The 72089-nt window shown below is 37.3% G+C and overlaps 2 protein-coding genes across 2 annotated transcripts; both read right to left on the bottom strand.

Annotated features, from left to right (window-relative positions):
• Positions 1-63042: 63042 nt before the first annotated feature.
• nkx6.1 (NK6 homeobox 1) lies at positions 63043-65507 on the bottom strand (the record flags this gene model as incomplete). Its single annotated transcript, XM_079486071.1, has 3 exons — positions 63043-64008; positions 64614-64786; positions 64958-65507. 3 exons carry the CDS (start codon positions 65505-65507, stop codon positions 63763-63765), a joined length of 969 nt encoding a protein of 322 aa, XP_079342197.1. The 3' UTR covers positions 63043-63762.
• A 2009-nt stretch (positions 65508-67516) lies between these two features.
• rpl17 (ribosomal protein L17) lies at positions 67517-70374 on the bottom strand. The gene is made up of 7 exons (XM_079487467.1): positions 70305-70374; positions 69726-69775; positions 69614-69654; positions 69218-69352; positions 68939-69037; positions 68495-68686; positions 67517-68316 (listed from the first exon to the last, which is right to left on the bottom strand). Exons 2-7 carry the CDS (start codon positions 69763-69765, stop codon positions 68269-68271), a joined length of 555 nt encoding a protein of 184 aa, XP_079343593.1. The 5' UTR covers positions 69766-69775; positions 70305-70374; the 3' UTR covers positions 67517-68268.
• Positions 70375-72089: the final 1715 nt, after the last annotated feature.

Raw genomic sequence — 72089 nt, 5'->3', positions numbered from 1 at the left:
GCATAAGCGCTGGGCTCCGAGAGATCCACAACCCTGCCGAGCCAGGAGATTTATAATGCCTTGCAGAAGTTCCCTCTGGTTTCAGTAAATATTTGAGGTAGCAGGTAGAGGTGGCCAAACAGAGTGAAAATTTTAAGAATTTATCCTGTTGAAAGCCCATTTAGGATTAGAAGGAAAATGCTGTTTACTTGTTTACTTTGGTTTATTATGATCAGGGATAATAGCCAATCATGACTTGAATAGTGAATGCCTTTAAAACTGAACTTGAACTGAATTATCAAACAGAAAGCAGCGTTAAAATTAATTGAAATTACAAGAAAAGGAAATTGCTTTTAAAGTAGGAAAGGTAAGTTCGTTAACACTTTACAGTAAGGTTGTATTTGTTAACGCTTGTATTTATCCTTGTTAATATTGGTTAATGCAACACAATTATTCATTGTTAGTTTATTGTTAACTTGTCAAGTTTATTGTAGGTATCATTTAAAAAACAAAAATTTTCCATTTCCTAAAAAACAGCAAATTTGGACATCCAGGTTTCAGAAGTACAGCGACGATATTCAACTTTTAAATATTAAAAACTGAATTGATGTTAAAATGAACATAAAATTAGATTAAGAAAGGCAGAAGAACTATTGCTCATTGTTAGTTTATATTAGCTAATTTGTTAACTAATGTTAACAAATACAACCTTATTGTAAGGCTTTATCATAACTTTTTATTCAAGTTCAATATCAGTTTTGTTACTTCTTCTTATCAATTCAATTAAAATTTTATTTTAACATCCTGTTGGTGTGTCCAAATGAATCCAAATTTCAACTCATAAATTTAAAGAGACAAGTTTTGGATATAAATCATGGTAAAAGAAACTTGTTTTCAATACTTATAAACTATTCATATAAAGGCTGACAATGTATTGTGGCTGTATGCATTTTGTGTACTATTAATGAAGAAAAGAAAGAAAAGTCTGCAAGAACTCGTTCAGCTGATTCACCTGGTTACCGAACTACATTTCCCATGATTCTCTACAGCACAAAACAGTTAAGAAAAGAATAGCACACTGAATAGATTCCATGCACGATTGCTTCCATGTTTTGTTCAGCCAGCTCAGTTAAACGTGCCTAAGGTAACAATGCCGTTTTTCACTCAAGATGCACCTCGGATAACAATCAACAAAGTGAGTCAAATTATCCAAAAACTACTTCATACATCGATAACCAAAAATGAGGAAAAGGATTCAGACTTTCCGAAAAATATGAAAAAATATGAAAAACAAAGTAAACTTTTTCACTTACTTGAGAATTGATCATAGAGGCAGTCAACAATGCTCAGCAGTAGTGCTGTCAGTTTGCTGAAATTTGACGTTTTTTTGAAAACATATCCTTATTGCTTGGTGACAAAATGGAGAGCATTCTGAACACTTTTCAATCATCTAAATTCGCCTGATATTTGAAAACTGATTTGATGTAATGTACAGCAGTAAAAATTCTGTAACTGTAAAGTCATCCAATCAGATTAGGAAAGTGTCACTTGGCCAAACCGATCAAAGTGTGCAGAGATTTTCTTGAAGAGCCTGGGAGGCAGCCACGTTAACACTAAAGGTGACTAAACTGCAGTTTTCTGGTAGGTTGCAGAAATCAGTGCAATGGATTGGCAGGGAGAGATTTAGTTGCGCGTGGCAGAGGTCAGTGTATTGTGTATTCTGTGCAGTCAATAATAAAGTAAGGACTTATGCCTGCTGAAAGTTAATGAGCAATCACAAGGACCTTGGAAAGTCGTTTGCATCCCTACATTGGCTGTTCACTTTGGCTCTGAAAGGGCCCAGGGGATCCAGAGTCATCGGATTGCCACAGCAAGCAAGAAGGAGAAGATAGACTTGTTGGAATGATCTCGAATGGCTTTAAATGCTAAAGGATTATCCATGTCAAAAATCTGACGATATTGCTTTTTGGGAAGTTTCGTTGCACAGAACGTTCAATGCTGATCTCGGCATAACGTCCAGTACAAGACAATTTGGCAATTTTCAACAGCATATAATTAGAGAAAAGTTGTTCAGACCAATGTTGTCAATATCGTAAGCAATCAATGTAGATGACAAATGTTAAAAACAAAATGTGGTACTTAAAATCTAAAGCAGTCAACTCTGGACAAAATTACCCACAGTTCTGGGTTTTCAAGGGTCTTTGTTACCGCTCCGGGTCAGAAGAAACAATCGGCAAGGTTGGTGGAGGGTGGGTAGTCAATTGAAATATTCAGCTTGCCCTTGAAGTCAACAGCCTTCAACGTGCATGCATGAAAGATTGACTTTATCAAAGGGTATCACCTTGCCACACCACACTGGTCATGCAATCAACATCGCTGGTTTCACATCAACGGTGTGTGGATGCAATTTGGGACGTGTGTCCGTTTGCCGATCTGGTCGTCTGGGTACAGATTTCTTTGAATCTTTATTTCAACCTAGTCAGTTAATGACAGCATGGCTTAAGCAACTCTACTATATGACTATACTACAAATTCATCATATTTTTTGATTAACCTGCCAGTAGGATCCAAAGTTGAAAAAAATTTAGCAAATATTTAATAAAAAAAGAATAACCATCATATGTAATTTGGTGGTCATTAAAAGATTGCATCCAAGGTCTTGAATTTAATGATGTTTGTATTGCAAGGTGCTTTAGGTCTTTAAAATGCAAAACTTTATGAATAAGAGAAAACAAATCTCATTACTTTTCCTTATGCTATTTTTCCAAAAACAGTGATGGAATATCAGGGTAAGAAACGGATTGTATCCCAGCCCACAACCTACAGGCCCTATTCTAATATGCCAAGGCCATGCAGCTTCTAGCTTTGTAACGGTCGAGTGCGTCGCATTCCTCCCCTCCTATTTTTAATATATCTGTATAGAGAGAGTAGATGCTACACTGTTCTGACAAGAGACAAATGTTTCATTCAAATGTGCCTTTCGCATATTGTGGAAGAAGTAATGAATTCCTGTGCTCCAGCGAGCCCAGTTCACCGTGTCAAGTCTGCGCAAGGTGGAACCCGACTGCTACAGCAAAATTAAATTTAATGTTCCAGCCGCCACTAGAAAGGTGCATAAATCAGGGCTTTTGATTTGCATGGACTGTTGTGTACAACCCCATTCCACGCAAATATAAACCAAGCCTGGAATATGATGTCAGCCGGAGAACAAAGCAATCTTTGGATTCCTAATAAAAGCGAGCAAGTGACAGAAGAGTTTTAATTTTCGCTGGTATTACGCCGCTCCGATGTCAAACATTTTATTAAGAATCCAGACTGTATGCTCATTTTGTTTCCAAAAGAAACAGGTCAAAAACATTTTTTTGTGTTATTTGGGGTTTGGGGGAAAACAAGCATGATCATTAAAGTTTCTCAGAAGGGCTTTGTTTAAGTCATTATATTTAAAATCACTGAATTTCAGGGAAAAGCATGAAAATTGAATTTGTAATTAAAAATTTTAAGTGAAATTGAGCCATTACACACTCGTCTTTATTTTGTTTCAAATTCATAATTTTATTGTAAAACACAAAAGGAGACTCATGCAGAATGTTCATTCATGTAAATCTGACTAATTGTTTGTCATACAGTATCAACATCCTTTTTAAATCAATACTATACTAATAGTTACTTGCTTTCTTTAATTTGGGATACATAATGAGAAAAAATCATAATTATTCTGGGTTCACGCCAAATGAGAACAATCGCCTTTCACGCTCTTTGGTAGTCGCGGGAAAAGTTACATTATTTTTACTTGAGTGACGCGATCTGATGCTATTTTCAACCTTCGCGGAAGACGAGCGAAATTGACGCACGTTTGGCGCTATCGTGCCGTCCGATTCTACCCGACTTTTTTATGTAATTTACTTGCAAAAAACGCTTTATTCACATTTAGTGTTTACCCAGTGTTCAGTCTTAAAAAAATAAGGAATCACACAACTATGCCAAAGCTTGAAAAGTTGACAAACGAAGACATGAATAAATACTGTGCATAATGTTGTGCCATTGTTGCACTGATGCAGAGATTTTTATTTTTATAGGTCCCTATGAAAGTTTGCAGCATCTAGCGGTGAGGTTGCGAATTGCATACAACGGCTCACTCAAACATACAGTTAAAGGTGCTGTGTGTAATATTTTGGAGGTTCGGTCACACTTTATTTTAAGGTCCAATTCTTAAAATAAATGCTACCAATGCTCCCTTTAAAAGCACTATGGTGGCTATCACAGGACCTGTCATCAAGTTTTTGCTTCTTTGCCGAAGGAGATAATGTATTTACGTGCTCTGTAGAGCAGTTTGTCTGTTTTGGGTTAGAAACAACATCTCAAATTCCCGCCTTCAGTGCTTATCCATCCTTAACGTAAACTATGCAAGTTGCGTAGGGCCCCTGCACCGCCAGGGGGCCTCCTTGAGTACCGAATCAAAAACACTATCATGTAAACAAAACGTTTATTCAACTTTCTGCTTTCAGACTGTTCTGTTACAAGTTTTACAGGATTAAATTTGGAAATTTCCTTTTTAATACTTAATTTACTTACTGTGACATACTCTTGTACTATTCAAAGTTTTTTTAAGTTCTGCCAAATTATGCAATTACACATTTACAAATTCAGTTGGTTTGACTGTGGACATTCAAAAGTAGCAAATTTAGTTTGGAGAACTGTTTCCAAAGTAACATCCACATTAATATTCTAACGTCAATGGCATTTACTGGGAATTACTTAGATTCACAAAACCAGCTGTGCAATATTCATGTGAGTCTCAGCTATAATGCACACCACTGTATTTTGTTTGCCCATGATAATATGTATTTTTGTGTCATCACGTTTAGAAAATAATGGATGTGTTTTCCTATGCTTAGCTTTATTGAGTAAACTATATTTATGTTTTATTTTTGCTAATCACTCCTAAAAAATGGTTCCAGTGCCATGTGTTACTTTGGGTAAAAGATTATTTACATGCAAATCAAAATGTGAATTTAATTTTATTCTTAATTGCACCGGTAATACTTAAGTATGGGGGCCAATTCTTACTAATAACTATGCTTATCAGCATATTGGCTGTTTATTAGTACCTTTAAAGCACATATTCTACATGACCATATTCTACATCCCTAATCCTACCCAATAGCTAAACTAACTACCTTACTAACTATTAATAAACAACAAATTAGGGATTTACATCAATCTTATCTAATGGCTTATTAATACCGAGAATTGGACCTAAAAATAAAGTGTGACCGAACCTCCGAAAGATTACACACAGCACCTTGCATACAAATTGTATTTTTTCATGTTCATTAAAAACAAAACACCTTATCGTGGAAAGTGGTCAGGATGCATGGTATTTAAATATATAATCTCAATCTACTTTTCTCATGCGTGCTATCTAAAACCCCTGCAAAAGCATACATGGGCATGTGAGTCTGGGGACCAGTGCTGTCCTCCTAAAGAATTAAGGGATTACTGTCCATGCCATAGCGTTTTTTCTGAAGCCCTGGATAAAGAGGTTCAGGAGTAGCGCCTCAACCCTACAGTTAAAGAGATTATCAACAATAAAAATAATCCAAAAAATACATTATGCCGGAGCCACGATGAAAAGTCTTGCCATTTTTTGAACAATTTCCCAGAAAAGGCTTTTTATTGTATAAGCGGGCAGGAGCCAAACGGCCCGGTGGCCATCCTCTTAGCCTCTGATCCCTACCCGCGTCGACCCGATTTGCAAACTCAATAAATGCTATAGGAAAGATGATTGGCTTTTACATTAAAAGCCATATATTCTGATGAATTTGTCTTTTTCGTATAGTTGATGTGCCTGTCCCCAGAAAGAATAAAGGCTCTGAGTGCATCAAGGTATGAAAGACATAAAAAGCAGAGGAAAAAGTGAGAAGTGGTCCGCAAAATGACAGACTGATGGTTTGTCCATGCCGGCTAACAAATAGAAATAAAGACATAACACAAAATACATTTAAGAGTGACATACAAAGAATCTAAATTAACTTAAAGGGCTAGTTCACCTAAATGATTGGTTTGCCAATTACACATTTATTTTGCAATGAAATACATGTTTGCGAAACTGACACTATAAATTTGAACTATTTTGGGAAACTAATGACAGTATGGGTCTTTACTCTCAGTAAATTCAGACAGACAGCTACGTGAACTCATCCGAATACATTTTGATCTGCGCTAGGAGGCTTTTGTCATGATAAAATGAACAGATGCCACTTTGAAGCAGTATTCTCAATTAATGGTGAGTCTTAATTTGCAATGTACAGCTATAAACAAACAAATTTATGCCGTCATCTTTATTGTTCAACGGAGAACTGCAGTTCAGAGTCATTTTATGAAGAATGCTGGATCGGAGAAAGTGGTGAGCGTTGTGAAACCGCGTGCACATCTGCGCGTGCGGTCGCAATGCAAAACCGTAACTATTCATGGCCATATGTCCAAACAGAGAGTGCCATCTCAGAATGACAGAGCTGTTTAATGGCATTGGTAAATGGCTCACTGAAGTGAATGCATTAAATAGTTTACTGTTGCAGTATCAAATGTGTGTTTTGAAATGTTCTTAGACCTCTTTAAGCTGATGAAATATTTTATAGGTCTCCTGTTTGTTACTGTGCTTCATCACAAAGAATTAATAAAATTAGAAGCATCCAGAACAATACTCATATCTTTTAACTTCTAGGAGTTTATCTATTCTCTTAGGACAATATTAGGGTGATACTTTTAGCCATTGTATGCACTTAACACATGTTTTTGTATCATAGTAGACGTTAACTTACATTTTTGAATTTTGAAGATGCTTTTACCAAAAGCGACTTGCAATAGCTAACCAACTATTCAACATTGAAAGGTAGCGCGAAACTGTGATATAACGAAATGAAAACATTTTTATATTATGTTTTAGCTTTTAAAAATAATTTGTAATTTACTCCATTCCAACTACAACATAATTAAGGCATGGATAAAATGTTATATAACATAAAACATTGTAATGGCGATTTCAATTTAAGGTTCACTGTCTCTTTAAATTTTGATCACAGATCAGACGCAGATTTATCTTTTGTAAACTTTGAAGATCTTATGAAAAAGAGAAAACTAAAGGGATAATGAACAATCAAATAATGTATTTAATGATTTGCAAATAATTTTAATACACCTACCACAACCTATAGGCTTAACACATTTTACGATGTTTAGTGAGTTTTTATTCGGCAAGTTGACAAGGGAGAATCCCCACGCGATCTACTGACAGACGTCGCAGCTTCTTGATGACTAAAATTACTGCCTCCTTCTCATTGGATAAAAGTCAGGCCTTAAAAAAAAGTTGCGTTTGTATGAGTGCGGTGTGCACCAGGTTGTTGCTTTTAAAACAGCGCTGTTAAATAAACAATGGCGCAAAACATTTTTTTTTGAAAAAATTGTTTTTTAATTTAACAACTAAGAACCAACAGACTGAGGAAAATGCAGGACATTTTCTCAATTTGCTACGTGCGGTACAAGGGGTGAAAATGCTGTGCGTTACAAGGCAAAGCGGGACGGGTGGTAACCCTAGCCGCCATTGTGCTTTGAAAGGGAGGGGTGGAGTGAGCCATTGGTTGCAATTCCCAACCTCTACATTAGATGCCGCTACATTTCATACACTGGACCTTCAAATACCTAAACACACATTTTTATTATCATTTAAACGATGATTTTTCCAATTAAACATGTTCAAAGGTGTGCTCAAAGGAAGTTTGTGTCATATTTAACTCTCTTCTTGAGGAAAATGTGTCCCTAAACAATAGCACACACAAACACCACAGACCTGTACTTGTGAGTCTAGGGCAAAGTCAGGACAAGAGCCCCTGTGGGAAAAACACACAAACTTCGTCCTGCAGTGACTCAAATCAATCCTACTGCAAGGCAAGTGCTACGAGACATTCCTGTATCAATGAGCCCAGGACCCAAGAACACCAGGAAGAACAAGTACAAACCAAAGAGAAAGAAAAATAAGAGGTGGACAGAAAAAAAGAAACAAAAAAGAAAGAAAACAACTTTTCAGCTTGCAAATAAAACAGAAAAGTAATCAATCATGCTCCAGGCATTTAATTCCTGGGCTGCTGTTCTAAACAGGGAAAGAATGAAATGGAACAAGACTGGAATATGCAAAGTTGTGCGCTCTTTCACAAGAGCTGCTGGGAAGGGACACAAGTTAAAAAGAGACAAATTGACATTCTGGGGGAAACATAAAGGCCTGGTAGACGTACACTGTCACAAACACTAATTAATCACAGTGCCGGATGCTATTTATCATATATTAATGAGATTGTCTCTTTGCTTTGGCTGATCCGGGATCCTTCCTCAGCAGGACAGGCTTTGAAAACCAGACTAAGGAGACAAATCCAGGACTCAATTAATCTTAGAGCACCTCAGGTCTTACAAGACAGAATTTCTATTGAAAGAAAGCAAACAGGCATTAAAACTGTCCATAACACACATGGTGATTTTACAACACTTTATCACCCAAAGTACGAAGATGCATAGAAAGTATATCAAAGTCCAATAAGAACAGTTTATGCCTTTTTAATTTATTTGTTGGAAAGTTTTGTTTAATAGAGAAAGCAAAATGACCTGCAAGAAGATATCTCATGATGCTTAATGGTGATCAAGGATTTATACTATTATACTGTTTCTCAAATCATCTGTAAACACCAGTTGAAAAAAATATTAAATTACACAGGAATGCAAAAGCGCTTGTATTTAACAATTTTGACTTAAGTATGTGCAGGAAGAATTCAAATAGAATTTAAAACAGTCTTTATCATCAATTGTAATGCATTTTGCTGTATGAACATCGAGTCAATAGATATCACTGCATTGCCTGCACAAAGATTTTAACTAAACTTCATCATTCTGGGATTAAATGAAGAGACTGACGGTCCAAACCCAAGATGCTTGCAATCTGTTGTAGGATAAAGAATGTTGGGAAATATACATTGATTTGTCCTACTGACACAATAAGCAAAAAGATATACATTTATGTACTGACGTGGAAAAAATTAAAAGACCCTTTTAAAATTCAAATCCAGATTTTCTGAATTTAATATTTATATGTGTGTTTGGGTAAAATGATTATGTTTGTTTCATTCTGTTAACCATTAATATAATTTCTCCCAAATGTCAAATAAAAACATAGTTTCTATTCAAAAACAGAAAAGATGCTGTGTATTTTTTCAGATCTAAAATACTCCAAAGAAATCAAGTTCATCTTCACTTTTAAGCAAACAACAGTAATATTTGTACATGGATTTAGAAAAAATAAAATGTATGTGGTAACCTTGATTCTTCTCACAGTTGAGGTTTTGTTATATGTTTTACGTAGTGCACCAAACCACATATCACTAAACAAGAGTCATTGGCATATTTCGCACAAAACATAATCAGCAACATCAATCAAGCAGAGTTTCAGAATAAGTAAGTAGGTCATAGTTGCTATGAAGATGTCTCCGACCTGTCCTTTAGTTTCCAGGGAGCTTACATCCTGGCCGCTCTGCTGCTACACCACTGGTTTAACTTAAATGAAGACTCATCTGTCAACTGTCAAGGAATTACAATGTAGACATCCCATAATGCATCATTCCTCCATATTTCTTCCTACCATTGTCTCATCTCATCATTCTAAGTATTTTTTCTAAGTATTGAACAAGAACACCCTAGGAAAGAAAATGATCCAACTGGCCCTCATGTTGTTGTGTTTGGAATCTTTCATTGCTGAAAAAAATTATTGTAAATAATTATTGTAAATAATTTTTTTATGTGAAAACCTGGTACAAATGTCCTTCATGCTAACATATTGTAAGAGGCCCGAGATATAAAAAAATGTCAGAGAAGCATATAGAACAATTGAAAGGAAAATCAAGACGGCCACTGTGTAAAAAATAATACAGTTTTAACAAAGTAGCATAAAGAATATATATTTTTCTTGCTTCATGCAAGCTAATACAACTGTAAGCATAGCCTAGTCTGTCCTGTTTGGACCCTTGAACTATCTGCAGACAACATGGCTGCCTCTTCCTTTCCAGGTTATCTGTAGAGGCCAACCCTGTGCATTTGCTCGGCAGAAATGTTTATCACACTTTGGGCATTTATAAACTGAGGGAGTGCATTAAGCAGAGGAGGCTGTCACTGAATGCTGATGGAAGGAGCTGCTTTGCTTTCCAGGCTGTATGTAGATCAGCGCTGGGGTCAGTCAGCCCATACACTCCCCTTAACACTTGCTACATACTAATACAGGGAACAGTGTGGGGCACAAGACATATGGGCCCTACCTATACCCTACCTTACAGACCAGCATATCGCTGCTGTCCTTCTGAAACCCTGTATCTCAATATGTAATCATTACTATTAGTCACCCTTTATGTATTCAAAAGTGTTTGTCAACTTTAAAAAAATAAATGATTACTTTGTTTTTAAATGCTGATGTCCCCACTAACTTAACTAGTAAGCCATTCTGGGTTTTGTATCACCATCTTTGTCATAAACACCATCTTGGTCACCCAAGCTAAAAGGGATTCATACAAAACTGAACATTCTGTCATCATTTATTCCCTTTGTCTTTTTGTAAACCTGTATACATTTCGTTGTTCTGCTGAACACAAAAAATATATTTGAAAGAATGTTTGTAATCAAACAGTTCGTTGGCACTATTGACTAGTAGGACAAAATCTACTATGGTAGTCAATGGTTCCCACGTTCTTTAAAATATATTTTGTGTTCAACAGAACAAAGACATGTATACTGGTTTGAAACACCTTGAGGGTGAGTACATTATGACAGAAGTTTCATTTTTTGGTGAACTACTCCTTTAATGCTGGTCCATCAATCAGCATCTGATCTCACCCCAGTATGGAAATGGATGCTGGTCTTTTTGACAAAATGTGCTGAGATATGTATGCATTACAACACGCTTGGGGTTACTTTAAATTGCTGTACATGTGCATTTCATGAGAGAAATTGGTATAACCTAAAAATCGAATTATTTGTGCTCATGTACAAGTTGAGTTTAAACCACCCAAGATCGTGACGACCGATACGCATTACTGGCACAACCATGCTTGCTTGCAAATTCAACGAATAATTTCTCCGCTAATTATATTTTTATATCATTATTCAGACTATTAATAACAAATAACTGAGCTGCTGTTGAAGGTTAGTAGATTACCGTTTTTCCCCTTACATCTTCATTTCCTCGAGAACGCAGCCAAAGACCTTCATACAAGGCAGTCCATAATTCTATAATTGCACGGCACAAAGAGTTAATATACACAGTGTTGCTAATGAAGCGAAACTCATCGCCCCCTTGGCAGAGGAGACCTGCTGTTTAATTACCTTTTAAAAAGCAGTTTGATAGTTGCACGTAGGGAACTGCTTTTCCAAAGAAACAATGACGAGCCTGTTGAGAGCAAGGGTTTGTCTTTCACATCAAACTCCAGTCTATGTCTTTAGGGAACGAGGAAAACACGTGTAAAGATTTTCCGAGCAGCACGAGCCAGGCTTGTCGTAACCTCGTCTTGTTCTTCATCTCTCACAGGTCACGTTTAATGCCTCCCATTGAATGTACAAACTCCAGGACAGGGATTAAACATGAATCTATGAGGAATGATCATAATGAAGCACTTAGAGGGCCATTGGCATAATCAGAATCACGCAAAAAACTAGATCCCATTTCCATCAGTGACCTTAAGCCGCACACTTATTTATAATAATGGCCCCCGCGTGGGGTGATGACATAATAAACCTGTGACCTCATGGCCAGCTTTGTCACGGATGTGTCCTTTAACGGCAAATACACTCTCTAATTGGTTTCTCTACTTCAGGAAGAGAGCGGGCACGCCCGTAATAGCCCCCCAAAAGAGACGGTGAGATGCGCTTGTGCCTTTGCGGGTCTAAACGGATAGGTGCACTCAAGTCCTTCCCTGCATTACTGTGGTGGAATCCGGCGATGGTGACAGAGATATATCTTCCTCAAGCGCCCCATGGGGGTGTCTGATGGCTTAAAAGCAAGGTACGAACACAGAAACCCCATCGACCTCTAGACAGAAGATGGGAGCGTATGTGATGGGGCTCAGAGGAGGTGTGGAGGAGAAGCGAGTAATGGATGGGGAATGGGGTAGGCGAGGAGCGCAGAGCTGTCCCAGCAGTCGTGACAGCTGATCTCTCCAAGGGCCCGTTCACAACGACTGTTGCTTTAATTAAGGACAGTGCAAAGAGAGCTTCAGGGATCTTCTGAAAACGTCACTACGTGCTCGTCCGCAGTCACAGATTTGTGTTTGTATTTTTGATGAAGCACACAGGGAGAGGGCGGCGTTACAACCTAGCGTAGTTTGCTTCAGCGCAAGCTCCCTTGCTGCGGAGGAATGACTCAGCCGGCTCAGGCATGTTTGTGGAGCGTTCAAAAGAAGCTTGTAGCTGTGTGGTAATGTCAACGTTAATGTTATGATTACTTGGGCCGGGGGCCTTTGATGACACGGTTAATGAGAAGTCTCGGGGTCCGGCCCAGCAGGGTGAAGTTAAGACCTCCCACATCAAACAGTCAAACTGCTGGCCAGCCATCCACCCACATCTTCCATCTCAGTGGATCGCTCTGGAAAAATCACATTTCTCTGGAGAAACTCCCTCCCTCCTCAAGTAATTTAGGCCTGTTTTATAATAATGGAGAATGTTAGTCTACAACCAACACAACTGAAAGTTCATGGCTGGTTCTGCACACCACATTCTTTAGTTATCATGTGAAACAGAAGATAATAAGTTGAGTTTTCATGGCCTTGAAATGCAAATGTCACGGGAGCGCATGGATTTTCTGACCTTAAAATTTCAATAAAGTAACACTGTATACAGTATAACAGACTTGGAAACTCGCTCTTATTTTGCTGTTTTGTGTCTACAGTGTCTAAATCAAAAATAGAGTTTCAGGGGAAGAAAATAACCTACAATGTCATAATATGTAAAAATACCAACAAAAAATTAAATAGAGACCTTACTTACAGCCACAGGAAAAAGTTACTATTCCAAATGTTTATTAATCAGCATTTCTGGTTGTATTGTGGGCATTCCAGTCCAGTGTCAACAAAATCAAACCTCAGGAAAGTCATCCAGCAGCATGTGAAAGACTGACAACATTTGAATACATGTACAAATATTAGCATGTTGTATTGCTTAAAAGTGAATATATCAACTTGATTTCTTTGCAGTATTTGAGGTCTGAAAAAACACAGAGCATCTTTTCTCCAGAATGAAACAAAAATGATAATTTTACCTAAACACATCCCAATATAGTAAACAAAAGCAAAACAAAGAAAATGTCTCTTAATTCTTTCCGTGATATAAAAAATCAGTATGAATGATAATATCCATTGATTAAAACATTGCTACTTAATCTTCTTAAAGGGAATAGAACAGTGAGCAGAACTCCTCTGTTTATTGTTATACATTTATATTTTAATCCTGCACCTGTTTAACATAATCTGAGATAATTTTGTACAGGCCTTTTATTATTATTATTATTATTATTTTAATCATGGCATTGTTAATCTATTTAAAACATATATGATTATTATTATTATTTTATTTTCCAAAATAATTATACTCAGTAATAGTACTGTCTAGCTCAAAGTAAATTTCCATAAATTAAATACAATGTCAAGCATTTTTATCTTTACTAAAAATATCAATAAATTATTGCAAAAATATAACTGAGATTATTTTAGAAAAAATATTCTGAGCAATATATTTTCCATTCTGTCATCAAAACTGAATATTGTGCTCTCACAGGGAATCTGCATACAAGAATAATTCGTTACAACACTGTAAACAGCATCAAACTTATAGGTTCATTGACAATGACACTGCTCTAATGTGTTCTATGAAATAATGATCAGGCCACTAATTGTGACCATAATTGCATTTAACCCACAGCACACATTGCCGGTGAGATAGGTGGTCCATCTCCTGAGACTGGTTTGGAGAGAGAACGTGTCCCTCTCTCATGTCTCCTCATGGAGCAGTACACCTCCTGGGATGCGCTAAGCTCCACATAGGGATTCATCCCACCAAAGGCTAGAAAGTCAAGGAGCGCAAATAATGAGAAAGGGCGTGGGGGAACGGGAGGAGGTGTCGGCAGAACAAATGCTCGGGCCTAACCGTGTTAAGCCCTCGGATGAGCCTCGGCAGATAAGCATGCCATGTCACTCCTCCAACGCAGGCAAGAGAGCAAGCTCTCTCTCTCTCTCAAACACACATCTACATTCACACACACTCTTACCGAGATTGTGCCCTTTTGTTTTGTTCTGTTTTTTTCCAGCCACCCCTACGAAAAGTTTACTCAGCTTTGGAATCACATCTCGCAGATGGCTGGTCCGTGCAGGAAAAAGCCATCATCACGCAGGGAAAATATTATTGCAGGCCTGACCTCTGTTTGAAAGCGCTCCCATTGAGTGTTTTTATGATTCCCGGAGAAATACCCCCCCCCCCTGAGAAATTATCATACTCATCAAAGTCCATGATCTGTAATCTGAGTAAACACGCTTTTACATGCTCATCATGCGGCGGTCGTATCATCAAAATGCTACTAATAACAAACAAACAAACGAAATGAACTAATGTACATCACTGACCTAGTTCAGTAATTGTGTTACACTGTTCTCTCTAGGTCACATACAGTACATATCTTAAAATGTTAAAATGGTTGCATTCTTAAAGTATATACTTTAATAGTTTAAGTTTTGTGTCTTGGGATTCAAAAATGACCCTTTCTTGACATTTGCAGATAAATTAACTACCCTCTCTGAGGACATGACAGAGGCTGTTATGTTTGCTTTGAGGATAATGTCCTTTCTTCTTTGCTTGAAAAAACGTTCCAGTGATGAGCATCAGTCCACAAATTAACATCAAAGTGAGTTTTCACTTGGAGGGGCTTGGGAAGTCTATTTTAAACCAGTATGACAAATATATCTCCCTCAGAACTGAAACTCACGGGGAAGTGTTTGTTGCTCTAATTGAACCTTCTTCACTATTTATTTCTTACTGCTCCGCATGTGTGACTAAAACCAGACAGAGACAGAACAAATTTATGATTTTTTCCGGAGTGTGGGATAGGAGCCGCTGGCTAAGATTACATGACTGCTATGTCTTTGTGTTATGTCTCTTTTCTAGGTGGGAACAGCAAATATCTGTGAATGGCCTGAGTTGATGAAATTGTCTCACCTGTTTTGTAAGGTCTGGAGAGAGTGCTATCCACAACCACAGCTAATTCTGTATTTGGCTTCTTAGGTAGTCTGGCAAAACATAAAAATGTAATAGTATTATTGTTGTTTCTATAATAACAATAATAACAATAGTTTTTATGTGCCAATAATAATATTTTTGATGTGCCATATCCCACTCTCTCACAATTTTGTAGCTCTCACCATGCATAAACCACACAACACAAGAATGTCATGCGACAGTCAATATGTTAATTCCTTTGAGTGACTCTTCTCCCCACAGAAACAGTCTGACAGTCTGCATTGCTCTGTTCAGAGACAACACTGGCTAATCGCTTGAGCTGTCCTTCCGGGTGCAATTGATTTACATGATCAAACCTTAAATCATGCAATTTAGTCCACTGTCTCATGACGTAAACTTATGACATTTTAAATGAAAAGCAGGATGGAAGCAGGATGGGAAATGACATTTCATCTGCAGTACACAGATGTAAAACCTAACAGACAAACTGAAAACGGTTTGACTTGCTACAAGAGGCAACAGTGGCAAACAGAAAAGAAGTGAATTACAACAGTGAAAAACAGAATATAAGTGTGAATTTGGTTTTATTGGCCTAAATGCTATTATGTTGAGCAATTAAATTAAAAGTATAGCAATAATTAATAAATGCATAAAGTAATGTAAAGTAAATATTCAACCATATCAATTTGAAAGATGAATTATTTTGTGATTCTATTATAATTTTTGTGCTAGATTCACACACAATGTAAATCTTTTAATTACAGTAACTTCAGAGCAGATATTTCAATCCAAATTTTCTCGGACGTTTCACATCAAAGAATATTCATAGCTGATATAGGGTGGCATATCTTGGAAGCTAAGTGAGAAAGCCTTGCACATCAAAATAACACGTTCTTGTAGTTTCTTTTGTAATCTATAGGTGGCAGTGTAAGAAACTGAAAGTGACTTAAATTGAGAAAATATATGGCGCCACAAGCAAGACTGATGTAATTGTACTGGGTTCATATTCTGCAAAGTCAAGATAAATGCATAGCTTTCAAAATCAGCATGCCAAAACCACCATGGCAAATTATCTCAAATGTTATTTATTGACTAACTAAAACAAACATGGAGCTTTATGTTGGCTAATAATGTGGCAGTCCAGTAACAATATGAAAGTTGTCAAATTGAAAAACAACATTAAAATGGGATATTAAATAAATTAAAAGGAGAAAAATTAAAAATAGATTTTTATATAAAATATTTCATTTTAAACTTTACACTGTTAATTCCATTCTATAATTTACTATTATTATTAGATGTAGTCCTGTTTTTCTTTATTTAAGGCTATTATTATTATTACTATAAATTCCACACCACATTGCATTAGTAACTGAATTTATCTTTAATACATTTTGACTACAGTTAATAAATTGATTATCATATTCTCACCCTTATATAACAGATGTATTGTACTTACTATGGAGACATCCAGTCAATCTACAAACGAAAACTGTATTTCACTATATTTTTTAATGTCTATAACATTACAGTAGGTGTTTTTGAAAAAAAACTGTGTCTCTCAATATTTCACTAGCTCCAATTTACTTTCTCTGAATACTATATACACCACATTTGATGGGCCCCGTTAAACAACCTGCAGTTGTAGACAGTTGTGCTACACACACATTTTGCGGGGGGCGGCCTATTAACCTCCATTTAAATTCTTTTTGCCCTCCCCGTTGAAAAGCTCCATTCAATTGATTTAACTTCCATGCATGCAGTGCTTGTCCCCCCGGTTAAATAAATGGCAAACAATTTAAGTCTTAATTGATTTTTCTCTTTCTCCCCCCACTCGGAATCTGTGCGCTGGCACTGTATGTAAAACCTGTTTCAGAAACAGTAAAATAAATAAATTAAAGCGCAAGGTGACTTATAAGATTTTAAGTGTCTGACCAAAACGAGACTGTATAATTAGTTGAATGTTTAGGCTAATGATATTAGGGACAATCCATCAGGAGGACATGAAGGGAGTTACTGAGAGAGGGCTTGTATGAATGGGCAAAAGGGAGTTATGTATGGGGAGGGTAAGCAGCTGCCATGCCATGGGTTGACTTAACCTCTGTCACTTTGATGGCCTTTGTGTTCACTGCCACGCCAAAGGAACAGCAGATGTCCCTGAACCCCCTCTACACCCCTCCGACTGTGACACGCCCACTCATACAGACACACCCCCCATCCATCCATTTTCTCCCATTTCATAATAAAATTAAAGAGAGTGACCCAAGCATGCGTCGTCACACACGTGCAGCTATGAACAGATGTGGAAAACCTACATACATCATCCTCGTGCTCTGGAAGCGCAGAAGGTCTACTGATACCATCTTACAAATTATCCAGGCCCATAGATGCTGTGTGTTATTTCTTTGGCTGAATTAAGCAAGTGCAATAAATGGGACACATTAAACAGCTCCCCCCGTCTCTCCGCCCCTCTGCACTCCCCCTCCCCTTTACCCATCAATGAAAAAGAAATCCTGCGGTAATGAATGTTAACCAGTCATGAAATTATAGTATCTAAACATTGGCCATGAAAAGAGCCAGGGCTGCGCAGGGACGTCCACTCAGGCAAAGCTTAATTTTAACTTTATACATTATACGCATGCATGTGCCAATTTTCTTTTCTCAGTGTGGCGATCTGTTGAATGTGAAGAATAAAAGTATGAAAGAACAGAGTTTTCTGATTCTGATCTCTTGAAAATAATAAAGGAAACACTTTACAATAAGGTTGTATTTTTTTAAATAAGTTACTGCACATGAACTAACAATCTTAATTCGTGTCCATTTCAACATTTACTAAAACAATTTCCAAATCATAAGTTGTATATATTAACATAAATGAATGCACAAGAAATAAACAATAACAACTTTTTATTTGTATTTGTATTAACTTACATTTACACAAATTCATAAATGCAACAAAACAGATGTGCATTAAATGACATTTGGCAAATGCGTTTACTAATGTTTACTAAAGTGCCACCAGTAATTAAATCATTAAAAGTGATTTTTATATTTTTTAAAGGTTTACATTCATACTAAAACACTGCAACCAGCACTAAGTGGCCACTACTCCGCAGCAGAAAAATGCAAATCGAATGTTTCAATATACTCAGACTCACTCCCATCAGACCAAAAGGAGAAAACAGCTCTCAAAAGAAGCTCACGCTATGGCTTTTAACCGTAAGGGTCGTCCAAATTAAACACCTCTCGCCAAAACCCTGGCAGAGGTTCAGAAGTCAATTTTGATTCAACTGGAGGAAGGATGAGCTGACTTAATGGAATATGTTAATACTTCTGATAGTGGGTCACAAGTGCCTCTCTTATTATTCTAAGCTAGACAACAATGATCGCCCTAGAATCCAGTCAAGCAGCTCTGAGATAGCGTGAACTTCTGAACCCCAGACAATGCCACTGTACCTGCCACTGAGGCTCTCTTGGGTGGTCCACAAACAAGGCGAGAGAGCAGGGAGGGCTCACGGAGGGGTTGTCCCCTACACAAAAGAGAGGAGAGCATTCATTAAGTAAATTAGCCTTACAGTGCAGACATTTGAAGAGATGCACCGATTCTTTCTCTCTTTGCCATACAAACTCACTCTTGGTTGATGGGACCGAATTGTTGTTTTCTCATTGCCGTCGTATAGTTTCCTGTAAGCCTTTGGCCATTTCACTCACTCCTGGCTGGGCTCAATGGTCACTCTCTCTCTCTTTATTCTCCCTGGTGACATCTCTGTGCTTTCACAGTTAGGAATGTTGCGCTGTGGATTGAGTGCGCTGCTTGGCCATTGGCTTGTAAATGATTTCTCCTGAAGAGAGAGAGAGGGAGCAATGATAATTTGTAACTCGGAGTGCTATAATGGATTCAATTGTGTGATATAATGCCCTGTTCTTGCTCTTCGAAAACGAGGATATCATGCGCTTTAGAGCTCACACGTGAAGGCAAGACGGCCAAGTGTTCGAGGTTGGTTTGAAAACGGTTTATTTAGTTGTATTTCTAAATAATATTTTATAATGCTTATTTCTTAAATGTATACATTTTATATAAATATTTTCAGAGGATGTGTTCACATGGGTGTGGATGTGTTTATGGCCATAAGATTTAATGGGCGTGACAGAGCTGAATGCCCGTCACTAAATGTCCAAAACCTTCTGTATTTCTTCCTGTAATGCCCATGAAAATGTATAGTATCGTGGTGTTTTCTGGACCATATCAAACACGTGTCCCAGTCATGTTTATGTATTAGTGAAGGGGTCATGTACAAACCAGGCAATTATGTGGATTATAACACCCCAAGCATGGTCGAAACATATGATGCTGTATATTTATGGCAAAAATGAGCACACTGTAACTGGCAATCCTGGTGAAACCATATTATTATTGTCCTGTCAACCTTGTGTCCTTAAAATAGACACAACAAATTACAACCTACCCCTATTGCTCTCTGGCCTTGCACTGACACAACTAGCACAGCATGTGACTAAATTAAATGATAAATTACACGGCTGCCACATTTGATTAATCACAGTTTTAACATACATGTTAAATGTAATAATAAAAGAGGTCATTATTCACTTTTCTTGGAACCCTCATAAAACCAGCCAGCGTATAAATCCTCATAGGAAACCCATTTGAATTGAAATCAATTACTCTCCTCGCCAGGACTGGGTCCTTAGATGCCCACAGACAAAAACAGCTGATCCATAGAGTTTAACGCAAGAGTCATGTCAAAACGCATTTCTAATATGAGTCGGTATCAGACGCTGTTTTATTGACCTGCACACCCCACCTTGTGAAAATCTAATGACAGCATTTTAAATAATCTGTGAAATTGCTACATCAAGATAATGGAAGCCAGCTTTAAATGTCTGAAGAGGACCTTGCTGTTTGCAGAGGGAAGTTGGCAGGGCATTATGCTAAATGACCTATTAAAATGATCATTACCGAAACAAATCTTGATCAGAGGGAGTACATTGATTCCATTATATTTTTAGTCATGATTTAATTTTTTCTAAATGTTTTTCATCTTCCTTTAGTCTATTTAGTATTATTAACATATGCATTTAATTTTTATATTTAATTCAAAGCTGAAAAATCTATTGTCATATATATGTTCATAATGAAAACTCACAGTCTCAATACCTTTGCTATAGGTTGTCTTATCAGAACAGAGATCCACTTTGTTTGGTGGAACCAGTGAAATACATAGAAGTGCTTTACATTCTGGCACCTCATTAAAATTCCAAACACTCTCACAATTATAAACTCTCAAGTTTGTGTTAGCTGATACGACACAATAGGTTAGAATAGCCCCTCTTACATACTTAAACTAATATTATTGTAAAATGTTTATGCTTAAAGATTATCTCCATTTAAGACAAAATGTGACAATTATAAAGATGACTTGCATGTCTATAGAAGTATATCATAATTGTACATTTTAAATTAAATTAAATTAAATTTTGCCAACGTACTATTTATTAGTGTAAGAATTGCTGAGCTATTTTTACAGGGTCCCAATAAATCAAACAAACATGATCCACTGCCTCTCCACGTGAAATTACACTCTTTGATATCATTTGTAAAAGGATGTGCTAAAGTGAAATGACTCAATTAGGTTATAATATACAGATTTCAGCAGCTGGGGAATTAATTGCCTAAGTGCTCATTAGGCATTCAGTTTGGGCAATTAGATTCCTTTTAGTCTGGCAGAATAAATGACTTTCCAGTAATTGGACTTGCAGACAGCTAGCACCTGAAATGAACTGTATTGCAAAGTCTCATTAAAATAAATACATCAAATGAAAATTTAAGGGAAAATGAACGGGAGGTACGTGTACTGTTTTTGCGACTGATGCACTCATTTAATAAAATATTTGACACTTTTTTTTGTTGTTCATTCTTGATAGGAAAATATATAAAATCATGAATGATCTCCAATGAACCCAATAACCTCTCTGGGCCTCCGTATCAACCATATAATACAACTAGTTTTTCACAAATGTACAGGTTGCCTAATTGTTCATCATTGGTTGATCAAAGAGCCCCACTCAATCTCATGCCATTGGCTATGCAAATGTTGATGTGTAGCACAATTTAAGTTGTTCAAACAAACAAAAAAGTAATGTAAGATGTGATAGAACCAAATATTTTATACAAAAAAGCATGAAAGAAAGTGTAACAAAAAGTTTAAAACACAGCTGTAAGGTAAAGGATGGACAGACAGATTAATTGGACTCTGCTAGGAACATTTGATGGAGGGTAAAAGTCCGCCCTGTTTTACCTTGAACTATGTAAAGAATGTGTGCTTGAAACATTTTTCAGTGAATTGAGTGTGAACTGATTTATGGCCCTTATGGTTCGGAATAATTAATTTTATGCATATGACTTCTGTTACAATTACTATGTACGGCGATTGGAGAAGTTCACTGCTTATACGAAACCATCGATAATTGTGGATTCATCACTTGCGGAAGTCCTAATCATCTCATTTGGAGCGAGATAAAATCCTGTTTTAAAGGGCAATTGTCTTAGGGTGACTTTATGAACTGAGAATCTGAAACTGAAAATTTGAAAGACATGTGTGAAAAATACCTGTACTTGCATTTATTATCTTTGCTGATATTAACTTTTAGTTATTAACTTTTTCTTGAAATATACATTTTTTTCTGTGAGTTTTCAAAACAATTTACACTAAAAATAATTTTGTAAATTTGAATGCTGTAAAATCAATGAAATATGCTATTTTAATAGAGTAAATGTACGTTAAAAAATGTAGTAAATCTAAGTAACTCAAATATTTTATTAGAATTCACCAAAAATATTAAGGTTATATTCAAAATATAATTTGAATCGTTAAATAAACTTAAATTATATGTAAATTATAGATACATTAACCGGATTCATACCATTTTTAAATTGTATTTATGTGTCCCACGATTTTAATTTTATTTATTTATTTACAAAGCCCACAGAATTATTTTTCACAGAATTTTACTTTTTACAAATTGCACACATTTTAATGAAATGTATTTACTTATATATGCATTAGCATTGTTAAGAATGGGTATTTTTCAGGCTTTTAAAAATAAAAAAAAATTCCACTTTTAGTCTTTAAACGTTAGAGACAAAAGTGGGAAATTGTTTCTTTTGAAAAGTAACTTACTACTAAACACAACTGAATTCATCTCACCCCACACTTTTAAAGGACGACATGCCACCTGTGATTGTTCCAGAAAAGGCTTTTGGTCCCACAGGAAGGAACGAAAGAGAAAGAGACAGAGCTACTCACGCGGTGGACAGGTGAGACTGATACTCTGAGTTTCTCCCTTCAGGTGTCTGTCATGCTCATGGGGCAGATAATTGGATGTGAAACACATCACACAGAGAGCTGAAGGAGCACAGTCAGGACCAATTCTGGGCTTGTTTTACTAAGTGACTGATGACCAAACTGGGGTCAGGAGTAATGAAGACTACAGACGTTGCTGGAGATCTCAGGAACATTCGTCCAGCAGGGAGGGGGCATCCGGGGAAAGCGGTTCAGTCCATAGGGAGATAAATTCAGCAGAAACGCAGAGGACAAAGAGATGACAGAAGCTCACTGTGACACCCGGAGTAGATTCAGGGAGATCTATTAAGCTCTGGGGCACAGGGCTGGACGTTGTGAATGACGCACATCGAAAGGCAACCTGGCAAGTCAGAAAACACATTTGCCTCCCACCTGTTAACAGTGTAATGATGTAATCTATTTCCTCTTAAGAAATTCAGAGTTCCCAGTTATTTTCTCACACGGTGAAAATCAAAGTGTCAGCTGCAAAGTTTATTCCCCTACAGAAACATCTTGATCACCGTAAAATGTCAATGGCTATATTTATGCGGTAAAATATGGAATTATGGCACACTGCCTGGGATTTATGGGTGCTATCTTTGCTTTTAAAAGTCCCAATCAATTCTACCAGTGAGAGAGAATATTTCCCATAGAGAAAGCAAGCAAGAAGATATACTAAAGACCAAATAAACTACCGTGTCCTGAAAAAAATGTTAAAAGCACGAAAAGAAAAATCACGAATAAGATCCTTGTAGCATCTCACTTGTTTTCTTTTAGACGGCAATGAGATTACATGGAGAACAAATGGAGACTTAATTGGAGGCTTAAGTGTCCTGCTTTTCAGATTTTTCTTCGGGGAAACTGGCCGCAGTAATCTCACATGTCTTGTTTAGGGTTTTAGAAAAGATTTCAGCTAACGTCTCTGATTTGCTCTGCAATTAAATGTCAGAGATGTTAGAGGTCTACATTCTTACAGAAGGTAATCGTCTCATGTCTATATTCATTTCTGCCTGCTTCTTTAAGAATAAACATCTGATCGAAGTTGACACTGACATCTTAATAAAAGCTATGAAAGATCGAGCACTGAGCTATAGCATTCTTCTCACTTGTTGAATTGAATTGGTCATTTATGCTACAAGGTATATTCAAATTACATAATGTGACGATTCTTGCTCCGTTACATTTAACCCACTCACAGATTTAAACCGGTAACCTCATATTACACCCCATTTAAACGTTTAACCCCATTAGACATCATCTCTGTGCAAATATGTCTGCAGCCTGACTGCTCTCATTCATGTCTATCAAATGTTATTGAAAACACTTAGGGTCCCTCTTTACTCCACAACCGTCACCTTGTGTGGTTGCAAAACAAGGAAAGTATGCAGCATACCCACATATGTCAACACAACCGCAGGTCATTTGGAAACAGCTTTGTTCGTGCTCACCGCTGATCTGCCGGATCTGTATTACAGTGAGATGAAGGTAGAGAAAAACCGCTGTTAGATGCACGACCTCCGTCACAAAACACATTTTGACTGAATTGATCTGGATGATATGAATAATTTAGGAGACACCAAAGGAGGCAATATAAATGCACACATATATTCTAATCGCTCAAGCCGCTGTTCCGTAAACGTTGCTTTTTTGCTGTCTTGGTGCGACGGAGAACCGCCCAGGCTAAATTAATCCCGAAATATATCCTCCTCTTCTATTCCATATTCCAAGGTATGCACACACAGGTGCATAATAATTATTTTGAGATTAAACCAGGGCTGGAATTTGTCTCTCTATTTGCGGTGCATTGAAAAATACATTGTATAGCATTTTTTCTTATTTGACCTTTTACTTGCTTGTAAGCACATTTCACGAGTGAGCCAAAGTAACATATGTCTTGCCTGTATCTGCCTGTAATCCCACAGACACCACAAGGTATTGTGTTAGATCTTGTTAAATACTGTTAAAAATGTGGTTACAATGAAAAGCCATAATAGCGGCAACAACATAAACAAACGTTATGTGGCACAAACTAAACTTCCGGTAAACATCTACATAACTGTTGTTACAGTTTTAACTTAATTTAATGCAATACATATACAATAAAATATTTATATAAATTAAATATAAAATAAATCGTTGTATTATAACCAAATTAGAGCGAAGTTTACTTCAGGATAGGTGCATGCGTCCAATGGCTGCCTATAGCCAGAAGCACTTCAAGTTCACGATTTTTTATTTCAGATATATAATTAAGTCTTAAAGATGTTCATGTAACATATTGATTCGGTTATAAATGTTCATTTGTTCGATTGTATTTTGTTTTAACGCTTTTGCGTTAAAAAAACTGAAGCAGAAAGTGCTTGTGGACCAGTGCTGTCTTATGTCGTTCGAAATGGTCTAAACACATGTAAAATAATTAAATAATCAATAGACACTATTTATTTTTATTTACGTAATGCACTTTTCATAAATCTGTACAAACTTCAGAGCCACATTCATTCTTCAGTCAGGTGAGAACAATCATAACCATTTAATTTTTAACACAATTCCAAGAGATGTGTTTTGTTCTGTGACCTCTATCCGTCAAAAGTGGTCAAAATGTAGACACTTGACTACAAACGATAAACACTAAAACACAAACAAGTAACCTTATAAAGCAGGCTAAATAAAAGGACCCGGTGGTAAATAAGAAGTATGCTTTTGCATTATTGTTTATACTGATGGGACTATTTCTGGGAATCTATTAACTCCGGCAATAACACTGCACATCTTGCGCCAATCACAACTGTACGTTTAGTAAACTATTAACAACGCAGCATGGTCTAGAGAACATTACATTTGTAATGACTCTACGGCGATGAGGAGATGGGGCCAAGCTGTGCATGGTTCAGCAGTTTTAGCAGTCTGAGGAGAAAATAGATAGGATGCAAGTAACAGATGGCCTATAGAAAATTGTTCATCTGGACACAAACAAAGACCCTAGGAATGATTTAATGAACATTTTGGACCCTAGTAATGATTTAATGATCATTCTGGCCTCACCTATTATTTATATGGACATATAATCAACTGAAAAAGCATATTTCACCGCCGAACACCGAATGTCAAACGCAGACGTCGTCAGTCACGAAGACAATCCGTCAACAACAATCCCAGCCAATCAAACATCCCCACTGTGGCGGTTGCTTTGTTTATTTTGGCTCTATTCCCATATTGACAAATGCATCTGTTCTGGTGATACAATATTCATGATATCCATTTCACGAAATAGACTCATAACTGAAAACATAACATAAACATTTAGAAATCAAAATCATGTCAATTGTGCGGCGTGACAAGTAGCTGCTGTCATTTGAAATGTACACACGCAGTCTACGCGCTTCATGTGATTCTTTCAACAAACATTACCTTCTCTGTTAGTAGAATCATGTTTACATTTGTATGTAGTAAACAACGGAAGGAAGACAATTACGAATGTTAAATTAGGACTTAATGAGTGGCGTGCATGTCACACGTGCTGCGTGTCGCGTCGCGAAGGCGGGAGCCCCGGGTCAACCAGAGGCACGGGTTAATTAATGGACTGAACCATGCGTAGATTGAAAAGCGCAAGGCTCAAGTTTAACTAGAGCTGCGGGGTAAAACACTGACAGATGCCCTATTTCGATGTTAATGATACCAGCACCTTGGACGAATAATTACATTCAAAGCTTTCCCTTGTAAAATGACAATAAGCGGCACGCCAAAAATGACTTTCCTGATGAGAAGGTGACGCAGCTGGGGACATATGTGGCACGAGTCAGGGGAATCCCTCAGCAACACCTCGAGAGCCATTGTCTCACTTACCGCGTGCGCCATGGGTCGCTGTGCCTCATGAAGAGACTGATTTAGGCACTGATAAGGTAGAAACTGCTCCATTTAGCTGTTCAGTGGGTGCCATGTGGTCTCATCAAAGGATCATTGCAAACCTTTTAATTTTCCCCTGGCCCTGATGGTGCTCCTCCTCCCATTGTTCTGTATTGGATGGGCTTCCCTTGCTCGGCTGGTAACAGGTGCTCTGTTGACATCAGGCATGGCATTGTAGAGGCATCTAAATGGAAAGCATCATTTCAAATGGAAGATAGCATTTGATTTCACAGCATCAAGAGGATACTTTATTATAGGTATAGTTAAAAGAATCGTTCTCCTTAAAAGATTAAATATTCTGTCATTATTTACTCAACTTCCTGTTGTTCATAGCCTTTATGCTGTTGTTTGTTCTGTAAAACACACACGTAACAATCTTGGGAAAAAAGGATGCTGTTGCCATTCATGCATAATATAACTATAGCAAAATATGTGTGGAAAAACTGCAGAACACAAAAGAAGATATTTTGAAGAATGTTGGGAACTGAACTACGGCGGTACCGATTGACTTGCATTGGTTTTGTGACAATAGAAGACAATGAGTACAGCCGTTGTTCGGTTACCAAAATCCTAAATGATGAAAGAATTTTAATTTTTGGGTGTACTTTCCCTTTAAAACTATTCATTTATGTCACTGAAGCCAGAACGGCATTGGTTCTCACTGTGTCACATTATCACATCTGACCCATACAGTGTGAAGTTGACATATCAGCATCAACAGGAGGCTGTATGGAGAGAAAACTACATTACATGTAGATCACAAGAACTGCGCTTGGGGTCACCTTTGAAAGGCTGCCGTCATAATTCATCTGACCTCGACGTACCATCGCTTCAGGTCTTGGACGAACTAATCAACAAAAGGTAAAGAATGGGGTGGGGAGGCCAATGGCCCAAGATGGGGAAAAATGAAGAGCGCAGAGAAAACCAAGGAGCCAGAACATGAGGGAAATTTATTTTTTAACCCCTGTCCTTACGGCTTATTAATCTTCTGGTGACCTCCTGTTCAGTGAAGTGTCATAGAGCCTTTTTCTGCATCCTAGGCCTTTCTCTCCATCCTCTTCCAAAACATTAAATATCACCTGCTGTGATTAATCCAAACTTAATTTAATAATCAATCAGTGAAACAATGGCAAGGCAATGAGGTATGTAATCATTAAAATAGTAAATTAAATGATGTAAGGGGCCGCCGTTTGCCTTATTGACAGTGATGGAGAGGACATCTTACCCAGAGTCTGGGTCCCGGGGAAGCTGCGTCTGCCTGTTCCGGCTGACCACTTTGGCCCGGCCCCCTTCGGCACGCTGGGGAACTTTCCGATCTGCCCCTCCACGCCGGACAAATTTGAATTAATCAGACCCTTCTCTTGGCCCTCCCCAATGGCCCCGGTCTCTTATGGATGACTTCCATTTAAAAGATGTTATTGCTAGCGTGTGAAGAACGTATATCTGTGTCACTGAGCTTATCACGTGAATGCTGTTCACATGTAGAACACATGCTTTTCCAAAACTGGAATTCATGACTGATGTGCGTGAAGCATAAGTGTATAAAAACCGCATAATGTGTGAGTCTGCAAGTCATTCTTGCAAAACACAGCAAAACAAAACGTTCCAATTGAATACTATAGTCAGCAATTAACCATGAGGAATAACAAGACATTTTGTTTACAATCCTAGTAAAATGAGCTAGCATTTGTGTATATAGAAGAATGAAGAGTAGGGACAATTCTGTAGATTATTGGGGTCCTTAAGGGCAAAGGAAACACAAGGGTGAACAGATGTTTAAGGGTGGATTGCCCCTTCCCGGTCATCTAGCAGGTGATGCAATCAAACGCTTGAGAGGAGTGTGTGTGCACTTCCTATTACTACAAATGCAAGTACAAACATTTTGTCATAATGGGCAAACATCAGCCACAGCTGGGATGTTAATGCTGGCAAATAGGATTATCACCAGAAAGCGTTTCTCGTCTAAGCGTTTGGCCCTAATTAGATTTCTTCATCTCAGGAATGAATCGCCTTTTAGCAAGGAAAGCTGTCACGGAGGAAGCAGTTAGCTCCTTATAACTGAATTAAACAAATAATTAGTAATACAATTACAATTGCAGGGGTCCTTCGTGTGAAGGATGGGGGGGGCATGAATCTTAAATGAGTTATGGGTAACTGGTTGAGTTTAAGATGCCATGGAAGTCTGTGGTTAAAAATTTTCCTTTCTAAAAAATAAATGGACTAACGTATATTAGTCATATATGGGTCTAAAATTTCTCTATAAAAATTATAAAAATGCTTTTTTAAATGGTTAAAAAAATATTATAGATATTTATTTTCATTACAAATATTATTATCAGCATCACCCTTTAAAATAAAGTAATTTCAATGCTTTTTTATTCGATGTACACACATAAAAAAGCTGCTTCAAACGGTTTTTCAAAGCCATATAAGAACCTTTTGGTTCCATAAAGAACCTTTAACTTTGGTTTAAAAAAAGGTTCCTTATGGCAATTTTTTTTTCTTCAGATTATAAAAACGTAAGAAAGAGAACTACATACATACATACAAATATAAATAAATTAAAAAGCAGTCAAGCAAACAACATTTTAAGCATAAATACAAAAATAGCACAGATGGACTCTTGCACTTTTCAGCTTTCCTGAGACATGAACAAAGAGCTCAAACGTTACTTTCACCTTGGTACACGATACACCTTGAAACCGGTAATCGGCCCGTGTGTCTATTTTGACAAAATGCACCCAATGCTGGGTTTCCCATGATCCATGTTACCTCACCAAGACTTGAGGAACACACAAGATGCTCTTTGAAACAAAGGAAGCAAAGTAACCTAAGAGTTTGACAAGAGTTAACATATTCAAAACACCACAAACTTGCTTTATTGTTTAAGTGACCTACAGAAAAAAGCCATGATGGAGAAGTAATGTGCCCAACTGCCCAAAATTCATATGCAGATGTTTTAGTAATATAAACCCAACACCCAGCTAGTTACCAAGAGCCACGCAGGCATCAGCTGGCACAGGGACGTCTTACAGAGGTATGAGTGAGAAGTGGGCGAGTATGGATCTCGCGCCTCTTCCCTTGCCATGCCTCCTCGGTCCATTCATCACCCGACTGCCGCTGACAGTGACGGATGGGTCAGACCCAGGACTGGCACCGCACCAGCGCCAGAATCTTACGGCCCACGGGCCCACTGACAGCTGGAGCACTGTGTCAAGTGGCAGAAAGACGGCAGCCATTAATAATCCTCATCACATGATCCAAACACAGCACGGACGTGAGAGGCCCGGAAGGGAGATGTCACGTCGGGTAGGGTGACAGTCAGGGAGGCCTGCTCTTTAATCAAGTGTATGGAGATTGGATAATAACTAAATCTCAACCAAATTGGAGGAGGGCAGGGATGAGATTTCTAAATAGCAGGCGTCGAAACTAGCCCAGGTTTAGTAGGTGAGGCTCATGAAGGCGATAAATAGTATATTTATTGCATTTGTGTTTAGATGCTTTATTTAAAATACTGTAAATTCTAGCAATGAGACAATGTTAATAAAATAAATTATAATGCCAAACTATCTAAATTACTTGGGAGAATTTTAAAGAATGCAAATTATTATTTAGTCTTTTTTTGTTTGTTTTTACAGTCACAGAACTTTAAATCCGTAGCATTTACATTTATTCATTTGGCAGATGCTTTTGTCCAAAGCGACTTACAAGTAGGAGAGCATATTACATTTTGTCAAAACACTAAACACTACCATTTTACCACACTACATACCAATTGAACCAGTTTGTTTACTTAATGCAAAATATCTCATTCCATCAACTCAAAATTGAATCCACTATTTTAGTTTTTTAAATTATATTAAATGATTTTAAATAAAACATATATGCCTCAAGTTCTTTTTATCGACAACTTTGATCTTGGATTTAAAAAGGAAAAAAATATTATTTAAAGAACAGAGCATTGAGTCATATACTTTGCATTACATATGAATTAAAACAAAAAATAGTGATAACATTTCATAGTCTTTCAAATGTCCTTACACACAAGAGTACAGATCCTTTAATCCAATTCACCACCGCAATCAAAAAGCCACGTTTAATGCATATAATAACCAAACCTTCAAAGCTATCAACCATTTTGCATATCATCACCAGAACTTTGGGGTAATGAGGTTGGTTTTAATGGGATTCAAAAAAGGCCTCCATATGAAGCCTTGCGCCCAAGTATGCACACTAATTTGGTTAAAAATAATTCAGAACAAAAGACAATCACACCCAAGAACTAAACTAGATTTGTCCTCTAAGAACAAGGACCCTAATGTCAACCTTGGGCTGTGGTTCCCTTATTTAAGTGGGGAGGAAAATATGATTACCGATTTCAGTGTTATTAAGGCAGAATGCTATCCAGCCAAATGCAAAGTGATTAACTTCAACGTCCTCTACACCCTAATAAATGCAGATTTGGCAGGTGTTGGTAGAGACCTACAGTCACTCTGCAAAAATTTGTCACTCTTATAAGAAATGTTAGTGTCAGATCTACTCAAATTAATTCTTACAATATTACAAAAATATTACCAGACTGTCTGATATCATATATGTGAAATATTTAGCGCATATATATTTACATTTAGTTAATTGGCAGACGCTTTTATCCAAAGCGACTTACAAATGATGTAAACATTGGAAGCAATTTGCAAAACACATAAGGTCAATAAAAAGCATAAGAGCAGGAAAAGTGGTCTCATTTAGCTTACCACAGTATAAAAACAAGTGTTTCTTTTAAAAGAATAGAATGAGTAGAAAAAAGATAGAAGTCAGAACTAATCGGTCAGGTGCTGACGGAAGAGATGTGTTTTCAGCCGATTCTTAAAGATGGCTACAGAATCTGTTTATCTTGTAGCAGCGGCAGATCATTCCACAAATGGAGACACCCATAACCTTGAGGTGCGACAGGAGGATGTGGTGGTTAACGGTGTCAAAGGCAGCAGATAGATCCAGTAGGATGAGTACAGACGAGTTAGAGGCTGCTCGTGCCAGTCTCAGGGCTTCAATGACAAAGAGCAACGCAGTCTTGGTGGACTGACCGCACTTGAAACCAGACTGGTTGCTGTCCAGGCGGGTACTCTGCGTTAGAAAGGATGAGAGCTTGTGAATTACAACACACTCAAGAGTTTTTGCAATGAAGGGGAGGAGAGATACCGGTTCTTAACGTGGGTCAAGAGCAGGAACAACCGATGGAGAGATGGCCTGGAGGAGATGGGTGGGGATGGGATCTAGCGGGCAGGTAGTCGGGTGGTTAGAAGAAATAGGAGAGAGAAACAGGGGAGCGAGCATGTGTCGGGGGATTGGGCATGTTCAAGAGGTGGCAGCGCAGAGAACTGACTACTTATGGTGGTTGTTTTTTTCTTTACAAAGAAAGACCCAAAGTCAACAGCTGTTCAGTCAGATGGAGGTGAGGGGACAGGCGGGTAAAGAAGAGCAGAAAAGGTTTTAATGAGCGTACTAGTGTCAGAAGAGTTGTTGATTTTAGCTTGGTAGTACTGGGTTTTCGCAGAGGAGACATCAGCAGAGAAAGAAGAGAGGAGAGACAGAGGTCAGTGGGATCTTTAGATTTGCGCCACTTTCTCTCAGCAGACCTGAACGTGGCGCGATGCTCACGGAGAACATCAGATAACCAGGGGGCAGAAGGGGATGCACGGGCTGGCCTAGATGTAAGAGAGCATAAGCTGTCTAAGAAGGAAGTTAGTGTGGAGCAAAGAATGTTGGTGGTGCTGTTAGTATTCAACATAGAGAGCTGTTCAGAGGGAGGGACTGTAGCGGAGGCCGCAGAGGATAAGCGGGATTGAGAGAGTGTTCATTGGTTGCGCAACAATGTGACGAGTGGGGAAGCGTGTGTAGTGTCTGGAGAAGTTAGGTTGAGATCAAGAATGGAGGAAATGATCAGACATGTGCAGCAGGGGGACCTGAGAGTGATGAGTGGAGCAGTAGCGTTTTTAGTTAATATCTAATTGATTATCAGACTTATGGGTTGCTGAAGTGGTAACTCGCTTGAGGTCAAATGACACAGCGGGATTGTTCAAGTCGGCAGCCTGTGGATTGTCAAGGTGGATGTTGAAGTCTCCAAGTACCACCAAAGGAGTACCATTCTCAGGGAAGGATGACATAAACGCATCCAACTGCTCCAAGAAATGTCCAAGCTGACCTGGGGGACGATAGATAGCTACAACATGAGGTGATATACGAGTTGTAGTAAGGATTTGACAGTAAGGATTTGAAAACACATAGTCAAAAGCAGAGAATAAGGAATGTTCAAGACAAATAAAAAGAAGAGAATGAATAGAAATGCAAAAACTTAATACTGAAGTGCAATACTCAAGCGCCTTGTCGGTGTCCTTGCTCAGTGGAGTCGCGCAGGTAGAGTCGATTGTCTTTACACTTTTGGACTTCACACGATGAGGGCTGCACACTATGAGGGCTGCCGCAGTGGTAAATCACACTTATATACCGTCTGAATCATGCAATTGAATTCAGCAGGACACACCTTGCAATATCCCACAATAAACAAGCGAAACCAGCACGAGACTACACAATAACTAATGCGACTTCAAGTGACACAACGGTAGTAAACAAACCAATGTTTCCTAGCAACGACACTGCTTTAAACTCAATAAGACAAGAATCAATAGACTTACGCGCTTCTGCTGACATCTGCTGCTAAACTGCTTCTAAATTATATCTAATTTAATGGCACACCCAGTGACTAAACCCTTTCCATAGAAATATATTTTAACCTTGCAAATTTCTGTATATTCATTTTCCATTTTTTTAACCAACCAAAATAAAAACTCTCTAGCTCTTATAAAAAAATATTCATCAACAGCAGGCAATTTCTCTGGCTGAAAGGGTTATTTACCATTTTTAAGAAGAAATAGAAATTACAAATCTATAAGATTCCCTTTGCCCGTTATTGCAGAGGAATGGTGGGTTGATAGATTGGGTTCATCAATCTAGAGAGAGAGAGCAAGAACGTGTGCAAGATGGATGCATAAATTGCACTTGAAGGACTAAGTTCTTAATCCATTAGTTATGATTATGATATTGCAAATTAGGTTCTCAGTTGAAAATACATATTGTATTTCAAATTGAAATACATAAGGCGTTTGGATTTGAAGGCTACAAATTGTGCCCGTACCCATTAATATTCCTCAGGCAAATAACAGTTAAAAGCAAACATGGATTGTGGAAAGCATGGGAACATTTGTAAGAACTTTGAAAATTAAATCAACCTAAGGAAGAGCAATAAATAAATTATTGAAGTATAAGACCTCAACACCTGAGATCAGCCTTTACGCGGTATCAAGACTATAAGATTTACACGTTTTATGCATATCTGAATGATAATTCCATGGTGAGAGATGAAAAAGTCATTTCTGAATGAATAGTCTGCACAGAATCCTAACATCTAGCCAGTCAAATAAGCACTCCGGGAGTCTCAATAGGCAGGAAGTGAGAAGGTTTAATTCTATCAGAATCCCTCTGAACCAAATCACTTAAAATATGGCATGCGTATGTGATTTCGACTCAGATCTTGTGGTAGATTAGACATTTGTGTTTACATTTAAAATTATGCATTTCCCGGATATTTCTACAGAAACCTACTGCTGCACATTACATGCATTCAATCTACAAATACCTTAATTTGTAGATCCATGCTTTTCCAGCTGAGCTGTATATGACGACAGCAGACTTAAAGGGATCGTTCACCCAAAAAAAATTCTGTCATGAATTAGGGGTTTCACAAACTAGTCGACATTAATGCTCTGATGTGAAATTTAAAGATTCGACTAGTCGTGGATCATGTGATTATGAAGAGGCTGACTGTTCCAAGAGAGCACCTGCTGCTCTTTTACTGCATAGCCTCGCCACCACCGACCCCTTGCTTTAAAATAGTTATCTTTTAGTTTAGTTGTTGTAGCTCTTGTGCCTCAGATGAATAACCGTTTATTTGAATTTAGATACTATATATTTAGAGGCTATTTTGCGGGAGTCCCGCAATTCTCCCGCAACACGCACACACAAGTGTCTTACTGCCCGCAAACAATTAAATCTTGTTGCAAAACATTATCTTTATCTATTAATGACATCATCGACTAGTTGATGTGACTTATCACATAACAGTTGACTTCCAAAAATTGGAGGTCGTTCAACCCTTATCATGAATTACTCACCCTCAAGTTCTTCCCAACCTTTCTAAATGTCTTTGTTTGGATGGACACAAAGGAATATATTTGGAAGAATGTTAGCAACTGAGGTTTCTGGGACATCATTGACTACCATTGTAGGAAAGATTATTGTATTTTATATAAATGAGATATATTACTTTGTGTTTGACAGAGCAAAGAAACTTATACAGGTTTGGAACAGAATTTAAATTTTTGGGTGAACTGTTCCTTTAAAAACATTAAAAGATTCCGTCAACAACAATCATGTAGCCTGTTAACAACTAAATTCCCCAACAACTTTTTATTTAGCTTCTTTTTTTGGCAGAAATGCCTTCATACCAAGAAAACCAACTTTCTCATTTTACTGCATTGTTATTGTGCCTAAGGACACCTGCAGGGGCAGACAGGCAAATCGGTGGGATGGTTGAGGGGATTTGGGGGCGGAATTCTCCTTAGCTAAGGAACACTGAGCTCTTTTTACCCTATGACTCCCATCTGTTGAGTGGTCATTGTCCGTAAAGTGTTACAGCTGCAAAGGACCAGTCCTACATTCTCCCCTGAAAGGCCTTTTTAACATATTCAAAACCTCCACAAGCCATTATGGCCGTACTGTTACCAAGCCTTGATTTATTCATTGACTTTGCTACAAAACCAGGCATTTGCACCCTGTTTAAAAACCATCCCTCCGACAGATTGGCCCCGCCTCTGGCCGCCATCATCACCATCTCATTTGCTATTCTCTTTCTCCTTCTGGCTTTCTTTCCCTCTCTCGCCTGTGCACTGCCCTATATGATTCCGGAATGCATCCTTTTCCAGGTAAAGCAGACTGTCCACCTATTTTGTGATCACATCCTGCTTGGGAATTGTTCATCCGATCAGTCAGCTTTTGTGGCCGATTTCATGCCATGTACGATTCTGTGTTCGCATCTCTCATGAAGCTGTCAGCCACATAAAAGTGCCCGACTGGGGTCGTGCCACTAGTGTTGGGAATGGACCATCACCACGGCTTCTTGGAGCCCACCCACAGTCCTTTGCTTCGCGGGGCTTTAATTTGACTTCAACTTTTATTATGCAGGCCCCCTGAGGAGAGAACACTTTTACAAGCCTCCATAAAGCCCTTTTTAATAATGGGCTGAAGGGCCGAAGAATGGGCCTGCCACTGCTGTTTGACCACTCATGGCATGCTCCAATAAAGTGCGCTATTCATCCATGCTCCCTTTCACTGAATCACTATGGGGGGAATTTAGCCTGGGTGCTTATGTATGGAGTACCAGGAAAGCTGGTGAAATAGATTTAATGGATCTCTACGATTCATGCACACATAGACTGTCGGTGGCCCTTTTTCTCTTAACTTCCTCTGCCTTCCTGCTTTTTGCTTTTGTAAAGGATCTAGGACTGCTGAAGCTTATAGGGGAAACAAGAGTTTAATTTCAAATGAATTGCAAAAGAGCAACAGAGGAAGGACACAGTACATCAAAGATTGAGTGAGAGAGTTTTGTTGGTATTGGGATAGTTTGGAATAACGGATGTGGATGGTGGTGGAAAATGTTTCTGTTTTGTGTTCTAAGCTTAGCAAAGTCGTAATAAAACTTAAGAAATTACGTTATGTGGTCTGAAACTTACACACACAAACACATTAGATGTTTTTGAATTAGGGTCTATAATAATTTGTCTGCCAAATAAATTGTGGGTGAAACATTGAACCTTTTAAGTCTCTGTTGTTGTTTTGACTTATAATGTAAATCACATTTAATAACTAATTTATCATTTAACTGACGCTTTTACCTCAGATGTCCAAATTCAGTTTTTCAGGAAATGGAACAAACACTGTTCTTTTTAAATGATTAAATACTGTGTTTTCAAAGCTGTCAAGCACTTTTAAATACTTTTATTTGGCAAGTTATTTGCAAAACCAAGTGAAAACTAGAAGGGAGACTACTAAAAATGATTTACAGTAAAAACAAGTATTACTAAATATTTTCAGTAGGACAGCAGCAATATAATAGCCTTATTATGAGGGGCTAACCTGGGAGTACGTGCCATGCTTAAGGGTAGAACGCTCTTTCCAAGATTTAAACCTACTAGGAATAGTTTGCCCCAAAATGTAAATTCTGTCCAAACTCTAAGAAATGAGAGTGAATGATGACCACAATAGTCTAACAAGAGTATAAATATGAATAGAATAAAACTATCTAAAAGAAAATGGTTTGAAACAATATGAAGGTGAGCAAATTATCACAGAATTCATCACCACATCTCTAATGATAAACCTTACTTTTTCATTTAACCTAAATGCAGCTGGTTAATTATGTATCGTTTACAGTATATATTCCGCTGCTCATTCTGAAAATTAAGTGACTTTCTGTGGCATATGAAAAGGTACTTATGCACCATCAACCCATTCTAATGCCTCTTTGATTGTACCCTTGCATTGGATTTTAAATAATGACAAATGACGCACTTTTACAAACTGCCCGAGGAGCGTTCCTAGAGTGGCGAGCCCAACTTAATGCCATGAGGTGTTAACGGATTGATTCTCCTAATCTGTTCAGCTACACCGCTTGTCAGTGTAGGCCAGCTGAATTGTCTTAAGACAGCCTGGTGTGCTGTGTGTTAACCAATTTCACGGCCATCTGTCACGCACAGTTAAACTTTGTGCTGCCATGTTGAGGGGAGGGACGAGCCCGCAGAACAGGAGGAGGAGAGGAAGGAAAAGGAACTGGGAGAAATGGGAGGCTCTGTTGCCGCGGTCGGACAGAATGGATCATACAACGGGCTGTGTAGCCGTCCTCAAGTTCATTCAGACTGCACTGCAACCAGACCGCTTACTTTTCTTCCCAGCTAATTATGTGGAAACTGCAAAGACAATGAAGCATCTGGTGGTCTTTCTTCCTGGCTTCAATTTTTCTCAATATTGTGACAGGCTAATGTATTGTGTCTGACTCAGCCATCCCAGCAGGGGACTCTGTGAAAGGCAGGGTCAGAAAAGAGCAAATAGATGAATTTATAACTTTGCCTTTTCACATTAAAGTAGCGGGATTGTTTCACTGGGACCCACTCCGCCCCCACTTGCTGTCACTCCACAGAGACCGAGACTCCCTCTGAAAACATGTTTTGTCTGTGCCACCCAAACAGAATCTGGTCTTCTCCTTTCGGACTGGCCTGGGTCACCACTGTTGGCCAACCTCCCCTATTCCTGCTAAACCTCCTAACACAGACTGTGAAAAGGACAGAGACTCAGTCAGATATATCTGTGCTGGAGAAAGGGACGGAGGAAAGGCTTTTGACGGCATTCTTTGCATTAATGCTCTTCCAAACTTGCAGACAATACAAGTAGACAAAGTTTATGAGAAGCATAATCACACAAAGACTTTACAGAAAAAAAGATTACACAAAAAATATACATAAAAATATAGCTTTAAGCAATTCTCAAAAAAATAGCTTGTTTTGGAAAACACTGGGACCATGAGCGTTTAAAATAAGTACTTTCTAAACATTACTTATAAAGACGTCTATTTAACAATAACACATTTGCTCCATTAAAAGTAACCCTAAATAAATTGTTATTAGTCTGCATTTCCACATACAAAGTAAGTAAATAAAGTATTGTGTGTTACTTATTAGAGATAAAATTGGTAATATTGTGATCAGACATGAAAAATTAAAAAATGTCAAAAGTGTAATACTATATTGCACATACTGTTTTTTTATGGCATCACGTGACTTCCAATAGTGAAACCAGTGATTTAACAGCGACGTCAGTCTGTTTGCCAAAAGTTTTTCGGTGGTCCACCAAAGAGGACACTCGTCCTCCTCTCCTGCACGCCGATCATACTCAAGTCACTGCTGATCTTCAAGAACCCTCCATTCCCCTTCTTTTCCTCCTTAATTAAATGTGCACTTCATTAATGTAAATTGAGGGGCTTTAATGCCCTTGTTGAAATTCTGAAGAAAGTGCTGTGGCCTTGCGAAATGCTCAGGCATCATTGCAAATTAGATTAGGGACCAAGAAAGGCAGTAAAATTAGAATGATAATGGTTGATATGGATGCCTGACAGGCATGACTATTCAGGGATCAATGGGATGTAGAATGCCAAGCGAAAGCCCGCTCTCAAAGGCTTGGACCCATGTCAGCCTACAGATGTGCCTTTTGGAAGCACTTTAAATTAGTTTAATTTGGTAAATGGTAGGGATTTAGAAGCTCTTAGCCTGCCTGTAACAAGACAAGAATACATTGAAATGTTTTGCTATTATTTTATTACCATAAAATGAGATTGAGGATGATTTGCATTCCCAACAAGTCTCCTTTTTTTTGTTAATTTACTATTTTCACTTAAAATAGCATTTTCGTCCATATTTCATCCCGGGTCTTTAGAACCAACCCTTTTCCCAAACTGCTTTTCATCCTGCTTAATCCTGTTAAGTACAGGAATGGGGGTTAATTTTATTCCAGCTAATCTTATCAAACACACCAATTACAAGGTAATTTTGATTAAAAACCAATAGCAGAGAAAGGCATTTCCTTTCCGTGCAATTTAAGATTCATAGCTGTTTTTGTTCAGGACAATCCCAGTGTATCCCTGTCCAAAGCTGCTAAAGCATTAAGTCTAACGTGAAGTTCATGGTTTGGACGTATAGACAGCCGCACAAACACTTAAAAAAAAAACTGTCACTGGTTCAAAGAAAAACTGGATGCTGGCCAAATTTAGCTAGCAGTGGGCTGCCCTTTGTACACTGGCTGCTGCTTTTAATTTGATCACGATTATTTCCCATAATCTGACATTGGTTACTTGCTTTTGTTAAGCCTCTCTGTAAACAACTGCAGTGTTGTTGAAAAGGGAGAATCCATGCTTGGGGTGATGGGGGCTGGGTCAAAGGAAGTGACTTTTAACTAGTTTGATCTTTAGCCACTTAGGAAATGCAAAGAGACGGATTACACAAAGATCTGCTCCATTGGAAGGGGGTTTAAGATATGCCTAAAGACAATGCAATGGCTTTTATGTCATATCTGTTCTTTGCATTTATTTGATTTGATTCTTTAAATTGTTAAAATAGTATTTATGTGTATTCATTTAAATTTGTTGCTCAAAAGTCAAGCAAACTTTAGATAACCATTAAAATACTAAATATATACATGGAAATAGCCACATATCCTGTACATATTATCTACTTTATCCTGAACAAGAATGCAATACATTATAAAAAGCTAGGGTATTCTGTAACATTGGCAAAACTCCCTATGACCAGTGCACTTACCATTTAAAATCATTCGGCTTTGACTATTAAAATACAGAAATGGTCAAATCCACCCAAACTTGTCAAAGATTATGTGACGGGGTTCTAAAGCTATTTTTACCTGATCTGATTCTGAAAAAAAAATATTCTACTGATGAAACCTAATATAGGTTGATTCAATAATGCTAATGCTCTAAATTAAGATGATACCTCATGAAGTAGGAGTGCACGATATATTATCAGCCATATTATTAACGGCAGATAAATGGTCATGTGACTCATATTTAATGTTATCGTATCAGTAATGATAAAAAATCATGCCGACATATTTCCTTTGGTTGAATGATTTCTGTCTGAGAAATTACACTTGTGGCTATTGAGAACACTTTTCTGGATTGCACTGGAACATCTACTGACTAAATGTAAATGTACTACAACACTATAATTTGTATATTAAACTATATATTAACTTTTAAACTTTTCTGGTATAAAGAATCTTTAACTAGTGTGGTAGATGATGTTCATAAAAAAGGGAACTAAATGTTAAGTTGTTTTTAGTAGTCATTGTTTTAAAATAAAAGCAGTTGTCCGCTTTTTGCCTTTTGTTTCAATGTTATTTTAATATTGAGAGACTGTTTATAGGCCAGTATATCGATTATCGGCTTCCATTGTTAAATAATTATCAGTTATCGTTACCAGCCAAAATGTACATGCCGGTGCATCCCTAGCATAAAGATAGATATAAGCGTTTCTATGTATTATTTATTGCCATTGTCAAGATAATAAACAAATATGTTACAGAAATGCAAAGAGCAGATTTTAACACTTCCATTAGTAGAAATGATTTTGGTGGCTGACTGCTCTTAAAGGGCAGCAGAAAGCTAATGAGACACCCATAGGATGAGGATTCTCTGTAATTAATCAGCTTCCCTTCTGATTACGATGTCCATCAACAAGAGACGCGCTGCTGTTTGCTTTAACAGGCAGAGGAACAAAATTACACACTTAAGTGAAATCATCAATTGATGTTTCCAGCATCGAAAGAATTGAATCACAGCAGGCAAATGGCTCTTTTGAATCTGTTCGGAAAAATGGTTTCAAGAGGACAACAATAAATGATGTAACACAACAGATTTATTTCCATCCCCATCTAGTCCAGATTAACTATACAATTACATTTCTTCCTTTATTTCGATGTGATCACAGAGCTCCAACCCCCTCGTATCCCTCTTCAGCAAGGATACATGTCCTCCGTGGGCCGGGATCAATGTTAAAAAGTGGAATTAGTCATTCTAAATCATGCGGCAGTGGTCGAAGGGATGGCCTCCGAAAATCATTAGACAATCATGTATTCCTATTGATTTATTCAAAGTACCTGGGCTGAAAGCAGATTAAACAGAAAGCAAAAGGAAGCTAATGCTGATTAAATGGCAGAGGAATGGGAGGTCCTTGGGGTATGTTTTTGTCCTAATCAGTAGGAAACAATACTGCTGCAATCGCTGGTCCAAACAGGTCTATTAAGGGCCCTTTACTTGACATATTTATGTATTTCAAATACTAGGGAGCACATTAAATTGAGTTTACTCACAGCACCTCTGGATCTGGTCTGACATGCAAAGCACATTGAGGATGATCTCACCGCTGCCATGCTGATGGATATGTGTCCGTTCAAACCAACATTCCCTCAGTACTGCATCTTAGAACTATTAGTAATGTGAGACTATAAAAAAAAGATGACCTAATCAATTTTGTGTGCACACATAAAAAAAGGTGTTATAAATTAAAACAGATACAAAATATTGAATGTTTTGGTAAATGCTGGTAACGTTAATAAAAAAATTATATTCTATATAATAAAATAAATAAAACTTTTTGATAATTATCATTCATTGACACCTGCAATTAGAGATGAACCAATACTACATTTCTCCACCAATACATAATAATTCAGAGTGATATCTGTCGATACAATTCTGAAGATTAAATTCATATTTCTTAACTTTCTCAATGTTATTAATTAATTCAATGACAATTGAACATCAAACTGGTGATGTTTCTTAACATTTTCTATATAGGCTACAAATTTATTGTATTTTCCTATCCTCTTTTGATTGATAGGATATATCGTCAATGATCATTGGCTGTTTTGAAACTATCGATTGTTGGCCGATATATTGGTGTATCTGTACCTGTAATGAATGCTAATCACTTTAAGATAAAATGAACTGTATTTGAATTTGCTCATTAGAGATGTCAGCAAATCTAGCGATTATGATCTCAGTCTTTGACAGCACTGGGTGAAAGTCTAGGCATAATGTAACTAAAGGGGACATGACACTGACGTATTTAAACAGCTGCGAGTCAACAGTGCTTTCTCTCTGGTATGAGCTCTTTCTTCTACACTGTTTGACCACAGCCAAGCCGCACACCTCTGTTTAAGCCAAACAGAACACAGTCTTTTTCTCTTCTGGTTCATTAATTTTAACACATCTGAAGTTAGTGGTTTCATTGGATTGTTCTGTGGATTCTTGATATGACCGATCATATATTTGGCTGACATAAAGACAAGATAATTAGTCATATGTCAACATTGCGATGTTCAAATAAGAAGTTCATTACTTTTGCATATTTTCATACACTGAGCTGCCAGCATTGAGCTCAGTCATAGATTCTGAACTCATCTGTCTATTTTCCCCACCACCATTGCAAACAGATCTGCACAGGTTGACCATGACAAAACCAGAATAAAGCAGAAAGTCCATTCGAATTGCACGAAACCAGAGGTGACGAAAATTCATGCCATTTCGTGAAAAAGAGAGAGACAGAGAGTCTGTATACAGACTAGACCAGAATTTGATATAGCATGGTTATGCTTGAGATCAACTGTGCAGCACGACGTGCTTGTGTCAAGCCATTGCAAAAAGATCAATACTTGTTCGGTACAAACATACAAAATAAGAGCCTGTTCACGGGCTGCCTTCTCTCGTGCTGTGGCGTGAGGATCTACATTGACAGCAAAACGGAGCACTCGGTGGGCTTCACAAGGAGGGTGATCAATGAGGCAAAGGGTTGAGATCTACTGATTTACTCCTCCTGTGGGTTGATTAGGCTTTGGGGACATTTGAAGCAAGTAAAAATCACTAAAGCAGAATACAGAATCCATATCAACATCAGCTCCAAAAAGATTTGGATGAAATTTGCTTAGTGCTTGTGCATAAATCACAATGCACCGACTGAAGGATTTTTCTTGTTTGTAAATTTTCCCAGTTTAAAAATAAACATTTTAATTAATAAATTTTTTTAACGTGGTTTTATAACACCACTGCAAATTTCACCCAGTTAAGACTAAAATCAAAGGTATTCAAAGCAGATGATGTTTAATCCAAGTTGTTTTCTCTACTCTCTGTTTTTAATTTGCTTCGGTGCCCTTTTGTTGACAAAGGTAAACTGATGACAGTTTAGAAAAGCCAGCACTCAGCCATGTGGAAAAGAAAAAAAGCGATGTGTTGACCCTTGCTAGATTGAATTTAGCACAAGGCTGGATAGCAGCAGATCTAGGCATGATGGATTATTGTAATGACCACCTTTACGGCCTTTTTGTCATGTTTAAATGGCAATAAATTTAAGCGGAAAACGCAAACCATGTGTTCGAGGTGTAAGTAATGCGTACTTCATCACTGATGCGCATGTGAAAGCTTCGCAAAACTGGGCAGGCTTATATTTAGCTTATCAAAAGATTTACTGAGATGCTTTGTGTGACCATGTAATTTCCTGTGTTATCAAGTTGTTTTTAACCATCTTAACCGAGGAAGGTAAAAGAACTCTTCAATCTCCCTGATCAATTTAAAAATGGCTCCATGAGATAACCAAAGTATTAGGAAGAAACTAACTGCTCTCATAAATGTCTGAACGCTTCGGTTTGGCTCAACGCACCGTTGGCTAATGGATGATTTTTGATGAATGAGTATTGTGGGCGAGGAGCTGATACCAAACATCTTGCTGTGAGAGGCACTGCAGTTGCTGTCGTTTAAGAATCTCCTGGTCGATACGTTTGGAGCGCGGAGGTATGAGTCTCTGCTGGCCTTATCTCTAACCCTCCTCCCTCTTAACACCAGTGATTGAGTGCTGGATATTAGACCCTCAGGCCACAGCATATACACACATCACACACCCACCACACATATATTACCCAGGGAGGAATGGCTAGTTCCCACATAACTCACAAGGAACAGAAATGAACGAAGAAAAATATGCCCTCGACAATTAGAAACTTAAACTTAGTGAAGATTACCCGGCATTAAAAAAAAACAAAGCATCAAATCTAATCTTACCTAAAACTTTTGCACTGGTATTACTTTACAGAAATGCAACGTGTGATATCATCCTAAACCATTAATCATTCGAATATATTAAATGTTTATATACAGTTTAATACATTAATGTAGAATACATAATAATAAGGGTATTAAATGTAAGATTCTTATAAATTAAGAACAAAATTAAATAAGGTACAACACAAAGTTTAAAGCATTGCCGCTGTACAAAAGCCAGATGACAGGGGGAGAGAACAAAAGAGACAAGTTCATCTATTTGGTGATGGACAGAGTGGTCACGCAGGGGCAAACAGTCTATAACAGCATGTAAATGAAGTAGCCTGTGCCAACACACCAATGCTGTCTCTTTATCATGAATAAATATTGGTGGTTCTCACCATCCAACGTGGATGCTCGCTGTCTGTAAAAACCTTGTGCAACACCACATTCCATGCATCCGGTTGCTACACTGGATGCCATTATAATGTTGGAAAAACCCTGGAGGACCCAGGATCACTTTATCAAAGAACAGGTTAGGTGGTAAACACAAAGTCATTAACCTTTGGCCCTAATGAATTTTAGGCCAGGAGAACATCACCTGACCATCTGATTGTTTGGGAAAGGGATTCCCAGGAGCTTTGGTCCTGTCAAGAAAAAAATGGTCTCATTTAATAGCCTTTATTTTTACACCAACAAAGATAGTGAAGCAACATAAATCTCCATTTCCTGCAACTTATATTCTGCTGGCAAGACCTCATAAACACAAAACTGAAAACGAATGTACAGTAAAACCACAAACGTACAGACCAAAATTATATGTGTTGCCTAAAGAAATTTAAAGACCCTCAAAAATAACCAGTGATGTATATTTAAATCAAACATGAAAAAATATGAATGCTCCAATCCCATAAATAAGTCTTGTGAGAGCCATAAACTTGATATTTTTTATTCCCTTCAGGTGGTATGATAGGGGAAGGACATTATTTTTCTAGTCATCTAATTGGAAAATAATCCGAGCAGTGTAGGAGGAGTCATTCATATTTTTGTTAAAAAGATTAGCATATTTTCCCAAAAATATTTGTTTATAATAAAGTTCATATCAAAACACAATCATACGCAAATTTAAATCCACAAGTCAGATTTCCATGGGTCTTTAAAATAAAGTGGCAACAGACAAGTGCAGCCCTGCAAGTAGCAACAAAATTGCTAAATGTGACCTAAACAGGCAACCATCTCAAGACCTGATTTGAAGTGGTGTCTCCAGTGACTGAAAGCGCTGTCTCCTCCATGCGCTGCTATAAATGGTTCCACTGTCGGGGAGAATGGGTGGAATAAACTTCACTCTCCAATCCCCTGGCCCATTTAAACAGCAGATGAAAAGGTGGAGGGACAGGCAATACATGTTACTCCTCTTTCATTCGGCGCTCGGCAGCTGATAAACAAAACAGCGAATATCCAGTGCATTTTAGACAGGGGCTTTTCACCTGTCACTCCACATAAAGAGACAAGCCGGGATTTTCAGCCTTCGCTTGGTCATTGCTGTCATTCAAACAACAGCCTCGCAAATGAGGCAGTATTTATCATCGCACAAGGCCTCTCTCTCTCTCTCTCTCTCTCTCTCTCTCGAATGGCACAGTGACAGAAGATTAATTCCCGTCAGCTGCTGAAAATAATTATTGCATTATGGGAACAGTGATCATTATTTAGAACATGATTAAATATGTCTGCATCTATTGACTCGGGGCGCCGTGATTTATGTATTTATTTAGTCAATAGTCTAATGTAAATGATGTAATTAATTATAGATAGTGGTGTTGGGTCGTTGGTGAGAACCAGGCGTGCCGCCACGTGCCGCTCACTTTGACAGATGTAAGAGATTTCAGAGCAGCTCAGGGAATTTCTTTGCCCCAGACCTATTTCTTCATCTTCTGTATTTCCTCCTCCCTGTATATATGCTTCTTATCTCTCTCTTTCTGCCTGTCTCTTTCATGGCCGCTACGACATCTGATATACTTCTGACAATACACTTGTTCCTCGTTCATTCTTCAAACTGAAATTAGTATTGGGCACAGTTTAGCTCCCAGAACTGTGTAAGAAGACACGGCTTTGGGACAAAGAGACCAGCAGGGTGTCAAAGGGGACGTTCATTTGCTGCAGAGTCAAAATTAATGTTTTTCAAATTAAGCTCGATCAGCATGGTGAAATCAAATCTTCTGATATTTGATGTATTAAAAGTGCAATCATACATACATTTCTAGTTCTGATGACATGACAGTAGATTCATTCCTGTCAGCTGCTGAAAATAATTATTACATTATGGCAGTGATCAATATTCTGACTATAAACTGGAAAAGTACACGGTTTCCGCATGGCTTGCGTTACAAAACTCAAGCCAAAACATTATCTGAAAGTGTCTTTAGAAATTTTAAAATATAAAATGTTCATATTAGATGGTGACATGCCGAGAAATGTCAATAAACAAATGTTGAACAATTTGTTATAACCGATATACTAAGTGTGAACGCATTTAGCCTAGATTGATTGACGAACAAGCTCCCCCCAGATTTACGTTTGGTATGTAATTCAGAAGTCCAAAGTCCTAATTGCCCTCAGCTTCAGATATCCAGTCATGACTACTAACCAATAGACTTACTGTCATTATAGTCTGTTTTAGAAACTTGCACACTTACTTACTTCCTTGCAAAAAATGCCCATAATTCTCGCAACGACGGAACCTGTCGCGCCAAACCGCTACAATTGCGTCTCTTCCGGAAACACCTGACTTGCTGCTTTCACCTGCTTTCGGAAATTCGGTAACTCCCACTTCAACCCGGAAATAATTTATGAAACGGTGCTCTTTTCATGTTAGCAGATATGACTACTTGTAATGTTTAGTAAGTCATAAGTAACATAATGTTTTAATGTTACTTAATAATAAATCCAGATATTACATCCGGGTCGAATTGAGAATTATCGAATTTCCAAGAGCATGTGAGGAAAGCATGCTGCTTTCAAGACAATTCGGATTTAGGATATTTCACACCTCAACACTCAAAATTATTTCTGGAACTGTGCTCTTTTGACGTTACTAAATACTTTTAATGTTACAACGTTATTAGTAACATCAATGTCTTGTGTATGTCTTGTTCTCGCTTAATTTAAATGAACAAAATTATCATAAGTTAACAAAAGCTGTTTATTTAGCCTTACAAAACCTCATAGGCTTAATGTTGAGATCACGTGACCAGGTTTGATATATTTGGCATTCTATTGCATACAGATTGAATTATGAATTCTAAAATGAATTTATAAATTAAAACCTGAATTATGGCCATACTGTGAAAAGCATAACAATTTTAACTAAATATATTGTATGCACCTGTAATTGCTTTTGGCATAATAGTCTCAATACTGCTGAACCAAAAAATGTAATATCAGTATACAATTATCAACATTTTGTTTTCAGGACAACAGCTTTGTTCGATCATCCCCCTCAAGAAAACCTTTTCTTCTCACCTCCCTATCTCCTTCAATTTCCCCTGTCCCCTTGGAGCGCTACATGACTACCTCTCTCCCAGAAGGATCATTCTGCGGGCTGCCCATCTCCCTGGGATGTCGAGGGTCACGCAGTGTCCCTTGTCATGCCCGAGTGAAGTGATTTCCATTTTAATGTCACACTTCTAATCTCTCAAAGATGCAATGTACAAGACACAAAGGCTTTAAGTGGTCGTCATATATCACTCATTGCCTGTGCTTTCACTCAGGTAATCATCACGATTGCTCGCAATATCTCAATATCTGATGCCCGATGTGCCATAACAGTCCTGCTGGGCCATGGCTAACAGCCTCTGAGAAGGCTAAAATTTGTACGACATCTTTCAGCACCAGCACGTGTATCATGCCACAGTGGGACTGAAATAAGTGATTCCCATCAATTTAGCTGCATGTCAATATTCTGTTCATTTGGGATTTCGTTAATGGATCTATATCCTGGTAAGATGTTATACACTCTAATAATAATGATACTCTGACCGCTATAATCATAAAAAGTTTGGCCATAAAAACACAAGATCATTCACATAATTTTGCACTTTAACTGCATGTGAGTCACATCTGTAGAAGAAAAAGCCATCCAGTATTGGGCATAAGTAAAAAAGGCCTAAAAAATAATCAACCCCATTTAACAGCAACATGCATCTTCATGCATTTTCTTCTATCGTATCAAAAAACAATCTAAGATTATATGCAGAGTATATGTTTGCAGTAAAGCCAGCGTAGTAGAAAACCACCACGAACCCATCTGGAGTAAGATCAAGCTGTGTGGCTTTACACACTGTGTCTGGGTGACTGCTCATCTGGCACACGGCACACCATCATTTTTCCCTGTCACACGCAGGGGGGAGGAATCTGCGGAGGAACCCCACCGTGGAATGTTTATATTTCATAAACAAAATGATGTTTTCACCATTGGCTGGATCGGGTGGTTCCAGTTGCTGAATTTCTCCTATGCCTGACGCAGATTATTAATGCGCTCGAGTAACTGTTAATTTCACTTTGGGGGAATGATTTATGGGCAGGCTAAGAAGAGAGGCATAATCTAATTGAGATCAGAATAGCTGTTTCTCCTGTAGTCACGGCAGTCCCATCCAGATGGGGCACTATGATTAATGCCTAATGAGCAAATAATCCATGAAATTAATATAAAACCATTTTTTAACAACTCGCCTCACTTTAGAGGGAATATATAAATAAATTGAGATAGAAGTGTTTTGTCTTCTTTGTGAGTGTGTGGGGGTTGCAATCAAACCAAGGAAAAGGTTTTCATTCGGTTAAGAGATTGGATTGTTTGCTCGCTTGGTTTGTGAAAAAAAACAAGAAAAGTGAGATTTGATGGTGGGGCGTAGCCAAAATGCGACGGCTGGAACAATTACATAGACATTTAAATATCAAAATGCCTAACATTATCACAGCCAAGTAGAAAATAATCAAAACAAAATTACTGGTGGTGAAACAAATTATTTTGTGAGAATGTCTGCCAGTGACTGTGTGTGAATTGAAAAAGACAATTGACACGGTGCCGAGGATTTTACAGGCTTGCAAAATAAATGTTTTGAGGAACTGATGCACAGATTCAAAAATAAATCCAATTACATTGAGTGTTCAATATGCAATGAAAAAGCACACAATATCAAAGGTTTTTTGAAATGTTGAATGCATCATACAAAACATTTAGTCACACTTTACATTTATCAGTAAAGAGTATTATAATTGAAGAACAGAATTTATATAAATGCAAGAAATATGTAAGTTTCATATAAGGATATTTAAAGCTTATGTCAAAAAGATCCATATTAATAAATGCTGACACCTTTCTTAGCCATTGTCTGTATTGATTTTTCATGATGGTTTCATCTCAGAGTACTATAACACACTATAACAGTACATTTTGCAGGCTGCTTGACCGAAAATCATTGAAAGTCCTTTTTTAATGCTTCATTACTGAAATGGGCTGATGGCATCATTCAGCTGAGCTGCTAATGAGGTGAGGAGTAGATTTAGCTTGACAAAAAAAATACACCTTATGAAATTACATCAAGTTATTTATTTGCCTAAGAGCAGTTTAACCCATGCTGACAGGCACTGCTTACATTATACCATTTTACCCCATTTTTACAAGACCTTTGCTGTTGAATAGTTTTCAAAGCTCATTTTTAAAAAGTGGCAACTTTTGAATAGAAGATTTAAAATCTTCACAGATGTATATCCATGTTTTCAATTTTTGATTTAGGTGCTGTTGTTTACAACAAATTACTTTGTAATGAATCTGCTTTTAAACAGTCACAAATATAATACAATATAATTATGGCACAATACAATACCTGCATGTATAAAAAATGACTGTATTATTTTGTCTGTTTACCTGCACAAACTGTTAATGGTTTTTAGCCTGTATGATTTGATTCAGGTAAGCAGTATGTGGGGAGAAGAAAAATGTCAATTCACTCTGAGAGCAGGGCTGCACTTTCCACTCCATAAATATCTAAGAATTAGATTGGACACACTTTAAGTCATTGGCTGTAAATTGGTAAGACTTTGAGGTCACCAGACTTTATAGACCTGCTATACTCTGTCTCTGAGGAAACTGCAGACAACAAGACAATTGCATTGTTGAGGGTGAGGCACTGCACTGTACAGAACTTTGTCCACAATAAACAATCCAGTAAAAAAACGAATTATTAAAGATGTTGATAATATACATTATTGCGTAATGCATAATTTTGGGGGCCAAATAGTACCTGCAAGCATGGGGTTGTAAAAGATCATTCTGGCGAGTACATTGAAATCATGGCATGGTAGGCGATACCATCTTAACAAGCATGCGTAATGATATGTACAGTATATAAATAGTGAGGTGTAAAAGTATGAGAACACTAGTTAAAAACCTTTGACTAAATTAACTTTTTTAAATGAAATATACAAATACAATTATCAGCATAAGATTTATACAAAAAAACTAGTCTTATAAGGCATTAAAAAAACAGTAAACCTTCATTTAAAGTTTTGTGGGTTGTGTTTACTTGCTTTTTTTCTAAAACATTATGATTATTTACAGACCACAATTTGATTATGAAACTCAAATATTAAGTCATGAAAAACCGTGGGACTCCAATGGAACAGGTTTGCTTTTGTAGTGAAGACATTGGTATTGCTGATCTTCAATCTCTAAACACATCAGTACTGACCTCCAGACTCTACAATTTACTTCATTTGCTAAAATAACTTTGAAAGCCATAAAGTTAAGTGGCATGAAAGGGGTAAACAAAAGAAACTGTTTCACTTGTTTCCCAGAAAATAAAGCATTTGAAACATGCATTTGATGAAACTGATGAGTTTGATTTTCAGGACTGTGTAAGTATATCACCATGACTTTTTTAATTATCATTCTGATCGGAAATTTGATTTAAAAATATTTGAATTATGTTTTTATTAAATAAATTGTTTCCGTTATTGTGATTATGATCATGATCTACTATTCCCTATAGACATGTTTAATAGCTACTTGGGTGGGAAGTGGATGAAGGTTGCTGGGGTGCTGTGAGACAAATTGCTACAAATTGTAAATTTTCCGTTTTAGAGGATTACAAAGAGGCCCCATTGAGTCGCTCTCCACAGCACACACACAAGAGCAGCAGGAAACCAGAGCAAAGCGTAATGAACAAAGAAGCTGAGGGAATTATCTGAGTGACAGCGCCTTTAGAGCATGGGATCTGTGGAAAAACTCTTTCCTAAGTAACTGATCCTCCTCAGAAAGGATAGTTAAGCTTTTTTTGCAACAATGTTAGTGTAAATCTGTTTTTAATAATTTAAAACTGTTTTTCAAAAGCGTGAGTCACTTGATTGTCCTTTAAATGAAGACTGTTTAAGCCTCATTCTTTATTTATCTAAAAAAGGGATTCAGGGCCCCAATCTTGATGTCATTTTTATCTTTTTTGCTGTTAATGACACTACTTGTATTTCAAATAAGGTTTTGATAGAGGCTACTCAAATCTCTCAGTTGCACTTCAGACATTCATGTGGTTTCTCAGCCAAGTCTAAATCTAAAAGAGTAAATAAATTAATAATGTACCAACCAACTCAAATCATGATTTATGAACCAGCTCCGACAGACAAACAAAGTCTGGTTTTTCAAATATATTTGTGCTGCGGTCCAGATAATGTTAATATTTACTCTCACAGTTGTCCTACAAGACCTGGCCTTGCTTGAGAACAGACACAACTTGTGTTGTCTTCAAGTGAGAGGTGAGAGGGAGGCAGGACCCAGGAGAGCTTGATTTATGGCCCTGCTCACCAGAAAATGTTCTTTTATGTACCTAATCCTGCCTGGGAAAGTTAGTATACATGATAGAAAGTTGTCAATTGGCTGCAGATAGGGTGAGCAAAACAAGGCTCAAACTGTGTTTTTTCCCTCCTGTCGATTTGCTCACAGGCTATAATGCTATTTTCCCATGCTCGCCAAGGCCCTACCGTTTGTTTAGCGATGTCACAATTGGCTGTTAATGTCTCTTTAGTTATGTCACCCCTATCTGGCAAGAAGCAGAAGAGCCTCGCTCAATCCTGAACTGTTTCACTAGGGAGACACAGTTACTGTGAGGTCATAAAGAAGCCTATGAATCCACTGCTCTTGCTCTTTATACAGAAATTGGGAACGATACCCAGTACGGCAAAAAATCAGGGGTGCGTTTCTTGAAAGCACATTTACCAATAATCATCAGCATTGCAAAAATATAGCTCAAATATTTAGTGTTTCCCAAAGGCACAAGTAAATCACATAAAGTTATGAGATTGGAAATACAGCTTTCCACCTGTGGTAAGAAACATGGTTTCCTATTAGTATGACAATGTCTTGTAAAAAGATTTCATTCCATACAAGTTCTATTTGTATTAATATTTCAATTTATGTCTGTGCGTGTGCACTGTATTGGGCAGACTAGGGGACACAGGAGTATGTGGTAAAATAAGCTGTAACATAAGATAAAAATATATAAATAAATAAATACAAATATTTAAAACCGGTTCCAATATGTAATTTGAACCCATAATTAAGTTCCATTATTTTAAACAGCATATTGACCTAACTACATGTAAAAGTGAGTAAATTATGGCACATCATATGAAAAATGTAAATGTGAACTATCAACATTTTAGGATTATAAGTATTTACGGCAAAGTTGGTTTGGGAAACAGATCGCAACATCTTTGTTATTTTTTTAACAATGCAACGTACAATAGCGGTTTAGTATTAAGTTATGTTGTTGTATGGGAAATTCTTATGAATAAATGATAATATAACACAACCCAGAAGCCGTCTATAATTTGCATTGGCAAAATACAATGTTGTGTTAAAGGGATAATTTCTCCAAAAATGAAAATGATTTATTCATTTACTCACCCTTATCTCATTCCAAATCTGCATGACCCTCTTCCTTCTGCAGAACACCAAGGATGTTTTGAAGAACGTTGGTTACCAAACAGCACTGGCCCCCATTGACTTATGAAGACATTCTATGAAGACATTTCTAAAATTATACAGGTTTTATATGACACAATGGTGAATAAATGATGAGAGAATTAAAATTATCCCTGGATGTCTGGCTTTGTTCCGTACATTTGTGGATGAGTATGACAGAAACAGACTTTCATATATAATATATATCTTCTGCTTGCTCAGAAGCACTGACAAAGCCTTTTGAGGCTAAACTTTTGACCCATGGTCACCGTGCTACTGCTGATGAGTGTTTGAGAGCAACGTAATAGGCCTCATTTCAGATGGAATGGTTCCAAGTGTAAACAATGACTCCGATGCCTCATCCAGATTCTCCTCACACACTCAGAGGTAGGAGATCCTGGCTTCATTATTGAAGCCGGTGTGATGATCATGTCCTAAGCCTGGGAGACTTGACATTTTGCCCTCTTCCATGAAAAGAACATCTTATTATTGTCTTTGATATAAGTCTTTGAACCAACATTTGTCATTAGTCATTCTTACATTTATAACCAATTCGGTATATAGATATCCAACCTCTTGTCATTTGCACATGTACTTGTACAGGTTATTCTCCATGGTGTTTCCCATATGGATTTCCTGTTTATTCAACTTTATGCAATATAAAAAATTTAAAATGTAGCTGTGTTTTCTACATTACATTTACATGTATGCATGTAGCAGACGCTTTTATCCAAAGCGACTCACATTGCATTAGACTATACATTTGTTTCTGAGTATGTGCAATACCTGGATCAAACCCATGACTTTGGCGTTTCTAGCGCCTTGCTTTAACCACTGAGCCATAGAAAAGCTATAAAACAAGCATAATTATCTAGTTTGATTTTATATGCAAAGAGCAATAAATATAACCCAGTCCATATGACATGTGTGGATTTAAAAAATATATTTTAATTGCAAACCAGCAATATCTTTTTCAACAATACCCCACCGTTTGTGTTTGTTTTATTGAGTGGCCGCAGACCAGAGTTGTACCTCCTTAGAGTTAAATGGGTTTTCATTTTTTATTGGCAGGCCACTGACAGAGGTGTTTTATTGAAGCTCTTTAGATTTTAACAGCTCCGGGCATCAATGTGTGCTAAAGAGTTGCCTGTAAAATCAAACAAAATGAAGTTTTATAAAAATGAGATGAGAAACGCCTCAAAGTTAATGGGAAGTAAAAATATTTAGCCATTAACCTCTGGTGATTAAATGGTAGCAATGGCCTGTTTGGTTGTATTGCTTTACCATGGTCAAGCACGTTTTACATTGTCTACAAGCTTCATAGATTCATGTTTTGATATTTTGATAAGGTGCACTGGTAACACTGGTCCTAAACACTTCTGTGAGAATGTTCCTGACCACACAGAACATGAAGCCACCATAGAGTTAACCATTTGATCAAATCTGAATAGAATTTAAGTTAATTTCATTTTCAACACGTCAAGGAGGAGCATTGAAGTACTGATTTCAAAGTTCCAATTGTGACAGCAATAGTGATAAATATGTCTATGAAAAATAAAGAGGCAGAAATGGGATCATAGCCTGCTGAACTTGAGGTCTCGTCATTATTGATTATGGAAATATATCTGGCTATGACCTAGAATGTTATGAGTTGCAAACATTGATTAAATATACACCAAAACAACTTTGGGAGTAAAGTCCGGGCTCCATTCAATTAGCAGGACCCCGTCTAAAAATCTTCAGTTGAAAAGTATGTTATTCTTTTATGTACATACTACATTGTCCAAATATTAAATTAAGCTCTGACCACGCTGATGGCAAATTACCCCTGGTGGAACATTTGACCTCCGACTTTTGACATAGAGAAGCGTCTGGTGCTCTGTGGTGAATCAGAGATGAGAGGCAAGAGGTCAGAGCAATGCACTTAAGTTCTTCTTTGCCCATGGTCCTCTGTCCCTTTGCATCCTTGAATTTGGCATTCAGATCAATAGATTCTCAAAGATTGACTTCATAAGTAGGTCATAAGAAGCATTTTAGATATTAGCGTCGGTCAGCGAGAGGCTGCGAAGAGTTCATGCTCTGGTCTCTCACTTAAGGTCTCACCCTAGCAATAAAACTCAGCAACATATACATGAATCATCTGAATTCAATAGGCAAAGAGAAAGACAAAGTCTGGATGATAGTCTCCTTCAGCAAATACACAGTTAAACAATTGAGCTAAAAAGGTTTCATGTGCTTTGTCTGTGAAGGTTTTCTTGCAATTTCAATTAACTCGGAGTTGTCACTTGCTCAGTTCTTCAGTATTTGAATAACGCCTAAAGTTGTTGTTGCTAGGGGTATTTACCTTTGGATTCTAAGCAGGATGTACACATCAACCTTTTTTTAATATAGACTCGAACATTTTCTCAAAATGATGTCTGTTTATCGCTGTAAGGGACCTTGTGCTACTTGTTCTGAGTGTTTATAAGCATCATAATGTGATGAAGTATATTTCATTTTGAGTCGCTGGCAAAAATATTACAAACATTCTCAGAGAAATGACAGAAAGATAAGCCCAAGCTCAGCGCTGAAATTCGAGTTAGTTTAAAATTCCATATTTCAAAAGCGCACAGCGCAGGAGAATACCACCCAGAGCTGAGGATAATATCATTTCCATGTTCACTTTTTCATCATTTTTCATCAGACCCAATATTTAATGCTGTTAGCCAGAACGCATCAGCAGTCACAATGAAAAGCTTGTCAATGGCCGCATGTGTCAGACACACGGCTATTGAGTGAGCTGTCTCTGTAATGGAGAGAGACACCCCCTGAAACACATTTGGGTAATATGCCAGGGCAGTTCCTGTTTATCATGTGATACATTCATGGGCGGGCGCGGTACATTATGTACATAATTCACTGCTTACATTTGTCAAAACATGGGTTTGTATGAGAGCTAATGATCCACGTTAAATTAATGACACCATAAAGGAGAAAAATCCACTGTTCATGAAGGCATGACAGGATCCACTCGGCCCGCTATAGCATTAAACTTATAAGCGGGTAATCAGGGCCTGAAAGCACAACATCAAGCCAAACACAACACAGCCAATGGTGAGGTGAATGCACCATATTGACTATGCTATGCATGGTTCACAAAACATTTTTGGGATAAATTTTGGTAAGTTTGGTCCCTGGAGCTTAAAAAAATTCAAAATGCATTTCAGATGAAAAAGTCAAATAGAAATTACCTAAAATAGGCAATTTGTAACTTTTGCCTCTGTATCGCTATTTCAGGTTGGAAACATAAAATTGCAGGGTACTTTAGAGGAAAAGTTCATCTCAAAATCAAAATTGTGTTATTTTTACTCCCCCACATGACCTTCCTTCAACATGTTTTAAGACCTCCTAGCGTTTTCAGAACACAAATAAAGATATTTTAGGAGACATCCGAGAGATTTCCAACCCTCCTCATCGTCATTATTTTGCTTTGTTTTTCGCACATAAAGTTGAGCCCCTATGAGCGGATGTACCAATTTAACGATTTAATTTAATGTCTTCTGTACTGTTTTCTGGACCTTGACAACAACTATAACCATGATGCCTATGAGGAGGCCTGGATATCTCACGGATGTCTTCTAAATATCTTTATTTGTGTTACGAAGATGTATACAACCAGTATTTATACAAGTTTACTGAAATATATCAGCTTTATGTTAAGAGACAGTTGTGAATACTTACTTTTTATGCATTTACTCAATAATATATTTTTATAGTTAAATAAATAAAAAAGATTAAAGAAAAAGGTTTAACAAAATTAAAGGACATATGTCAACCTTGCCATGGAAAATTAAGTGTTTAGTTTTAACCAAAGGTTTAGGTTAACCAAAGATGTCAACATTTGGTGGTTTAAATACAGTCTCTTAAAAGTTTTTAAAGCATTTTTTTTATTTTTAGTGCATGATTTCAGGGAAAATGCTTTCAGAATTGTCACATCCATAACTGTCTATATTCCTCATAAAAGGGCACATTTGAATTAAACAAATCCTTTTTTATGCTATGTTAAGATCCATCCTTCGCCATTTCTTTGTCTTTGATTTCTCTTCTGGTTTATGAATTTTAACTCAGAGAAATCCTACAAAGTATGTTGTCTCTCATTTACATTTACATTACATTTAGTCATTTAGCAGACGCTTTTATCCAAAGCGACTTACAGATGAGGAAACATTGGAAGCAATTATAACAACAGGCAACAAAAAAGGGTGTTCTTTTTTGTCATATCCATAACTCATGTTCGTTTCCCTGTTTTAAAATAGAAAACTTGTGCATAGACTGATATTTTTATAATGTCTACACTTTATCAACAGATGGTTCAATACATAAGTAACAAATACAGGGAGTTTAAGCTATATGTCACAGACATATCTCTGGAATTGCCCTCAGTGAACGAAACCTTTTTAGATATTGTCATACATACTTTTTTTATTTAATCTAATATTATCAAATGTTGATTATTGTTTCTATGTATCAAATCTTTGGAGCTTGGCAACACTGCTATTGAGTCCATAGCAGAAGCCACACGATCAGCTGATTCCTGCTCTACCCATAATTCCCTTTCTCTCCCGTTCAATGTCACTAAAGCGAACGATAAGAGACGTGACAAAGCTTCTCCACTACTTTAATTTCACTAAAAGATTTAATACATTCAGGGTGCACTTTATCACCTTTTTATTGTCTTTTTAATTCATCGCACTGCTCCTCTTTGTGTCGGCCATAACTTTTCTTTCCGGTGAGTGAGAGCTACGCATCATGCAACACAATACAGCCCTAAATGCATGTATGATAAGGCTTTGATTTCACTAGCACTCCTGGTCTCCTCAGCCAGCCAGGGAGAAATCTATTACTCCACTGCCATTTTCCTAAGTGTTTGTACCCTACCATGACCCTACTACTTTATCTGTTGGTTTTTATTTTCAGAGTGCATGCTGTCCATATGTTACTCTAATAGTTGCTATAATTCTTGGGCAATAGGGCTCATGTTTTATTGGGAGTGAGATAAAAATAGGAAAAAAAGGACAAGGCAAAAATGCATTTTAATAAAAAACCTCTAGCAATATACTAATGGGCTGACATTGATGTATTTGCATAGAGATGAATTACTGGCCTGGCTTGACGTGACTTTTAAAATATGATTGAGGAGGTTATTATTGCTGCACTATGCTATGTGTTATCAGGTTGTTTTAGCTTGGCTAATAAAATGCAGATCTCAGGACTTGGCCGATGAGGGCAGTTTATTCATAGCCTCAGCCATCTATTGAAGGTGCTCATTTTGTCATTACTTTCCCCCCACACACGCACTCCCGAGACATACACATATACCACAAGCATTAAACAGACTGGCATCAGTCCACTTTTTATAGCAGATGTAAATCATCTTGTTTAATAAATCAACATGTTGTCTTTTTTATTTTAAAAATAATACGAAAATCTAAAAAATAAAGTAATTTCTCATACATGCACACATGCACACACACAACAGAACCTCTTTTTCCGCAAAAACTGTATAACCATCAGATTAAAATCTTATTTGTTTACCACCATCTGATTGTGAATCCCCATTTGTTTGTAAGCCACTGCAGCTAGAGGCTTTGACAGATTATGAGAACATCATTAGACAAGATTACAGGAGATTATAAACACTAGAGTGTGTTATACCACCCAAGGTGCCCCAAAAACCTCTTGGAGAACAATATAAGTATACTCAGGAGACCACACACTAACCTCAAACCCAGTCTCCGCAATCACCTGCATCTCACCTATAGGATAACATTTAACAATCATTAACCGAAATATTCATTTGCTTATTTAATTAGGTTGAAACTAATGTGATTAATTCAGCTTCTGTGTACTAACAACACAAAAAAATTATCTGGCCCCATGTAAACTAAATAAATTGTGCATTGTGCATGGGGCAGTGGCCACAGAGTTTGGCAACTGAATTTTTAATTATGTTAGCAAAATATTAGGGTTTACGGGACTGTAAACACAATTTATTTAATAAGGTTATATTAATTAACACTACAGTATTAAATTATTTTAAACACACATTAGAATGTTTAAGATCTGAAATAATCAACCACGCAACCACCTTACAAAATGCTCTAAAATTGAATAGCCATTTTCTAGTGTACTATATACAACATGGGAGATTAAAATGTTTCATGAACAATGCAAGTTTTTCATTCTATAAAATTATTAGGCATAGAATTCAAATAAAAACAAGACGATAAAATAACAAAAACCTTTCACGCATTGAACGCATCACAGACCGCTCATCCCTGTGAAAACCAATGAGATGGCTGCCGGGACATTCATAATAGGGGATCCCAAGGTGCTCTTTATCAGGACTCTCCAAATGGTTGAGAAAGAGATAAGGCCTCAGGCACATGTAAGCCAGCATTTATTCTTTGCGACCGCAGCTGCTTGTGACATAGTCTTGTATGTAATCTCGTGTAGTACATGTTCAACTGAGAGCACATCAATGGGGCTCTTTATCTGAAACACATAGTATCAGCGAATTAGTCACACCACTAAATGTCAAATGAGATCTTACCAAGTGCCATTTGTAAAGATATGTGGGGAGAGAAAAAACGTTGAGATTTGAGGATTACATGTATTAATGCTGTAGCCAGAAAAACTGTGTTAAAAAAAATGTATACTAAAATTACAACAGAATGCTGATGTTTGTTGGGTTTGTGCATTCACAAGTATTAAAATACACTAAATAAGTTTTGCTAAACAATACAAACTCAACATGCATGCCGTCTCAGGTAGGAGCTGTATAGGAAGGAACTGCTATTTCTCAACTAATTAACCTCCAACAAGTGTCTGATGAAAGAATAGCACTGACCCAGGATCCTGTGGCCAGCTGCAACATCATCACTGTTCCTGGAACAGTGCAGCTGCAACACAAGATCAGCAGGCACTCAGCAGATGCTAACATTTCTCCCCTGAGAAATAGACGTCATGTTCAGCACACCTGGACCTCGGTGATGGATCATAATTCTACCCAGATCAGGGGAACAAGCAAGCTTGAAGAGCCAGGTCTATCTCACTTATGCCTGCTTTCACTGCTCAGCTGATTTTCTTCTCTTTGCTATGTTGCATGTGTCATATGCAAATAGTGAATTATATTTCTTGATTGGATAACTGATCTACAATAAAATTGTGTAGCAAAGATGGAATGGTTATTGCTAATCATTGTTTCCATTTTGCTCCACTACAGAATGCATGCATAATCTATGGCCATCTTATTGAATTTCAGGTTAAATCCTGTATCCCTGTGGCAAAGATAAATACAGAAAACCAGCAAATTATCATACACTTGCAGTTTTACAGTAAGGGTTTTTTTGTATGAACTAACCCTTAAAATGTACTGAGACAAAACTAGTTTAACTAGAGTTAAACATTACTACAGAGCATGTAATGGTGTAGTTTAATACCGTCGGTTTCATAATGAAAATCTAAGTGGTTTAAATACGCTTGTGCTATTGTCCCATTTTGCTTTAATCTAAATAAAAGATCTAAATACTGTCAGGAATCTTTGCTAAAAGCTTTTAGTTCCTAAAGTCAACATTGAAGAGTCTTTCGTGACCTGCAGGTCATTTTGGAAAGTTTTTAGGGCTATTATTCTATACTAGACTTTATACTTATTGGTAAATAATTGTTTATCTCAGTCACCAATCAGCATTTGCAGTTCTTTATATTAGCTCATATCATGAAGTCCTCAAATGAAATGGCTTTGTACAGTAACAGAGTTAATGAGCATATTCATTAATGTATTTTAATGTGAAGCAATCAGAGATTAATTATTGCAGATGAGGTCATTAAGCTCTCACTCAACAGCAATTTGATAACTTATTGACATCAGGTCATTGGCCTACATATGTATCCAAATAAGGATAGATCCATTAGAGTTTGAGATGCTGAAGAAAATCGTCAGTGATGGAGCCTAAGATAATAGGCTAATAAGTAATGCGATGAAAACTAGAGTGATGTCTGTGTAAAACAGAACGAACTTTTGAACTGATATGTCAAATATGCTAAATAAATGTTCTCATCGAAAAGTTCTCCGCTTTCTGTTTTTATTTAGTTGAAAAGCCGAAATCCTGCTGGGTAAACGTCATTTGATAGACGCAACCTCGGACGAATTGAGAATCAACAGCATGTGGACTCGAGTGGGAAAATGTGCCAATGTAAAGTATTAAAAACAAAAACCATTAGAAAACGTAAAACTATGGGTGACCGTGGTTATTTTAAATATAATTTACTATCACAAGCGACAAGCCTGTTTGTTTCCAGATTCCCTAATATACACCTCACCAAAAGCCATTAAAAATACAATAGAATCATCACACATTCTTGTTTAAATACTTTTGAATTTAGGTGCATTTTTATACCAGTACCAGACTAATATGAATGTACAAAAACCAATTCAACCTTAAACATTAATTTCAAATGTATTTGTTTGCCCTTAGCAACACATTATCACATCGTCCAAAGTACGAAAGAAATTAGGTTAATCGCCAACACTTCTCCAGCATTTGTTGTAACACTGTCCTGTTTTATAGTGTTAGAATAAAACCGTATAGTGAACAGTTAATGACTGCACTACTTCATGATTATTTGCAGGCAGGTAGTGAGTATCAAAACAAATGTAACCCTATCGTGTGAGTTCGTTATTTAAATATTATTTTAGATATATTAGACGATTTCTTTACATCTGCATCTTTTTATTGCAATAGATTTCAGAATGATGCATTTAAAATACTACTAGGCCGTTGGTATAATTTATTATTAAACAAAATTTAAAATATTTAAGAATATTTACGTTTTGTAACTTCCCTTAATGATGAATGCAACCTATTACATAATTCTATTGGCCACCAAAAATCTGTTCACTTATGTAACCTGTGGAGAAGACATGGACTCGCTGCTCTTCAAAAATACCTATTTCAGCAATGCATGATGTTTTCTGGAAGTCGAAACTAGCATGGTGTATCCTCTCCACCCTCACCTTATAAATTAAATTTTCTGTCCGCTTGTTGAGAACAAATCGGTTGAGTGATTTCCAATTTCTAAAGAACACAGTGATCTAATCGCGCGAATCAGCTGACACGTTGAAGCTGTGACGCGTTTTGCTTATTCGTAAATCAACTTTAGACCACCTAAACGATTTTCTTCTTTCATGATCCTGTCCGTTATTCCAATATGACCTTTTCACCGGTGTGTCTCAGTGATCTAAAGACAGACAGCAAGTTTGATAGTTCATCCTATAGCATTCAGATAGTAAAACTGTGCACGTTAAGGGCGTCTTTAAAATAAAAAAATCTAGCAAACTGAAGTGCCAAATATTAAACAGAGAATATGTTAAAATTACGTAGTTATTAAATTACAGTTAAAAGCTAAGTATGAGTTTTGGGGATTTTAAAAAACTAGTTGTAATAATAGGGAAAATAACAAAAAATAAAGGCACAGAAAAAATTAGATCACTATTAGAGAACATCCCTGTATTTCCCTGTTGAACTCTAACAAGACCGATGTAAACTTTTTAAACCCCCAACACCAACCTCTTACCGAAAGTAAGCATATTTATTAATGGCTGAAAGCTTTGTAGAAACAATTCACCTAGTATTATAAGCGACTTCATGAATAACAAAATGAAAAAAAAATATTCCATTCGTTTAACATTTTATTAAATAAAAGTGCAATACACACGAACCTACAAGGCGCATTTTGCAGGATTCAAACACTGTTACAAACTTGAAATATCATAAATTAATCGTGAAAAAATTAAGGAAACATCCTAACATTGGGAGACGAACACTATGCATTATATTACAAATATATGGTTATGTGTTTGTTTATTTACACTTCAGATCCTGGACAGAAGGCTGTAAATGACGCTCAGGTGTATTTTCCCATTAAACGTAAATTATGAAATAATTCTATATTTTCATTCTTGACTATTTTAAGGATAAAAAAGGGCCAAAGCGGATTAAAACCATACAAAATTTCAGGTTAATAATCACCAACACAAATTAATTACATGAGAATGCAAATTCCAAATCCCGAACCAAAATATAAACTGAAGCAATGTGAACGGATTTTGCCATGTTTACTATTAAAAATATTTTACACATAAATATTCACAGTTATATAATTCCTATGAGATACAACTCACGCCGTTAATTTACAAAAAGGTACCGTTGTCTTTACGTTGAAATGTGTCTGTTCCAGACACTGATGCACGTTCAGCTCCACCGCAGGTGCATTTTCTTCTGGTTTGCATCCTTCCATTCAAACCAGAGATCAGACATTGTGGAAAAACAGTAGCCTACATGATTTTGACACTTCTTGAGAAATTTGGTCTCAAGAGTCATCTCATTTCCCGTTTCCATTTACGAGCTCTCGTTTTCCGACGTGTGAATAATAAGAGCTGAGTTTGGTTTGTGTTTTTTCAGTAACTGAGTTATTTTTTCATCGTCTGAGTTTGGGTCTAAAGGCTTGTTGTAATCGTCGTCATCGTCTTCATTTTCCGAGGTCCCTTTCAGCCTTTCGGTCTCTGAATCTTGCTTTTTCTTCGCCGATGCCATTTCAGCCGCGTGCCGTTTTCTCCATTTTGTTCTTCGATTTTGAAACCAAACCTTAACAATTAAAATATGATAAAACTCGATTTAAATCACAAAGATCGAATAATATTTATCTAAATCAATAAGTGCATATTGGATAAATAATGCTCAAATCACTAATGTGAAACAAATGTCAAAACTGATTTGTGCTGGACAAATGGTTTGTCAAAATAACGGAGACAGCTTCAAAGCCCAGCCATAACAATTAACCTCCGCACATACAATTAAAACAGATAAAAGAGGATAAAACAGGTCGTAATAAAAATATAGGCCTATATCATATTTCTTTTTTTACGTGTTTCTGGCGATAATTTTAGATTGAAATGAAATTGTTTTAAAGCTCTAAATACTGCGATATATTTATTAAAATGAACAAATTCTATACGCAAATTAAGTAGAAAAACATTTAAGTATAGTATACTGACTAAATAACTGTAAACTGAATAAAAACAATAAACCTATGTATCATTTTGATACATCATTTTTTAATAACAGTTCAACAAATTAAAACGGTGTTTTTATTTTGAACGTCTATACGTGAATTATTAGAAGTCAGACATTTTTTGTCCTGTCATACTTCACTTTAAGAAATTGTTAAGGCAATTTATGTGACGTCTTACCTTTACTTGGCTCTCTGTCATTCCTAAAGAGTAGGCCAACCGCGCTCTTTCTGGTCCAGCTAAATATTTCGTTTGCTCAAATGTTTTTTCCAGCGCGAAAATTTGCTGCCCGGAAAACGTTGGCCGTGTGTGTTTCCTTTTCCCATCCTTATCCAGAAGCACAGAGTTTTGATCTGAGGGAGCAAGGTTAAATTCCTTAATCATATTACCCCTTACGTATAATATGGTTGTTATTGTCATTTGTTGCATTTATAATTTACTAGCCTATATTGCACGGCGCAATAAGAACATACGTATTCAAGACTTGACGAAGTTATTTCTTTAAAGAATGTACCAAAACTTACGTGGTGAGCATGCAAATCTCGCGTCTCTCCAGTGTGGGCTCTGCATAACTCCAGGCCAGAATATTGGGGTTCTGCCTGGAAGGTCCGTCAGAGGTTTCGGATAGCGAGCCACAGCCACAGCAGCGGCACCGGGGCTGAAATACAGCCCGTGAGGCGGTGGAGGACTCAGGCTGCTGAAACGGGGCAATCCAGACAAGATTCCTCCAGGAGAAGACGCAGCGACAGCAGCCGCCGCTCCGGCGGAGAACATCGAGGGTCTGCTCAGGATGTCATTTATTCCGTGAGGTGTGGCGGCCGCACACTGCTGGAGCGATCCGAGACTTGAAAGTCCACTTGACGATTTTAACCCCGGGGAAGAAACCGGAATACCACCTGGATTAGGGGAGGTCGCTGTCGGTGAGGTGGAAGATGCTTGTCCAGTGGAAGATAACGGGTAGGCTGGGTAAAGTGGTGTCTTCATTTCGGTCATACTGTGTAAAGCAGCTAAAGGTGGGGTGTTGAGAAGGAAAGCGCTCTGGCGAGACCCGTCCATTTGACCCACCGCTAACATAACCAAAACACTAGTTCTTTATATAAATATTTCGCAAGAAGCAAAGCAAAGCTTTACCACGGTTAACGCGCACGTTGCGCCCTTAAATAAACGGAGAAAATCGAATAAGAAAACCGAGTAGTAATAAAAAATACCTTGCGATCTCGAGCCTTAAAAGAAAAAGCCTAGTAATTTCTCTAAAAACTCCGAATCAGTTGAACTGAATCTTCATGCTTATCTCCTCTGGCAAAATCCATTCCCTTCTTTCAGATCTTGAAAAGCATCAAAATATGGCATGATATAAAAGAGCACAGTCCCTTCAAAGCGAGTAAAGAGTGCTGCCTATTCAGTGTTTTGAAATCTATAAATAAAAAGATAGTCTTTCTGAGTAGTTCACATGAAGATCTGGAAGATAATAAAACATTTTCATCAACCTGCTGTCTTTTGCAGGAAAAAGTCAAAACTTTCAGAGTGTGTCTGCGAAAGTAGAGGGGCTCATTGTGATGTGATTGGGTAAACCCGGCGGTGACGTAGCCTGTGTCAGCTCAGTGTCTGAACTGAATTTAGGAGTCTGCCCTCATTGGTTCACTATCACCGCTTTAATTTGCACATTAAAAGAGCTGCCATCCGACCCACTATTAAATACAAAAAGGGGACAAAATCAATCTAGTCAATTTGAGATCTATTGCTTAAATAAAGGGACATCTGCATGTGCTGCTGGTCATGTGAGCCAGTCAGAAATCTTATGAGCTTTAAGCTTCTGTGGACAGGGCGTAGACAGTGATCAGTGGAGTTTGGAGAAAAATATAACACAAATCACAAAATGATTAAGTGTGAATAAACACTACAATTTATCTCAACGCGAAGGGTTATATATGCGTAAGGGTCCGGAGATCAAAACTTTTCATGCTACAATTTTTTTTTTAATTTAGTTATTTATAATTACAAGTTATTGTATTCGTTAGCTATTAAGGATAAACTGAGTGTCAGTAAATATCTGAAACACAAAAAAGCTTTGGATGCTCCGCTGTCTCCAATGGAGCCTATCAAGATATTTTAAATACCTTGTTTATGACCGTTATCACACAAGTCATAATTTAGTCGGTAAAGAAGAAATATGAAAAATGTGCAAAATCGCGTTTCGGTCTATTTTTCTCAGCTGTCATTGAGTTTTCATTTGAACCATCAAGGTGTTGCAGCACCTTGTGGTCAAAGCGCAAAACAGCTACCATGGCAATTCAATTCTGAAGACACTAACTAAATCTCGTCTTGGTAGCCTATATTATTTTTAAGAAATGGATTTTGATCATGTTAATTAATATTAGGAGATTATTTTAAGGGAAATAGTTGCCCAACAAAGAGCAAAAAAGGACCACATAACCACAGCCTATACATCACTCACACATGCGTAACTTGCAAAAACTGAATTCTTCAAAATAAAAACCTTGCCACCTTTTAATTTTCAAATTCACTTTTGATGGTCTAAGCTAAAGGAAAGATTAGTAGTACAATATTGCCCTCTAGTGGTATACACACCTCTTCGTTTTCTTCTCAATTGAGTGCCCTTCATAGCATACATATGGACGCCCAAAACGGCAACAATTATGGCAGCTTTGGTATTTTCTATACAATTACAAAGAGGCATTAATAGAAACTACAAAGGAACGCACATTTTTCGTTTGTTACGAGCAAATTTACCAAGGACCGTTCAAATTCGTGTATAAGTAGGCCTACCCCACTTACATTTGTTTGCCGAACCCTTCTACCTAATTAAATCTTTTAAAAGACACTGAGACTTTGAATCATTTTGTTGGCAAGCTTTATCAGTAGTATTTTTCTGAATTTTTTTTTAAACATTTCGTTGCAACTTTTCACAGTAATGGAAACAACTAGGCCTTGGCTGACAACCTCACCTTTCAGTTCCAAAAACGGAGATAACTTTCAGGGTATGCAAGGAACCATAGCAACTCACTCTCTGCAGGTTAGGTTCCTGGGTTAGTGCATTTCAAGGATACGATAAAGAGCTTCATGGTTTGTCTGCGCATGTGTGCGCTTTTAATGAGCGTCAACTGGGCGTGGAAGCATATATTACGTATATTGTAATTTTACAGAAATATTACAATTACATTTTCGCCCATCGCAAGTCAGCATTATTAACTTTAGGATTTAACCTTTTAAAATGAAATAGTCTTTAAAATAATGCAAACTGGCATTAAACTAATTTATGGCTTTAGGTATTTATATTGGAAACTGTATACACTTTTAATCAGGTTTATAAAAACTTCAAAATATCACCGTTTATACACACCTAACAATTTCCAACAGTTAAAGGATGTTAATAGTGAATTATAAGTGCAGAACAATTCATTGAGCAATTGCATATCATTACTCAGCCTCTTATGCAATATTTGATACAGTGGGTCAAGGATAGTTGTGACCTAATGGTTAGAAAGCCAGACTTGAAACTCAAAGCTGTTAGCGGTTATCCTGATTCTGGTTGGCCAAACGACTCCAGGTACTGGACCAAAGATGTTTCAGACCCTTGAGAGTACAGGCGGAAGACCCCAAGAGAAATTACGAGCAGAGCAGCATAATTTTCCTATTGGCTTGATTATCAAATTACGAATACTATCGAAATAGTATCTCAGAAGCTCAAGTCTATGCAAATCAAACATAAGCTTCCTTTAAGGCCTTAAGACAAACACGTCATGGCGCATATGAGAGCAGAAAACAAAAAGAATCAGAGTCATTTTGTAGTACGAACGTAGGACTTTATTTACATTTACTCCCGAGCCATAAGCTTCTGCTTCTTGAGTTTCTTCTGGGAAATCTGCAAAGAGACCAAGAACAACTAGTAGTTAATGTCATAACAGATAAGTAGTTAGACACAGACTTCTCAACAGCTGTTCAGTAAAGGTTCAATTTTGTTTCATTATCAATACAAAGGTGTCCTAAGCTCATCATTACAGCAAAGTAAACACTAAAAGCTTTTATTAAAAAGACTTTACCTTTTTCTTCTGAGCTGCTTCCTCCTCTGGTTTGGGAACAATCTGCTCCTTCTCAGTGAGGATCATTTCAATGTGGCATGGGGAGCTCATGTAGGGGTTGATGCGTCCGTGAGCGCGGTATGTGCGCCTGCGCATCTTTGGGGCCTTGTTCACCTGGATATGTTCAATCACCAGAGAGTCCACATCCAAACCCTACAGGGTATCAATGAGAAAAACAAAACAAGAACATATCATACCTGTACTCAATTTACATGATACATTTCAAATAGATGGTAAAACAGCCCAAGTTAGGCTCAGGTGCAGCACAAAAGGAAAAGTGATAAATGTCCTCACATTTAAATAAAAAAATCTTTAATCAAATGTGATCGCCTGTCACCCATGCAAATTGCACAGGTTTTCAACTTTAATTTCAGTGTGCAGACCAGCGCAGTTCAACTGACATACCTTAAGCTCAGCATTACTTTCCGCATTTTTCAGCATGTGGAGAAGAAACTCTGCGCTTTTCTTGGGCCAGCGCCCCTGGGTCCAGCCGTGTTGCTTGGCCTAGATACGAAAAAAGAATATCAAGTCAATATCACAAAGTTCATCTTTATTTGATAGCGTGCAGCATGTTGCTCCAATGAAGTAGCGTTTTCATGATAAACTCCAAAGGTGCCCCAAGTTGTAGTCATCACAGCAACACAGATCCTGTTTTTAATATAGTTTTACTATTGGGGCACTCACTTGAGCACAACGGCCAACGCCACCATTGTAACGACGGAAAGGAACGCATTGGTGCTTGACTACAACGTCCCTCAGGTACTTGTTAGCCTTGCGGATGTGCATGCCTTTGATGGCCTGAGCAGTCTCACGGGTGTTCTGCAGAGGTAAAGCAAAAACATTTAGAAAAAGGAATGACTGTACAAAAATAAACTGAAACCGTCTCAAGTTAAACTATGGCTGCTCAGTAAATGCTTGATTCTTTTCATCATTAATGCAAAGGTGTCCTAAACTCATCATTACAGCCACATGTGTTCAATGTAACCATGACATGCAACCTGTTAACTAATACAAGATGGCACAAACAGACACAAGTCAATGGCTTAAGTCAAAAACACGAGTAACGTTAGTTTGTCTTACCTTGAAATGAACACGAAGGTTGGAGCCCCTCGACTTGCATGCTGTATGGAGAGAAAAACATTTACTCCAGGCTTTAATAATAGGATCATATTAAAACCAGCTGCCAACTTACACTTAGTCGGGTTCTCTGGATCGAGCGAGTAGCGGACCATTTTCAGAGATCTGTTGAGATAAGTAAGCAGATTTTTAGATAGCTTTGTAAACGAATCCGAGCTTAAGCAACTATTAATAAAACCACGTAATAGTTAGCGGACTATTAATACATAAAGCGACCCTGAACTACAACACCACGAGAACGCATGACGATATGCATTCATTCATTCATACAGTGACGATGCGACAAGGTCTCTTACTTTCTGCCAGATTTCATTCAAGGCTGCCTGAAAGTCAAGTACTTGAATTCCGTGCAGCTAACTTAAAAGTGTTTTCTTTAATACACGCAGCTGTATCAAGTCATAGGCAGACATACAATATGCTGTGGCTACAAAATGGCAGCGCACGGGCTATCATTAAACATCTTACCAAAATACAGCGATTACGTCGTGTGTGCTTAGCCATACTCCAGGAATATATTATAAACGACTAAAGTAAACAAATTGATGTGATATTATTAGAAAAATCGCAATGATGAAGAAGATTCAAAAAGGATAATTTTGAACATCGATGCAGTGGGATTCTTAGGCTCACTTACGTTCTCAGGCCGCGGAAGGGAAGAGGAAATGCAAGGCATTCTGGGGGAACAAATCAGATCCTGCTTCTTCGTTGCATGAAGTCTGTAGCAACACGGGTATCTGTAAAAAGACAGCGCCGCCAAATGGCTTGAATGTTTTACACACTCAAACAAATAGAAGCCAGACGTGAAAACACAAAAATATAGAAATTACATGTTTAAATGTCCGAGTCCAAGAACTTGATTGTCCTGAACTATAATAAACATGATCATAAAGCGATAAAAGTGCCATAACATTGTTGAGTTTAAAAATGACTCGGTCAGTTCTGGTACTTGATTCTGATTGGCTGAGCCGAGTTATAAGCCTAAATATCAATTTATTTACTTTATTCTTTGAAACCTTGCAATGCATATAAAATAACCGTTTTATAAAATATAAAAAACTCGGAAATCAGTTTGTTACAGTGCATTTATAACAGCTAAAGCTTATTGCGATCAACAGACAAATGTAAATTTGCTGTTAATGTGACATCTAACCTAAAACGAAATGTAGTCAAATGAAATATTAACCATTTAAATGGGAGTCTGTGTGCTTTTTTACTAAACAATCGTAAGCTCTGTGCTAAAACAGATGGAATGAAAAGTGCTTTAAAATGAAATGTCAGAAAACCAAATTATTATTATTATTATTATAATTAATATTACGATTATATTGTTATTAAAACAATAGAAATCTCAATTTATGTAATTTCCATTATAACAGTCATTCTTAAACGCTCTTCTCTTTTTGACCGCTAGATGGCAGTTTACGATAAAACAACCAAAGCAGTAGCCTACACGTCTGAGATAAAACCACGTGAATGTTTAAATATCAAAAGCTTTAACTTTATCTTAATTTTTGCTCTTCTAATAATCCACTTCTCTATTTATAAAAAATTCCCCTTTAAAATACAATATGCAAATAATTTTGTTAAACATTAGTACACCATAATTCTAAAGTTCTAGTTTCTGTTTGTAACTTTACAAGACAAATAAATGTAACAAATTCTTTCCTCAAAAACGGTCTATTGTCATAAGTAATTGATTAGAAAAGAACAGCACACAACCACTCCCATTAGAAAGTCCAAGTATTGTGTAAAAAACACAATATTGCAGCTACATTTCCTGTCAAGAAGAATAATGCTAACTAGATTTTTGTGTGTGTGTTAAAGGCTGCTGAAATGAATACTGCATGCAGTATTTTAGCAGGAGTCAGACACTTGACTCAATGCAGTTCTTTTTCCCATATGGAGAGGAATGGTTCCAAGTCTCTGTCAGTGGTGGAGAAATGCACTGTAGAATTTCATGTTGTTCTCATTAAAATGTTTGTATTTGTGCCTACAAAGACTTATGTATCCGATGGGACCATTGCAGTATCGAACAGATTCTCTTGTAACCTACCCGGAAATCTGCTGAAGTTCACAGGTTAAATTACGGCGCCCCTTGAGAACAACACTAGAGCACTTCAGTTGATGTTAGTGCTGCGACTGGTCGACATGTACCAAGCATTACATTACAGCAAATTTGTTAGCCTTGCACAGACTTGTTTTGTGCGACAACAGTATATTGATCTATTAAACCTAACTAGACTTCCATTATTAAGCCTTTCATTCACTGATATTAATGCTGATCTAATGGTAGATTTAGCATTTTGTTGTATAGAGTCTCACACATTTATACAGTATACACACACCTTATTGAACATCTGTATATTGCTGACATAACTTGAAAACAATGTGTCTCAATGCATTACTTTCTGCTTGCTCA

This window comes from Barbatula barbatula (genome assembly GCF_947034865.1).
Source record: "Barbatula barbatula genome assembly, chromosome: 22".
NCBI classification, from domain to species: Eukaryota; Metazoa; Chordata; class Actinopteri; order Cypriniformes; family Nemacheilidae; genus Barbatula; species Barbatula barbatula.
The sequence above is the reverse complement of the archived record's forward strand: the minus strand, read 5'-3'. Positions and strand labels throughout refer to the sequence as shown.

Excerpts from the sequence above, each read along its gene's own strand:
- rpl17 (XM_079487467.1), bottom strand. The coding sequence starts at position 69,765 with ATGGTCCGCTACTCGCTCGATCCAGAGAACCCGACTAAGT. Across the intron at positions 68,687-68,938 it reads AAAGTAATGCTGAGCTTAAG|GGTTTGGATGTGGACTCTCT; the intron begins GTATGTCAGTTG and ends GATACCCTGTAG. Across the intron at positions 68,317-68,494 it reads AAGCAGCTCAGAAGAAAAAG|ATTTCCCAGAAGAAACTCAA; the intron begins GTAAAGTCTTTT and ends GTCTCTTTGCAG.